Raw genomic sequence first — 71,059 nt, forward strand, 5'->3', positions numbered from 1 at the left:
TAAATTATTATTTGATTATGTAAAATTTTATGATGAAAGGACAAGAAAAAATTCTATTATTTCACACTCTTAACTTAAAAAGAAATAAAGAAAAATATTCGATGAGTGTAGCCCAGTGAGCTATATATGTTAGATTTGTGGAAGAATGACTTGAATTTGATTTACATATAATATAATATACTCATAAAGAAAAATAGTAAATTTTAAGTGTGATTAAATTTTAAAACAAAAATTAATTTTATAGTCAATCTATTTAGATTAAAACTTTTCTGATAAACTTTAGGATCCCATCGAGCCAAAAATTCTAGTGGTGATTAAAAAAAATTGTATGGACTCAAATTAGTAAATATTTTATGCATTGCATGAATTATATAAGTTTTGATATCTGCATCAAATTAGAGAAAACTTTCTATTAGTATGATATCATTCCACTGCCTTTAGTCGTTATAAATCCATGAAAATTAAGTAAAATATGTGAATTATTGTAAAGTACTTTTATAGAAAAAAAAACGTAATGCATAATTTTTATTCTCTTTCTTGTATGGAGAATATAACATAAAATAAAGACAACTTTGAATAGTTTAACCTACTTAAATTTTGAAATTATTCACTTGAAATCAAATTTGAAAACGTAATTCAATATTTAAAGAAGTATTTAATTGTCCATTGAAGCAACCTGAGTGTTTACAAATAATAATTAATTATGGTGAATTTGGCTTTATTATGATGTCTCCTTATCTCTGTCATTAATTCGTTAACTATTATTTTAATAATTTTTCAACCACATGACTGGTTAATCAGATCAGTAACCTAACTAATGGATGTTTTAATTAAATTTATTTAAAGTGACAATGCAGAATGATGGAAATGATATTTCAACAAATAAGTAAAAAGAAGACCTCAATTACTGAAGAGTTTTGGTGGAATAAACTTTATTCTTTTTTTGTTTGGATTTGAATGAATATTTATTCTTGAAATTAAGTATATTTTGAGATGCTAAAACAAGAACAAAAATTGCCCCCTAATTTAGAGGTAGGCTCCATTTGAGTCTGTTCTAATGGAAGCATGGAAACTTCAAACAAAAACTAGACATCAATCATTATCTTCAACACTATCTTTCTTTGTTTGAAGCTCATGTACGGTTCTCTAATTAGTCACCTAAATGGACAGCACATCCTTAATTTCTTAAAGCATATCTGAAACTAAAAATAAAACAATAAAATACTTAACAAAAGTTGAACTGCATCGGAAAAAGATTGAACTCAACAAAGTGGAGCATAGTATAATAATGGTGAGATCCACTTTCTCTATTGCACTTATCAAGTTATCAGTTTTGTAAACATGTTGGTTAACGTATTCAAATTCAATAATCAACAAAAATGAATCTGAATAAATGAATTTGTTAGACTGTTACAATCGATTGATCCTAATAATAAATACAGAGTCAAGACATGAAACAGGATCATCAGGTGTTAGACTTAGATATGTTACCGACATTTTCCTAATTGTGTTACTTTCTATCTTTTTAGCACAGTCTGATTTACTGTTTCTAAAAAAGGCATGGTGTCAATCTTTAGAAAGTTCTTCAACAAGAACTCAATGGCCATAAGCTTGCCTTTGTGTCTGCCGATATTGATTCCATTATCTAAAATGATTCTTGTGAATAGCACCCCATAAAGAACATTTGCTTTCTTTATCTTTGAAACATTTAATCATGTATTGTAGAATAAGACATGAAAGATGGATCAATTGGTATGAAATTATCATAAATTATCGATAGTTTTGAATTTGAATCTTGAATATGCATGTGTTAAATATTCAAAGAAAAAACTTTTGATCCACAATGATGGTTCAAACAGCATTGCCTCGAGTAGAAGATACGGGAGCTTTATAAAAAAAAAAGGAAAAAGAAAATAAGGCATGACAAATTCACTTATTCCTTGTAAACAGATGGTATATAACAAGTATTTCTTTGCCTTGGTCACATTATCCTTAGATCTTACTTTGAGAAAGAACATATGCACAAGTAGAGTGTGCAAAATATTGTCGTGTACAGTCAACTTGAAGGCAAATTAAGGACTTTGGTTTTTCACTTTTTCAGAAATCGTAGAGGGGTTCTATCAATTTCCATAATTCCCACCATATTTTCCCACGTGTTAAGAAATAATAACTTGCATTCCTATGTCTTTACAACCCGTTGTATTCTATACTGAACTTAGGGAGACAATGATCGATGTTCCTTCCTTAAATATGGTTCCAATGACTATGTTTTCCACCTTGTGGGCCAAGTTGCAGAATTCTAAAAGCAACTTAAGAAAGTTCTTGTGCAAATCAAAGAACTTTACCGAAATAGCAGCTTGTACTTCTGATCCCACCTTTTTTTCATGTTCTACATCAATTACCCTCTCTAGACACAAGAGATTAAGTTCTATCAGTGAATTGACAAACAAAAAACACATTATAACTAGTTCCAGATAACATTTTCTTCGATTAAAGCAACATGCTAACCAACATTTCTTAGGACATGCTAAATTTGTAGCAAAGAAATGAGCAAAACTACCCAATTCCCAAAACATGAAGCAGAATCAGACTATAAAATATTAGAAGCTCTAAATTGTCATCAGATGGATTTAGGAAGCTCATGACCTGTTTAGATTAAAGAAATGTTTTCCTTTTTGTCTATAATTATAAAATGCCACTTGAAAATTACTTTTTGATAAAATTATTAATTTAATTTTCAAATATTTGCATGACATTGATTTTTTGTTACAAACTTCTGTGATATTCAATGAGGAATTTGAACATGAAAAACAAAAAAAAAATAACTTTTTTAGTTTCCAATAGATATCTTTATAAGTTAATCTCAAAAATTGATTAGAAATTAAATGTATATGAAGCATACTGCCTTTTGGACTGAAATATAAGAAGAAGAAAAACTCGAATCATACCCATAAAAAATTTAGTTAATATCATTTAATTTTAAAACTCTCAACACAAAAATTAATTAATTTTCTAAAGTACTCTCTATATTATTTGCATAAGACAAAAAAAGAGAAAATTGTTGGGAATAAAATTTCAATTAAGCAAAGGGTATTTAAAAAATACTATCATTAAATAGGAGATAATTAGTTAAAATTTATTTATATTTTAATCCAACACATTGAGTGTTTTTTCTTATATTTTTATATTTTAGTTCAGAGGAAATATCTCTTGATAATAGTAATTCCTTTGTTCATTATAATTATAGTCTCTGCTTGTTTTATAAAACAAAAAAAAAGAATAATAATTTTATAAAATAAATCTCATCATCATTAATTCCTTTTTTATTTTTTAACTCATGTGATTAATATTTAGGGGACATATATAAAGAAAAAAATAATTACTATTACATTGAAAAATTAAAATAACATTTATTTTACTATAAATTATTTCTTCTTACACAATGATTATTATGAAAGGACTGGAGTATTAAATTTGTGATGAGTTATTTTATGAGCAATTAATCCTTCTTATTAAGCTTAACTCGGACACAAAAATTTATTTATTAATAAAATAAAAAATTAAATCAAACACATTCTTAATCGAGAAGATCACGTGTTAAAATCCCTACATTTCCCCAAAGAAATGGACCACGATATGACATGTGCCCTTACCTCCACAAACAAACGAGGTAGCATACACCATGAAAGTAGCACCAATTGTCTTCCCCAAACGACAAAGGAAACAACTATTGTAGTACTTACTCTTCTGGTGACTACGAATGTGAACTCAATGGCAATCTTCCTAGTGTCGGCATACAAGTCAAAATGAAAAAAAAATGTAATTTTATTATAATGCACTTAAATTAAATTTAACACAAATATATGATAATTAAAATTATTCTTACGTACGCACTCATATTTATATTACGTACTAACTTTTAGTTTTTTGTTTTTTATTACAAACTTTTAGGTTTAAATATAGTTTTGATTTCTTTATTATGATTAATGTATAATTTTTAATTGAAATTTAGTCTTTAATGATTTTCAATAATAATAAAGTTATTTATTTTTTAAAAACTCAGTGATAGTAATTAACATGTCCAATGGTCCATGATTTACCAATTAGTTTAACACAATTGATACATAATTGAGTTTTTTAACCATTTTGACACTGATTTGATTTCTTGATGGTGTATATGAAAAAAAAATTATTGACAAATATAAAATTTACTTCAATGATAACTTATTTATTGATTAGTTTCATGAGGGTGATTAAAGGAATATCTAGCTTTAGAAAAAAAAAAAAAACACCCATGATTTCGTCATCATACCTTACGTGGGCTTTAGGCAAGAAGTCTTCTACAATTAGTAATTAGCACAGTGACTTAAGCCTTAATATATGGTCAAGTCTTCCTTCCTCTTCTTCTGTATCTGAACCAGAATTCTCAACACACACATTAATTTTGTTATCCCCACCATCGTTTTCGCTAAATTAGAATCTTGCTCATAATGGTTTGAAGTTTGAAGAAACTCTCACTGAGGATAAAAGTAAGAGAACCTCAATGTACAGAAAATTGTTTAAGGGTTTTTCGTCAACTCCTAAAAATAAAATAGCCTCTTTCTCCATGTGCGAATCATCACGATTCACGACCATTTTTTACTCACTTTCAATTTCTTGTTTCTTTGCTCTAATTGATCTTTCTCGCAAGAAATTAACCTCATATGGGCTAGTTTCATTATTTGTGATCCTCTCTATACGCCATACATATATACACAAATGTCAGTATATCTTTTGTGAATGTTAACTTTCATCAATAAAAAATCATTGTTCATTTAAAGTTCTCATTAATTAATTATATTAATCATAAAAAGAATTTATACAATTTAAAGACTATTTGCTGTACTTCATCAATTAATTTTACTTTTATATATAATATTTTTTACACATTAATAAATGTCCATTATAAAAAAAATATACTTATAAATATTTATTTTATTTAAAATTTTATATACAATCACTGAAATAATATCACACAATTTGAAGATTAGATTTATTAAATTCATGAATTTGATTCACAAGAATCGAGTAATTAGTTGTTTTGAAAATATTTTTTGAAATCAATTCCATAATACTTAACAATAAATTTCTCATTCAAAATCTACTATGTTTTGCAAATTATTTCCAAAAAAAAGTGTTTTATAAACAAAAATAAAAAACGAGATGCTATTTTTTATCTTCTTCTTTTTTCTCTTTAAGTGCTTTGTTCAAGTTTTCAGGAAACAAATGTTTACAAAACAGAAATCTGCTCAGAGAATAGATACTTTTAAATATATGCTCAAAGAACAAACAAATTTTAGAAAATAAAAAATTAATTTTGAAAACATTGAACACACTAGACCTGAGTTTTTAAAACTTTGTCTTAATAAAGTATAATATATTATTTTTTTCGTTTTTTAATTAAATTTAAAGCTTTATCTAGATAACTTGCACAATTTTATCCCAACTTATATGCATTAAACAAGTAAAATAATAAATAAAACCGTATCTCACAAAATGAAAATAAAAAATGAATGATGTGTTGATGTTTTGGAAAATTAAATGAAAGGGGGATTTCAATCTACAAACTAGCTTTTGGAGGAAATGAGGCCGTTCACTTTTGACTTTCAAGTTTCAACACATCTAACACTTCCCTAAATTATAAATGAGGATTATGATAAAAAAAAAATTATAAAGGAGGATTTGAATCACTTTCAACTAAGATGTTTTTGAAATTAACGGACGAGACATGTGTGTTTTTGACATCAGAAAATGTTTTAACTTAAAAATATTGGAGATTTTATTCAGAATGGTACTAGCTACCTAAGGAAGCACTAAAATCCTCTCTTCCATACTAGCCATCACATCCGACAGACAAGGAAGCAACACCTTAATTAATATCCATTTTATACAAAAAAAAAATGACAAATGCTCTTGATTATGCATTTTTTTAATCAACAAAATGTGCTATATATTAATATGAGTAAGTAGAAAAGATACCCAACCCTATATACACAGTAAATAACCGTAAGAGGTATACCAATCCTAAATCCCGGTTACCAAATATTAATACACAATGCTATAAATATTAGGTAACCAAGAGTATTCCCAAAAGAAATGATAATCACCAGCAACCAATTAATTCTTAAGATCCACCATGAATTTTAGAAAACGATATAGATTGAAAGAGTCATCACTCTAACATTTGATATTGCACTCTTCAGAATTATCCTTTGCTTATAAGGTGGAAAAATACAATTTTGATAAATGGAAAAATATGAATAGAAAAACCATGTGGAAAAAAATTATGTATATAGTGATTTATTTAAGATGGGTTGAGTCACTTGTCCGAGATGTATTGTTCACAGGGAGCAAACTCAGGTACAAATTGGAATATTGTTGAGTTGGTTGAGATTAGAAAGTCTTCAGATGGTAAGAAGCTTTTCAATATGGATGAGACTCTGAAAATGAATTAAGGATGAATATCATCGAAAGACACTTTGATGTTAAAGTTGGTAAAGATTTAACTAGAGTGACGATATATAATAAATGCTTACCTATATGGCTACAACAGTTACATTAATTGTCTTTACAGAGGTTTGTTATAGGTTTGATTTTTTGGTTCCAAAACCATGCCATGATTAAAAGGAGAAGTCGCAATATCAAATTATTTGAATTAAGTCCATTTTGGAAGGCTATTATCTTTAAGTGTGTCTCACAAACTCAGCTTGATTTTAGGTTTAACTGTATTTTCTATACCTAATTTTTTAATTTTTGGTGAATTTTACTCTAAACTTTTAAGGAATTTGTGAATTTTACTTCAATCATTTATCTATTAATAAGCACAAAAATTGAGGGTTAAATTTGTCAAATAAAAATTAAGGGCAAGAAGTGCAATTATATTAGAAATAAAATAATATATGATAAAATTTGTAAGTTGATGATAAAATACGTCAAATTAATTTATTTGGGATAAAATTTGCAAAAAATTATTAAATTAAGGGGAAAAATACAATTAAGCATGATTTTATCATATGTCTTTCTTAAATTTATCTTAACTAGAAACTTAAACACCCATTTTTGGTTGCTCAAAGATTAAAAAGTTGAAGATAAAAAGTGTAATCAAGCCTGATTTTATCACATGCCTTTCTTAAATTTATTTTAACTGGAAATTTAAACACTCATTTTTTATTGCTCATAAATATTTTTCTACTAGGTTTTTTAAACTCATTTTCATAAAATAAAAATGGGCTCCACTAATATAGCCCAGATCACATCCAATGTCCAATGATCATCCAATAAAGTCCAAATCCAATATGGGCCAGAAGTTACCAGTCTAATTGCGAAGGTTAATGGATCCGTAGCCTTTCAGTTGGACCTTAAAAACCAGGCATCCAGTATGAATTTGATATTTGAATCCTCCACTCCCTTATGAGTAGGGAGTTGCTACGTGCACCCAGCATTATTGCTAGGGCACCCAGCAAACAGTGAAGTGGCGAAACTGCCCTTCAGCAATTATTCTTCCGGAAGAAGGTTCTTCCGGAAACTTTCCGGAAAAATTTTTTCCGGAACTTTTCCGGAAGAACCTTCTTCCGGAAGAATATTTTGTGTCTTCCGGAAATACTCACAGACAATTTCCGGAAGAACGTCATCCGGAATGTTTCCGGAAGAAGCTTCTTCCGGAAGAATTCCATTGTCTTCCGGAAGAAGCTTCTTCCGGAAGTTAGTTTTTTTTTTAATGCGTATGTAATGACGATTTTGCCCTTGTGTAAATTTCTTTAAATTAACGTCTTCAGGCTGTGTTTTACTGCGCTTTCTTTGTTTCTTCTTCCGTTTGCTTTGTTTCTTCTTCAGTTTGTTTTGTTTGTTTCTTCCGTTTGCTGTTGTTTCGGTGGTGGTCCCTTCAGCAGTCTGTTGGTGGTCCCGTGAAGTGAAGTATTTGAAGATTTGGTGGTCCCGTGTTCCGTATTTGAAGTTTTATTAGTGGCTGTTGTTCCTATTTTGTCGGAGGTACGCGTTTATTTCGTTTTCCGGTTAGCTTTTAGAGAAGAAAAACGGTAAAAAATGTATCCGGAAGAAATTTTAGCCACAGAAGGAGGAAGGTCCAGAATGACCACGTCCGAATGAAGGTCTTCCGGAAGTGGTGAAGGCCAATTGCGGAAGTTTAATTTCTGTTTTATATATATTTCTGTTAGTTAATAATGAATTATTGGTTTAATTAGGTATAATGATATATATTGTGGATTAGGTATAATGATATATATTGTGGATTAGAATTTTTTTGTTTTATAATGGTATATATATATATATATATATTTCTGTTTTATAATTTTTTTTTTATTTCTGGTTTATATATGTTGTGGATTATTGATTTAATTAGGTATAATGGTATAATATTAAATGATTTAGGTAACTTAAATGTATAATGGTACAAAAATGTTTTATTAGTTGTTTATTATAGTGATAAGTTTAGTTTAAGTAAATAATGTAGTTATAAATTTAGAATATAGTGATAATTTTAATATAGTCGTGTATGATGCATATATGTTTGTTATTTAAGGTGTAGTAAATTTTTGGATGTGGTTATATGATAATTTGAATGTACTTGTGTATGATGCATATGTCCTTAAGATGGACGAAGATCAATGGAGGTATGACTTTGCGATGTCACAAGAAGTTCATATGGATTATGATTATGATAATCAAGAAGAATGTGGAGTGAATGAACGACATGTCGATTGTTCAAATGCTTTTAATACATCTCAGGTAATCATAGATAATTTGAGTCATTGGTTGAATTGATGGTTTGTACGAAAATTAATGTGTTAGGGTTGCGTTGTAGGTATTCGCTACTCGAGATGATGTTTTGCAATGGGCTCGAACAGTTGCCCATGAAAATGGATTTGTTGCAGTGATTATGAGATCTGACACAGAGACCGGTAGCAGAGGAAGAAGTTCATTTGTGTTAATTGGGTGTGAAAGGAGTGGTACGTACAAGTGTAGAAATAAAGAATTCGTTAGAAAAGACACCGGGAGTAGGAAATGTGGTTGTCCCTTCAGGCTTCGTGGGAAACCAGTGCGTGGAGGGGAAGGTTGGATGGTGAAGTTGATCTGTGGGATTCATAATCATGAATTGGCGAAGTCCTTAGTTGGACATCCATACGCCGGGCGATTGACTAAGGAAGAAAAGAAAATTATTGCTGATATGACAAAGTCGATGGTGAAACCGAAAAACATCTTGCTAACGTTGAAGGAACACAATGCCGACAGTTACACCACGATAAAGCAAATTTACAATGCAAGAAGTGCATATCGTTCTTCAATAAGAGGAGCTGATACCGAAATGCAGCATCTGATGAAGCTTCTCGAACGTGATCAATACATTCATTGGCATAGATTGAAGGATGAAGTTGTGGTGCGTGATCTGTTTTGGTGTCACCCAGATGCAGTAAAGTTATGCAATGCATGTCATCTGGTGTTTTTTATAGACAGTACCTACAAAACAAACAGGTACAGACTCCCACTACTTGACTTTGTTGGAGTGACACCAACGGCGATGACATTCTCTGCTGGGTTTGCATATCTGGAGGCTGAGCGTGTTAATAATATTGTATGGGCTTTGGAACGATTTCGAGGCCTATTTTTAAGACACGATCGCCTCCCTCTTGTTATTGTCACTGACAGAGACCTAGCACTGATGAATGCAGTGAAAACTGTGTTTCCCGAGTCTACTAATTTGTTGTGCAGGTTTCATATCGATAAGAATGTGAAGGCGAAGTGCAAATCTTTAATCGGGGAAAAAAATGCGTGGGACTATGTAATGGATAACTGGGGTACTTTGGTTGATTGTCCGTCCGAATACGAGTTCCATGAGTCACATCAGAAGTTTCAAGTTGCTTGTTCGACTTGGCCGATGTTCGTTGACTATGTTAACGACACATGGATTATCCCTCACAAGGAAAAATTTATTACAGCATGGACGAATAAGGTCATGCACCTAGGCAACACAACAACAAACAGGTATTAACAACTGATTTTATTTGTTAGTAACGATTAATATTAAATGGTATTTAATTGTTGTATATTTTCATGTTTGTTGTGTATTTTAAATGTAGGGTTGAATCAACTCATTGGGCTCTCAAAAGAGTACTACAAAATAGCGTTGGAGACCTATGTAGTGTTTGGGATGCCATGAACAACATGATCACGCTGCAACACGTCGAAATTAAAGCATCCTTTGAAACCAGTACGCATGTGGTTGACCATGTATATAAAAAAACCTTATACAAGAGGCTTCTTGGGATGGTTTCGAGGGATGCTTTAAATCAGATTGCTTCTGAGATTGACCGTCTACGTTATCTCGGCAACAATCTCTCTTCTTGTGGTTGTGTGATGAGAAGCACGCACGGGCTTCCTTGTGCATGTGAGCTTTCTAGGTATACTGCTAGCAGCATCCCATTGGAGTCAGTCCATCTTTTTTGGAGGAGACTTTGCTTTTCAGACCAAGGGTTATGTGAGACGGAAGTCACCATCAAGGAAGAAATAGAGGTCATATCTAAAAGGTTTGATGAACTTGATGTGGCTGGCAAAGTAAATCTGAAGAGTAAACTTCGAGAAATCGCATACCCTGATCATAACTCTATGTGCCCTCCTCCATCAAAGGTGAACACTAAAGGTGCACCGAAGAAACCGATGAAAAGAAGTCAAACATCCACAAAGCGTGATCCGTCTTACTGGGAGTATGTTGATGCTTTTCATTCTGTTCAAAGCAGCAACTCTCCAGTGAAACGAAGTGCATCATGTTCTCAACCGCGTCAGCCAACAAGGATCATCCCGATGTTGGATCAATTTGCGTCATTCTTTCAAGGTTTCATTCGTGACGTTGTGGATGTGAAAGCGGACGGTAACTGTGGATATCGGTCCATTGGCGCTTTATTAGGTATGGGGGAAGATTCGTGGCCGTTAGTGCGTAATGAATTGCTTAAAGAACTTGGCAGGTGGTCGCATGAGTACATGAACCTCTTCGGTGGCACAGAGAGATTTGAACAATTAAAGTTGTCCCTACTTGTTGATGGATTTTCAAAGGTATGTTTTTAGGTTAATTTTTTTTAATAACAATGTTTAAATTACTTACATGTGTATGTTTGGTTCATTCAGGTTAGTGTGGACAAGTGGATGGATATAACAGACATGGGATATATGATTGCTTCACGGTATAACGTAATCCTTGTATCGTTGTCCCAACAACAAAGCATGACATTTTTCCCTCTTAGAAGTCAACCACCACCTGACTCTTCTGGCCACCGCATCATATGTGTCGGTCACGTGTTTGGAAATCATTTTGTTCAGGTACATTGAATATAGTTAGTGTAACAATTATGCAATGACTTCGCTTGTTCGTTTGGCACGGTCAGCGCATGATATAATGTTTGTTCATGTACAACAGGTTTATTTGAAAGACCATTGTCCGTTGCCGCCCCCAGCGCTGTTGTGGTCAACCAATTGTTATTCTCAGGCAAAGCAATGGGCAATTCCATATATTAGTAGAATGCAGGAATACACAAGCTTGATGTCATTCAAAACACACTATGTAGACCTAAATGAAGACTAAACCTTCATTGTTTATTTATTTGTATTCATTATGCGATATAATTCGTTGTAACCCGTCACTAACCAATTAATATTATCAACTACTCGTTTGGTTAAGCAAGGAAATTGTTGGTCCAACAAAAATCATTTACGCGTACAGCATACATCATTGTCATAATTGACAACACATAATGACATGCATGCGTGTTACAGTTTGAGCGTGACAACACATTGGTTGACTTCAGTACACATTTTGAAACTAGCAGTCGCTCAACAACACATTGGTTGACTTGACTACACATTAGCGACAACACATTGGCTGACTTGACTACACATTTACGCGTGTCTATTTTTTTGTAAACAAAGTTAAACAAAGGCTCGATCACAACCATCTATATATATGGCAGACTAGGCTACTAAATCACACATTATCTTGCTTTCAAATAATCTCCCAACTGATACACAAACTATGGCATTTCTAGGAGAAACTAGCAGTCAGACGATTGTCAACTCAAGGTTGGCTTTCATTTATCCAAATGGATCGATTATTCACAATGATACTGGGGTTTACTTCCAAAGTTCAACTCCGGTGCCCATTCGAGTACCAAATAGGTGTGATTTTGCAAGCCTAAAAACCAGAATACACAATACCCTTCAGCTATCCGACAAACAATTTTTGGATGAAATTCACTACCGGAAGCCATTCACCGATACAGGTAACCAAATTCACTTTGAGTGTATCAAATTGATAAATGATGACGATGTCAACACAATGTTAATGTGTAATGATCAATTTTCTTGTGTTGGTCCGATTGAGTTATTATGCACCGTTGGAAGAACACCAGATGGAATAATAAACTTACTTGAACGCACTATGCCTCGTATTCATGACGCGATCCTGTATTACAACGGCAAATGGAACATGCCACCGCAGAACAAATTTGTTGGTTGCGCGTTCACAGGAAAAAATCCTAAGAAATTTCAAATTCCTTCAACATGTACCATCGATGAACTGAAGAATTTAATCAAGCAAGTTGCACCTAAAGGGATCCCCCCTCTTGGAATTCACGAATCACAAACGGTAAGACGATTGTTTTTCCGCCAACCAGCTCGGTTTGAGTATTCAGATACGGTTATAAAATATGAAATAAATGAGCTGATCACCAACGAAGAACTGCTGAAGGTGTTAGTACAATCTAACTACTGGAAAAAATATGGACCAATAGAAATTTTAGCTGTCTTTACTAAATATGTTGAAGACGAGGTCAGTGGGACGTCGCTAAACAACTGAATGTCATGTTTAATTTTTTGTTTTTTTGTTGATGTAACCTTTATATGTTTACGGCGTGTTTAATTCCCATAATAAAGTTGAATGCGTTGTTTCAGTGGTCCAAAAATTTAATTGTTAAAAGGGTTCATTTCGTAGTTTTTTGGATTTTGAGACTTTGTTTTGACGTGTTAGTTGACGGAACTGGGGAACGGGACTATTTTTTTTGGATTCTTTGACGTCCAAACATGAGAAATGGCCGCCCTCCATTGTCTCAGAGCACAGACACACCCACGCAAAAAAATCCCAAACATGGGTACTTGAACATGGAAAAAGGGTTCATTTCCTATTTTTTTGGATTTTGAGGCTTTGTTTTGACGTGTTAGTTGATGGAACTGGGGAACGGGACTATTTTTTTTGGATTCTTTGACGTCCAAACATGAGAAATGGCCGCCCTCCATTGTCTCAGGGCACAGACACACCCACGCAAAAAAATCCCAAACATGGGTACTTGAACATGGAAAAAGGGTTCATTTCCTATTTTTTTGGATTTTGAGGCTTTGTTTTGACGTGTTAGTTGACGGAACTGGGGAACGGGACTATTTTTTTTGGATTCTTTGACGTCCAAACATGAGAAATGGCCGCCCTCCATTGTCTCAGGGCACAGACACACCCACGCAAAAAAATCCCAAACATGGGTACTTGAACATGGAAAAAGGGTTCATTTCCTATTTTTTTGGATTTTGAGGCTTTGTTTTGACGTGTTAGTTGACGGAACTGGGGAACGGGACTATTTTTTTGGATTCTTAGACGTCCAAACATGAGAAATGGCCGCCCTCCATTGTCTCAGGGCACAGACACACCCACGCAAAAAAATCCCAAACATGGGTACTTGAACATGGAAAAAAGGTTCATTTCCTATTTTTTTGGATTTTGAGGCTTTGTTTTGACGTGTTAGTTGACGGAACTGGGGAACGGGACTATTGTTTTTGGATTCTTTGACGTCCAAACATGAGAAATGGCCGCCCTCCATTGTCTCAGGGCACAGACACACCCACGCAAAAAAATCCCAAACATGGGTACTTGAACATGGAAAAAGGGTTCATTTCCTATTTTTTTGGATTTTGAGGCTTTGTTTTGACGTGTTAGTTGACGGAACTGGGGAACGGGACTATTTTTTTTGGATTCTTTGACGTCCAAACATGAGAAATGGCCGCCCTCCATTGTCTCAGGGCACAGACACACCCACGCAAAAAAATCCCAAACATGGGTACTTGAACATGGAAAAAAGGTTCATTTCCTATTTTTTTGGATTTTGAGGCTTTGTTTTGACGTGTTAGTTGACGGAACTGGGGAACGGGACTATTGTTTTTGGATTCTTTGACGTCCAAACATGAGAAATGGCCGCCCTCCATTGTCTCAGGGCACAGACACACCCACGCAAAAAAATCCCAAACATGGGTACTTGAACATGGAAAAAGGGTTCATTTCCTATTTTTTTGGATTTTGAGGCTTTGTTTTGACGTGTTAGTTGACGGAACTGGGGAACGGGACTATTTTTTTTGGATTCTTTGACGTCCAAACATGAGAAATGGCCGCCCTCCATTGTCTCAGGGCACAGACACACCCACGCAAAAAAATCCCAAACATGGGTACTTGAACATGGAAAAAAGATTCATTTATGTAATTCTTACAAACAAAACTCATGATTCTAAAAACTTATGTTTTTTATGTAATTCTTACAAACATGGAAAAAGGGTTCATTTATGTAATTCTTACAAACATGGGTACTTGAACATGGAAAAAGGGTTCACTTATGAATTATTAATCATTTTAAAAACTTTTATTTTTTATGTAATTCTTACAAACAAAACTCATGATTCTAGGTTCCCTTTTTTTAAAAATAAATTTAAAACAACCGTAAACTTCGCTTAAGGACCACAAACAATCGGAATAACAAACTATATTATAAAATAATAAACTGTGCAAAACACGTCAACTATATTAAACAAAAACTGTAATAATTACAAATATTCATGTCAACTACAACACAACAAAATAAATACAATGATCAATGGTCCGTGCGGCGTCTCTGACGAGCCCTGATCGTCCCATCAGCACTGGGTCTCCCTCTCGCGATCGTCAGGCAGTCCTGCATAATGTCATATAACTCTGTGCCTGCAGTGACTATCCTAAGGTTGAGCACACGCTCCAACCTCTGTGCAATCGCCTCATATCCCTCGTAATCATCCTGTCAAAGTCAGTAAAAACATTTATTATGAAATTCAAAATAAACAACAACTCATAAAACATTAAACGCGCAAATAATCTTACCACATATGGAGGGGGGTCAAATGCTACTGGAACCTGGGGGCTGGGCGGCTGTATGTAGTCCTCAGGGTCTGCAGCTGGTGCATCCCTCTGCTGGTCAGCTGCCTGGGTCGGTGTCATGAAAGGGTGAGATATGCGGAAAAACCACTCAATGTAATCCGCAGATACCTGCCCAGGCACTAAACAAGGCTGACCCGCAGGTAGTAAGTGATCCGCAAACTCCATCCACCTGTCATCTATCTGATCCTGTGACAATCGTGCACTAACAGGCGGCGGAGGGATGCTCTGGATGTAACCGAACTGGCGTACCACCCTCTCCGGTCGAACTGCGACGATCATAGGACCCCATCTGAGCTGACCCTGGAACGATGAAATCTCCTGAAACGCCCTAACACCCCGATGCTCCGTGTACGGCAACCAGGACACATCTGTGACGGTCAAACCATCACAACGTGCCCTGTAGGGTGCTCCTGTGATGCCCTTCATGTGCGCCTTCGACGTCAACCACCGGGAAGCACGTGGGGACGTCTCCTGGTATGTGTCGTCAGTCACGCACTGATGCACACTAGGGAAGTGCTCATAGATCCAGCACTACACAATAATTGAGGTTAACATAACATAAAAACATGTTTAAATCATAATCGAACCTAACATATTAATAAACACAAAATTTACCTGAAATAGCGTCAAGTACCCCGCAAGCTGTCGGGTGGTGGTCCTACAAGCCTCATCTAACTGGTCGTACATATGAACCAGCGCGGCAACCCCCCAAGCGTAACCACCACTATGAGCGAGGTCCCGGAAAGCGTCAAGGTGGACCACATGCACGTATGTTGCACTCTTATTAGCAAAAAGAGTGCAACCGACAAGGTGCAGCAAATAAGCGCGAGCTGCGACAATCCACCGCCGGGCCTGACATCTGGTCTCATAAATGTCACGAACCCATCCTAATCGTACATATGCTCCACGTGTGAGTGCTGTCTCGGCTCTGGCCTCCTCCGCAGACACTTCCAGCAACTCCGTGAGCAAGAATCTGGCCTCCTCCGTAGAAAGAGCGTGGAAACTGTGCAAGGCGCCAGTGATGGGCAAATGTAGAATGGACGACACATCATCCAATGTGATCGTCAGCTCTCCTACTGGAAGGTGGAAGGTGCTAGTCTCACTGTGCCACCTCTCCACAAATGCGGATATAAGTCCAGGATCGCCAGTAATAACTGAACAATCTATCAGTGGACTTAATCCTGTGGCAGCCACCAGGCCTTCAATCTCAGGCACTGGCCTCCCAATCAGTGTCAGTTTCCTCCCATGTGACACTAACTTCAAATCAGGACGTTCCTGATTTGAAGTACAAATTATACAATTATTAAAAAAAAAATTAATCATAAACAAATAAATAAACAATGACAAATAATTAACAAATTAAAATACCTGTCCACTCCACACGGCATGTGCAACATGCTCGGCAAATGATGTGAGCACTGACGGGTCACGTGGACCACCAGGGAATCCCTCTGCAGCATCATCACCATCTGACCCCTCACCACTATCAGCACCCTGTGCATCCGCACGCATCTCAGGTGCCTCCGTAGGCTGCTCAAGGACATCATCAGTCATGTCAGCGACGTCCTCAGCCATATCACGTCCCTCCGTAGTCATCTGATGAACGCGTAGCCTACGGGCTGAGGCAGTAGGCCTACGCCTCTCGGGAACATCGCCAGCATCCTCGTCAGCAGCTATATCTCTGCCTACAACTCTACCTATGGCACGACCTAAACCTCGTGTTCTGGCCATGATCTGTAAATCATGTCGAACACGTATTTTTTTCGGTCAAAATATACACAATTTTCTTTATAAAAAATCAACTTTATTTATAAACAAATAAGACTAACTTAAATCAAATTATTTTCACACATACACGACCTAATTTTAAAAAAAAATTAAACAACTTCATTTATATAAAAAAAAACAACTAATGTAAAATAAAATTATTAATAAACATGCACAAGTTAATTTTTTTTAAAAAAAATTAAACAACTTCATTTATAAAAAAAAAACACAACTAATATAAAAATAATTCATTACTAAACATCCACAACTTAATTTTTTAAAAAAAATAAACAACTTCATTTATAAAAAAAACACAACTAATGTAAAAAAAATTAATTAGTAAACATCCAACTCTTAATTTAAAAAAAAAATAAGAAACTTCATTTCTAAAAAAAAACACAACTAAATTACTTAGTAAACATCAACAAGTTAATTTTTTTAAAAAAAAAATAAACAACTTCATTTATAAAAACAAAACACAACTAATATAAAAATAATTCATTACTAAACATCCACAACTTAATTTTTAAAAAAAATTAAACAACTAATGTAAAAAAAAAATTATTTAGTAAACATCCACAATTTTTTTAGTAAATAAAATACTTCATTTATAATAAAATAAACTAATTAATTATAAAAAATTAGTATTTTTATAAAACTTCCAAAACACACAACTTTAATTATAAAAATAGACAACTTCATTTTTAAAGAAAAAACACTAATTTAAACAAAAAACAATAAACAAAAACAAACACAACTACTTTTATAAAAAAAAATTAATTTACAAATTAATATTTAGTAAAAATACACAATTTAAATTATAAAAAAAATATGACATCAAAAACCCAAACTTCATTTTTCATAAAATCTAAAAAACAAAATAACCAAAATAAATAAAATAATTCATTTAAAAAAAAAAAACAATTTCTGTTTAAAAAAAATTTTAAAAAAAAAACACAAAAAAAAAACAAAAAAACCACTTCCGGAAGAAGTGGTTCTTCCGGAAACATTCCGGAAGAAGGGTTCTTCCGGAAAGGTCTTCCGGAATTTTGGAAGATCTTCCGGAAGTGCGCGTCTTCCGGAATTCTTCCGGAAGAACCACTTCTTCCGGAAAGTTCCCGGAAGACGTTTTCCGGAAGACGTTCGGTTACTTCCGGAAGAACACTTCTTCCGGAAACTTTCCAGAAAAGGTTCTTCCGGAACTTCCGGAAGAACCCCTAACGGGTCTTCCGGAAGACTTCTCCGTCAGCCTTTTCCGCCATTTTTTCCGGCGTACTCTCGTCTTCTCCCCGCTCGTCTTCTACCCTAAGGTTACTACCTTAAGGTTACTATCCTAAGGTTCCACGCTGAATCAATACTGGATAGTAAAAGCAATGGAGAGTTAGGGAGACTAACCTCGAAGGCTGTTCGCGGAGAAGACGGAGAAGAAGAAGAAGCTTGGCTCGTGGTGTCCGGAAGAAGACGAAAGCTTGGCTCGCGGTGTCACGGAGGATCAACAGGAATGGAAGAAGAAAAGAAGTAGCAGTGGTCTTCCGAGAAGAGGAGCGCGTTTTTAAATTTTTAACTTAAAGGGTAAAATGGCCATTCACTAAAATTGCTGGGTGCACCAACAATATTGCTGGGTGCACCTAGCAACTCCCTTATGAGTATCCTACACCCCCATTTCTGTTTAAAAATATAAAATTATACTTTTATTATTGTGAAATACTTATTTTAAAAATTATTTTTTACTGTTATATATGTCTATTTTTAAAGTTATTTTTTTATTGTTATAAAACACTTATTTTAAAAGAAAATTATTTTTTATTATAGAACATTTATTATGATTTTTTTTTACTGTGAAATACGTATTCTGAAATGGTATAATATGAAAAGAATAATTTTGAAATTTTAAAAAATTTGGGACTTGCTGGATTCAATATGAGAGGTACATGACTGAAATCCGTATGAATTTTCGTCTCGGAACTTAGTATTGAATTATTTTATTCAGCAGTTCTTTAACTTTTTGTGTTTTACAGTGTGAATTTCAAGTTTAAATCTAAGGCATACGATAAATTACTTAATATTTTTTTTATGATTTTTATTATTCCTTTTTTTAATCTATCGATTGATTCAGTAAGATTTACTTATTTTAAAAGAACGTAATATTTTTTTTTATCTGAACCCCAGATATTATCCAAAAAAATAATTCTATTTGAACTAGTAAACACACATAAATAAATAAATAAGAAAAAAAAAATGTAACACGCTTTAATGGACAAACATTAATTTGTAAACTCGAGTCATGCATATCTCTCCAATTCTTAAAAGTACGCACATGTATTAGTATACTACAAAGTCATTAGTTATTTCAATATTTTAGTTATGTAAAAGAAAACTAAAAGTACATGCACTTCATTATATTTCTATCCTGTTATTATATATAATTTATTAAAAATTGTGATCAAACATTCAAATTTCAAACAGAGACGTTATTTATTGAAAAAAAAAAAAGAAACGAAAAAGCCATAACTCTAGCTTGCATTGGGTCATATTATATTGTTCCTATAGGTGGAATCAAAACTGAGACTGAATTTGTCAATTCAATTTGTGCATACTAATACTAATATTTTTTGTTACAACATACTAATACTAATATAATTACACGAAACCTCATTTTCGTTCAAATGAGTCTGGAACTGATTGAGTATTAAAATTAAAATAGAAATATTTTTAATGCATTATCTTCATAAAAAGTTACATGACTAATGATATAATATCATATTTAATAAATTAAATTCTTTTGTAATTCTTAACACAATCATATTTATTAAATAATATGCCTTTCAAAAAAAATATTTATTAAATAATATTTCAATAAGAAATCAGATAAAAGATTAAGAGAATTACATTAATCCCTCAAATACACTCGTGTATATATTTATTTTAAAAATATTCGACGATGACTATCTCAGTAGGATAGCTTAGGTCATGATATAATTGGTCTACAATTATATACAATAGCTTTATTCTGCAATAATATTGTGAACTACGAATATTATATTGTAATTATTCAAGTAAATCATCAAAATATACTTAACTAGATACGCCACTTAGTTTTGTCTTACTTCTCCCTTGAATTATTTTTCTTCGTAGATAAAGATTCTCATAATTATCCTATAATACGTACATTGTACTCTCTATTCACGTAAGAATTTTATTTCCAAACTTCATTTTCTTTTCAATTTTTTAAGGATGCATATGTCATGTGTTATTGGATTAGTATTTACAACAAACGTAGGCAAAGATAAACATATAAGAATCGTTAAAATAATTGCTTAGTGCTGGCATGGAAGGGGAGTGCTTGCCATAAGATAAATAAATAACATATAATCTTTTAATAGAAGTTAGCATTCAAATATGAATGATTGGTAAAGCCATCAAGGAATCAATATTAATTTGGGCACCAATCCAATTACGACCAATCAAATGACGAGGGCTTCATTGGACCGACTAACGCTATATATAGTTTACATAATAGTTTAGTGGATGATAATACTCCTAATCAAGTTGTTTTTTTTTCTATTATGTATTTTGTTTTATCCTGAAAAGGGTCTAGAATGATGAGGTGGGAAAGAATTCGTAAAAAATGTGACTAAAATTGGAAAGCAACTTAATGGATTTATTTTTTTTAAAGCCACTCTAGCTAGCTGTAGTTAGGAGGAGAATAATTCAAACAAAGTATAAAATAGAGTTATCTAGCAGAGAATACTTACATATAAGCCATAATAAAAACTGTTTATATATAATGATTTGTTAACGTGTATTCACTTATGCTTTAGAAAGAAATATGATAATAATTCATTATTAAGATTATTTTAAAACACTTAAGATATAACTTGTTTATATATATATATATATATATATATATATATATATATATATATAATAGATAAATAAAAAAATATGCATGGATATGTCTAATTTAGTGACATTTGGGACCTCGTCCATTTAGATAAGTGGGTTATTATACTATGAAAAGAGAATCCACGAATTAATTCCGTCGTGACCCAGCATAAATATTTAATTCACAAAGACAACCTTGACCCGTTTCATTTGTCCAAACTCTAACCATTTAGAAATTAAAAAAAAAAATGGTTAAAAAAGAGAGAAAACAGAGTTCCCAAAGAAACAATACTTTGGAAGCATTTATACGACCATGCATCAAAACTTATAAAAGTCGTCACCAGTATGTATTTAGGTAAAATTAATTGCGTTGTTTATAGGTGTCTACATTTAAAAGTATACGTTATCGAGAGCAATTTAATATTACTTAATACAAAACATAACACGAGAATATATTCTTACTATAAGAAGAAAAATAATGAGTTATATTTTTCTAGTTGATAGGACCTTTCATACCTGATAGTAGACTATTCCTCCTCTGAAGTGAGAAAACTAAATATATCCTAATAAACACGTATAGTTTTTAATCATGAACTCATACCAATACCTTCTTCAATTCATATATTCTAATAAACACGTATAGTTTTCCACATCATCATGAACTCAAGCCAATATATACTAATAAGATATGATTATAAATCTTTTTTTTATAAGATTTAACTTTTGTATTAAATTAATACAAAAATTCAAAATAATTTTAAAATACATATTAGAAGCATCTCAATTTATTAAAAAAATATGATATACATATGTCACTATTTTAAAATATCAGTATTTAATGAAACCAAATGAATACTTTTTTTGTTAATGCTATCAAACTTCTCCCACTTTAAAACATTATATACTGTTACTATATATATATATATATATATATATATATATATATATATATATATATATATATATATATATATATATATATATGCTTATCATTAAATTATTTTTATTATAATAATTAATGATTAATTTGAATTCTCAGCTGAAGCTCATTAAAGAGGAATTTGGCTATGATGATGGATTCAACTACAATAAGGAATCAGATTTTGATGCCGCTTTAAGCAAGTAATTTTAAAAAAAAAAATTACTGAGAAATTGAGAGTTTTCTCAATTTTCATATATTATATATCCTTTAATTCCCCTCTACAAAAGCTCTTAATCGATGTTGGAGGATGTTGATTGTTGAAGTTAACATAAGTTTATTATTGATGTAAATATATGGTTTATATATTGTTGTGTGAGCTTGAATTTAGTAAGAAAATTATTTGTAAAAATGATTTATGATGTATAAAACCTGTCTTTTACATACAAAACATTTATAATTTAATTTTGATACAATTAATTAATATAAATTAGCTTATAAGTTACACATATTATCATAAAGACAAAAACTAATAGATAACATGAATTGATTTTATATATATATATATTACTCATTTAATCATATATCATGAATTAGTAAAAAAGAGTTTATTTTTTGTATTGCGTAGGATCCACCCACAAAATACACACTCTATACATGTGTTAACTCTCCATGTCGAGCACGAATACTTAACCCTTAATTGAATATATTTAAATACATTTATCTATTAACAGATAGTTAATTATCTATAAAGTCACACATTATTGATAAGGTATAATTATCTTCTAACTTTTATTTATAAGTTATTGTTTATCTCTAACATTATCTATACGCTTTTAGCTATTATCTAAGCTGGGAATTATCTGCAAAGGTCATAACCACTTCTACAAATAAGGATCCAACTACGCTTCACTCCTATAAATATCAGGTTTCATCGAATCTTCTACACATCCTTCACACACTTGAGCATAGGAGTCACAAGCTTACCTCTCTCTTACTTGAACCTCATTTAAATATATATTTGTTTTATCTCCTATCTCATATTTTTAGTTGAGCATTCTTTTGTTTTGCAAGTTTCTTTTTTATCCTGTAAATCAAGATCATCCTCAAAACCGATATGTAAAATCTTGAAACTTACTTTTACCACGTCTATCCTAATGTGTTCTAGCTCTAAATTTTGATAAATACAATTTTCATATATGTAAGTAATTAAACAAATAAATAAATTATACTATAAATCAATAAAATATTCTAAATATGTTTTTTAAAATCGTTATTATTAGAGTAAACATATTTATAATATATAATAGCATCATAATATAAAGAAACTTTAATTCTGTCATTCTGCCAATATTTTAATTAAATTCTTATTAAAAATGTTATCATTACAACCACATGCCGAAGACTAACATTTTAATGATGTACGTTAATACTATAACTAGACTAATTAAACAACTTCGCAAGTTTAAACTCCAAATCTAAACGTACAGTTGCTTGTACTGTGACTGCAACCCGTTTTGTTTTTCTGTTTCGGTTTTTTCATCTTGTAGAAATATACTATATCACGCGCGCGAATGAAATTTTAGTAAAACTAAAGAAATGAAAAGCAAAAAGATCTACAGTATTTTTAAAATTCTTTTCAAAAGTATATATAGTAAGAACTTTGTAACCTTACCTGCAGATAATTTCTATAGTTTCCTTAGTAATACGAGGACTTTTCAGACGTTTTATACATTCATTTTAATCTATTTGTAATAAAATTTTATTACAAAGAAGGGAGTTAAAACTTTTTTGCAGTTATATAATAGTATTATTGAAGACTTATATGCTTTGCAATATTATTAATAAACAACTGTTCACTCTACCCTTCCCCCTACCTCAAAAGAAAAATAAAAAAGAAAGAAATTCTGTGCAGTCAAGCAATTTTTTTTTAATTAACCCATGAACAAAATTTTCTGATATAAATTAAATTCAACTATCCCGTATTGAAATGTCATTAGAAGGAATGGACATTGTTGACTTTGTTTTTCTCCCCGAATCTCCAAGATCTTCATTTAAAAATTCTCTTTAATTAATCATAAACTAATAAATATTAAGAAATAATTGCATTCAAGCATGTGTCCGGCGGCTGGTTACAAAAAGGATTAATTAAAGAAAGATAATTAAAAAGGAGCTTTATTTCGTCTTCTAGTGTTTGACAATAAAAAAAGTGCGGGATATAAATATATATTTTTATCATATGTGAGTGTGATGTGTAATTTATAAATAAAAATCAATTTATATAGATAAGAGTTAGGAGAGCGTCTTAGTATTTAATTAAAATGCTGACTGATTAAATTAAGGATGTAATAGGTTACTAGGTTAGGTTTGTTCTGTAACAAACATATATAAATGCTTCCAAATTAATCAAATCAAATTCTACAGTAAAACCTTAGACTTGGTTTCATGTTCTAGTGGCACATGGAACCTCAAAACAAGGCATCTGGTTGATTTGCTGCACCTATGTAGCCAGACTGATATATAGCCCCAATTACACTTTTGTTTGTGATAGTTAATTAATTGATGATGAATGGGGAGGAGGAGGAAGCATTAAAATATTAAGAGATTAAAGAAAGGAAGATATGGTAAGCAAAAAAGAGAAGCCAATATAGGTTAGATGGGGATAAGCACCATGACAAAAAGAAAATGATACTTTAGAGCCTATCAAAAACAGTAAAGTCAAATTAACAGTAACGATTTTAAGTATTTTATTTCTTGTATTTTTCAAAATATCAAAGTTAATGGAAGTACTTTACAATGGAGTGAAATTAATCTCCTCTTGGACGTGATAATGAAGCTTATCATAACTCTTTGGTCAAAATGGAGTGCAATTAATCCAGTAGGATATATACTAACTCTTTGATTACATGTAAAGCACTAATTTACTATACCTTTATGATAGCTGAAAGTTACCGAGTTATACCTGCCGATGACTTGACTTGTATAAATAGGGTGAGGAAAAATTTCAAAGGGGTTGTTGTAACAACATTTTTTATCTTCTTCAAAAACAACATCACTTTTTATCTTCTAAAATAAGAATTTAATGTTAGTTTCTTTAATAAAGGATAATGCTAATAAGTACCTTTAAATTATTGATTAAAGAATTAAAAGTATTTTTTTTAAAACAAACATGCTATTAATAATACACTTCTACCATAATTTATAATGGAACCTTACCGTGATAATTTTTTATTTATTTATTGATTTGTTAACTAGTTTGCTTGGACATTGGCTAGCGAAACCCCTTTAGATAATCAGTCAGCAAAAAAAAAACTTTAGAGAGTTACAACATTTAAGACACTAAAAAGGTTGGATATTTTGCCCAAGTTATAATTTGATGTTCAAATATCAACACCTATGTTTGTCCCCACTTGTAAGCCAACTCTAGCTTGTGTACATATTTACGGTTTTCTGTAAGAGATTGAGATTAACACTTGTTCCAAAAGTCAAAACACGGGATTGAGAAATTTAATTTCATTCATTGGTGAACTTATTTTAGTTATACAAGCAATTACACATGTGGAAATTATATCTTAAATAAGACGAGATTAGGACATAGGTAATGATACAAGTACCTTGTCACCGAATTAATAGAAAAATATTTTCAGATAAAAAACAAATATTACCATTACAATTTTATTAGTCTTTATCATCTTCCTATACCTCATCGATATACAGTAATGGTGAAACCCAAGTTTTTGCCCCAGGTTTTATGACCATATTCCAGCTTGAAATTACACAGCTTTCAAATTGACAGCCTTATAATTTCATTCTGCATACCCCTTTCAGGTTCCCTCTGGAGTTTGTTTCACTCTTGACATGCAACATTACAACTAGGCCTTTAGAAAGATAAATTTACCCTCACAATTTTATATAATCAGTACTCTCTTCTCCCAATCCATCAGCATGTGTTGTACATGATTCTATTCTATGAATATAATAAATTGGGTAAATAGCTTGTATGAACTGACATTGTGAAGAATTTTTATAGGGTGATTCAATCGCTTGTTAATTTTTATAATAATTATCATAAAACGCATATCAATGACAATTTTTTTTATTGATTGTAATTTTTTTACAATGATACTTCAAATTAAACTCATAATTGGTGTCTTACAGAAATAGATAACTGAAATGAAAGAGAACGTTCTCTAAGCATGTATGTACTGAGAATGTAAAGAAGTGTATGTAATATATATCAAAGGGCTACAACATGCTATAATAAATACATCGTATGAATTCTATATGCTGTCTGAATTCTGAAAGGTGGTCATTGTCAGACTCTTCTTGGCTCTGCAGTGGCCAAGGCCAACTAACTCTAATGAATTGTAATTATTTTTTTTTTACCTTTTCTCATTTCCTTTTTCCAGATGTTTGAGAATTGATGCATTAAAATAATTCAAGGAAACTGTTAATTTAACTTATGTGTCCTATATATACTTAAATTACATCCTTCTTAAGGAACTTCTTGTATTTGACTGCAAGTTGAGGCCTAGTTGAAGATCTAGGGCTTTACTTTTATGGCTCTGATTTGAAGCAGGGAAGTGGCAAGGCTTGAAGATGAAAGGACTATTATTACTTGCATTGGAGAAAGTAAACATGCAAGTATCTTGTTGGGAATTAGAAGGGTGAGATGCAAGAGAATACCAACTAGATTTCTGGTCACAAGAAAAGTTGGCATCTAAAACATTTGAATTGAAGCTAATCTGAGGTTCTTCACTAAGGGTGAACTCAGAGTTATTATAGGTAGAGGGGTCATAGAACCAAGGAGTATCAGAAGGGTGAGCAAAGCCATGCTTGGATTGGAAAGGGTGTTGTAGGTAGCGGTTTATGGATTGAAGCTGCAACCTCTTCTTCTTCATTCTCTCTTTCTTGTGAGCATTTTGGTGGCCTCCTAGGGCTTGTGAGTTTGCAAATTCCTTGTAACAATATTGGCACTCAAACTTTCTCTCATCAGAGTCTTTGGCAGAGGGTTTCTCTTGCACAGTTTTGTCTCCTCCAGAAGAAACTGAGTTAGAGGAGTTCACACTTTCATCTCCTTCACCAGATTCTTTGGCATAACCATCTTTAGAAGGGTTTAGCTCAAAACCAAATAGCCTGAGCCTTTTCTCAGTGGAATTGCCATTGTCACCATCCCATGTTGGAGAAAGATGAATGATATCCTTTTCCATGATCTCTCTTGTGGGGAAAGAAATATATTAATATTGAGGTGGGAAATGCAGTGATTAGTTGTTAGGCTTCTCTTCCTTTTATAGTAAACTCTTAAGTCCCCAGCATGCATTGTATCTATTAAAATAACTAGTTTTATAGTACATGGACAGCACAAGGGGTACCCCAGGGTCAATAGAATAAAAGATCAAAACGAAAAGTAAGATTAAGAGAAAGCCGTCTCTCATGCAATGTTTGTTAATAAAGAAAAACTCTTTTTTGGCATTGTAGAAGATGCACCTCAAACTTCTCAATCAAAGAGGATTCACTGTAGTTTAATTTATTTAAGGTGGAATCAGATGGTCTATAAGCACTTAATAATATTAATAGTTTCCACTTGGGTTTCTCTCCCTTGTTAAAAAAAGAGACATATTCCATGCTTAGGACATGATTGAAGTTATTAAACTAACTGTAGCTGCACAAAGTCAAAGAAAGAGGAGGCACTAACTTTATAACATATCTACTACTGTACTAAAATGCATATCTAGTTGTTTTACTGACCAGCCAATAACTTTGTTGCTTCATGTACTGTCCTCTACCTAGGCTAGGCTAATCATATATTATAAAGATTGCCAAATGAATATTACTGCAATGGATGCTAAGCCATAGCCGAGTCCTATCTTCTAGAGTTAATTCAATTGATGTTATTCATAAATTGCTGACATCTGTATAGAAATGTAATTATTCAGCACTAAATATAAAGCTTCTTTAATTTGTAATTATCCCTCCACCCACAATCACATTAAAAAGACCCTTATGATATGTTTTTCTTGACCATGTTTTATGAATTATCTTATAATATATAGAAAGAAAGAAAGAGTAGAAGCTAAAAACAAGAATAAAAGAAGTGGGCAATGATGTAAGCATATATACTAATAAGAGTCTTCCTCAAGATCTGGGCATATCTTCTTAGAGCAGGCAAATTAAAGCCTATATTTTATAAAAAAAACTTGATATTTTTCAGGTGAATCAAGTCATTAACTATAACATTATTCTACAAACAAACGCAGCATTTGCGTTGGACAGTTGTTATAGTTGGCCCCCACACTTTGTTGCTTTTGTGACAATTTAGAAAAATCATTAGATTGTGTTTTATTCCATTGTCTCTAACTAGATCTTCCATTGGTTGACTTCCTCATCCACCAATAAGCCTCTCATGCTCATCAATTTCCCACTCCTTTTTCTCTAATTTCATGCTTATTAATTAAACCTTTTTTTTCTTGCTTTAGGAGGAGAATTCCAAGTAGGCATGCTGTCATCTAGCATATATTTCACTATATATCCTAACATGTGGAATAAAAAGAGGCCAAGAGGGTGGAGAATTGGGTTATGGTGGCTAAGTGGGTGGGTACGTTGTTGGGTGTGATTGATTGATTTTAGCTAATTCCATTTCATTACACGTTGGTTTGAGAATATCAAACGGTGGTCCCTACCCTAAAAAAAAACCATTGCTCTCCCGCCACTGGGTATTGCCCTTGCTTTTGGACAAATCCAAAGTGGGGTTAGGGTTACTAATTTTTTATGAGACATGATAGAATGCCAAAACTGACTAAGGAAAAACTATGTGTATATTAGAATATGATAATGCAGTCATGTGATATCAAACGACAAAAATATGTTACTTCGGAGAAAGAACATGTTAAGTTGAAATGTCTTCTTAATATATACTGGTACATCATTCAAAACGCACTAGGATGAGCATTAGAAGTTAATGCGACAACAAGGAAGGTTCAACCTTGTTTTGCTGCTGACTTAGGTCGTAGTTCTAAGGCTAACCACTCAAACCTCTATCTTCAATATAGATCAAGGAATTCGTGTTCTAAAGTGTTTGGACTTAATTAAGTTTATAGGGTAACATAAATGTGTAAAGTGACATCAGAAACCATTGTGAATGAAAGTAGTATGTGTGAAGAACTTCATGAAATCTAATCTGACCCATGTTAGGGCTAAAAGCAGCAGATAAAGGCATCTTGGAATTGCTTTTACATTAAGCAACTTGATAATCTACACTCTACAAAGCAACACACAATAACAATGGAGAGCATTCTATTTTGCCACTTAAGAACAGCTGTTGCTAGGAGAAATAACTGTAGCTTTTTTAATTTTTTGTGAGTCTCAAAAAGATTTTAATTGTATTGTCCATAAATTTAAAAGGGTGAGATAAGTTTTGAAGTTTATTTAACAATCTTGAGTCAGTGAATTAGTGTAAAATATTTAGTTAAGTAGATTAAAGCAATAAAAATAATGAAATATATAGCATTGAAAAGTATCATAAACTATTAAATAATATTTTTAACAACTCAAGAGAATTGCTTCTTAGAGTTGCCCTAAGATACTTTAAGATTGGTTTGTTGGCATCAATATGTTACTCCTTTCAACGGTATTCAATTACGATCTAACCATAGACTGGTTTAGGTTAAAAAGCATGCAGTATCCCTAGCAAAGTGTAACATTTGTCAGAAACTGTCAGAAATGAGACTAGGTTGTTAGGTATGGAAAAACTATGTTACAGTTAGCTGTGTTAGAGCTGATGCACCGCTTGCCTTCTCAAGGTTAAGGTCCTTGTTTTTGGGTACAATGGCTTATGGCTCTATGTAAGTTCACCCTAGTCACTCATCCCATCAAACTGTTAAAGGAATCTTATCAGTGTAAAAAAAATGATTCCAATTTTATTTACTTTCATTTTTATTTGTTTATTTAAGAATATTACACATAAATAAAAAATATAATTTATATTCTTGTTCATATTAATTTTTAAACTCCTTCGTAAAACTTCTACTTTTATTTTTTCTTATTTATAATGTGTGTGAAATATTCAAAAATTAGGGGAAAATAAGAACATAATTAAAAAATTAAAATAAAGTTATAGAAATTCAGAAACTAATATTATAAAAGCAAATGTATATGTCAGGAAAGAGGAACAAACAAAAAGCCCAAAAAAGCTTTTGATATTATTATGCTAAATTGACAATTCAAACGCAAATACAAGAAATTTAGACAACCTGGGTAATAAACTGAATTATAAAAAGATCATATTTTTCAAATTATGCAAACCGCTTGAAATCTCACCTCGATTATTAAGAAATTCAAAATGTGTTATACTAGTTATTTTTAATAACTACGTATCTAATACGTAATACTTGACGATTAATATGGCAAGACTTGCAATTTCTTAAAGACGGTAATGTTTTTTTTTTTTTTTTTGCTTGCAGACTAACGTGTATTTCTCAGACAAATTAAGAATATGCCATTATAAAAATTTACTTCAACGGACAGTGACGAAAGGCAATTTGTATAGAGCCGTAACACGTGACGCACCGAAAAACACGAGCACAGTGCTTATTCTAGAAACCACATGAAATCTAATTTGATAACAACGTATCATCAACTTTACCTCCCGAAATTCACTTTTAGTATCAGGGGCCAGGAATTGGGTGCTTACCGACACAAGATGATGTCTTCAATTTAGGGAGAAAGTAAAGCATACACAGATTCGCAGCAAACGTTGAGATTCGCTGTTTAGCCCAACATTCTTTCAAGAACCAATAAATTATTAGTTAACCAGAAACACAGTTTTCGTCCCAATTCCTAAAGAAAATTGAGACCGAGAGCAAGACAAGTTTTGAACAAGTGTGTAGCTGTAAAGGTAGTAAGGGAAGCATCGAGTTCATTTTTCTCTCTAATGTCAAACTTCGGGCTTTGACGATCTTGACGCTCTACATTCGCACCATCATTACAGGGGTACACAAGTTGGGAAAATGAGGGTATGAAAGAAGTAGAACATATTTTGCTCACACAATTAACCTTGCTCAGTGCAAAAAGTTGAACATAATCTGATTCAATTTCCTATTTCTTTCAATGATAAAAAATAAGAGAAAGTATGGACACCATATATAACAGATCAATATCTCCAATAGACGAGAATGTTAACCCGAACTTGTTTTTCAAAAAAGGATACTCGAACCCTATAAGGGACAATGGGTGTGATATTCGTAAAAATTCTCAGATATGTGCTTAACCATCATCCAAATTATAAAAAAAAAAAAATGTAAAAACTGGTGTTCCAATAATGTCAGTTTCAGCATCATGCAGGATAGAAATCGATCATTGTTGACGCTTAGTACGGGGCAAGACAGCAAGAAGAATTTTTTTCCTGGGACCCTGCAACCCAAGCAACATCCATTAGGCAAATAACATCATATAGTCAACTTGTGTACTCAGCACATGCACATGAGGAAACACATTCTTCTGGAACAAACACATGCACAACGATAAGAAATGCTAGCAAACACATTGTTCCTAATATCATCTATTCACACTTCATTGTTGAGGATTAGGTGAGACCTACAAGAATTTACCCATTGATTACTGATGACTGTGTTGCTACATCTTTGTTACAAGGTACTACTGTAGCAATTTTATAGGCTCATCACAAGCAAAGGCAACAAGTACAAGAAATAAGGACAAGTAGAATATAGACTATCAACTTTCACCAGGTTCAGATTGCAAAATTTACAGGACATATTTATATTTTAGCGTTGACTGGGAAGTGAAACATTCATGCATTTTGGTAGATGTTCTCAAACCATGCAAGAAATAGAAAGCATACCCACGGGCTAAATGTGCAGGCATGAGAAAAATTCATGTATTCTAGCAAAATAGCAATTAAGCTACTAAACAAGTGAAAGAGGGTTTTCTGATACAAATCAAACACAATCTCAATACATCATTTTCTAATCAATAGTTGTAATTGCACTTTATCCTCTAAGCACACTCCTCTCACTTCAGAAGAGACAAATTTTTCAAGGGTTATTTGACATCTGAGGCATTATACTTTGTTTTACATGGCTTTAAATCAAATACTTGAGCATTGATGATAAGCCTACCAAAGGAAACATAAAGAAGATAAATGTGTGGTATTGGACAAGGCATCTAGTCTAGTTTACTGAGGAGATGGATACAAAAACAACGTTAACATCAAGATATCTTTGGACACAATTCCACTAACTGAACTCGTGCTTCATTGTCTGAAATATACATAATACAAACTATAGCAATAATGCCTAAATCCATATATTTGGTGTAATATTCACAATAGCAAGCCTCATTCTCATTGAATAAACACCGGAATATATGCCACATGAAAAGAAAGACAATTAATTACCATAGGAATCCCAAGCTCTTTGAGGTCATTTTCTCCCATCTGCTTCAATGCAGTCATATCCACCTAAATGAACACATCAGTATATAAGATAACTAGCAGTGCAAAATTTGAATTAACCTAATTCATAGCTGAAGCATACAATTTACCAAATCATACTTGATATTCCATTATTTCATACTTCTGTACTAACATATCATAATTTCATAAGACAATAATATGATTACTTGAGCACTCAACACAACAAATTCAGTTCATCCACTAGTTCAGACTTCAGAGTTAGCGTGTGGAATTATTTAAATGTCAATTGAAGCTAAAAACTTATTAATCGCTGCAGGAAAATAAGAACCAAGCTCCCATGCTGTTATTCAAGGAATCTGGGGGTAAGTTTAATCATTTCAACATTACCACCTTAGGCGAGGTTGAATGCCAACCTAAGTAGAGCATAAGAGATTAAAGATATTTACAAGGTATGATTCTTTAAGCAATGTTTCAACTGTTGACATTCATACCCAATATATAAGTAGAATTCATCCATATAATGACATAATAATGAACCAAACTATCCTGATGAAAAAGGCATGAATTAAATCAAGAGGCAAAATACTGCTTAAGACTATCTCAGAGGACAATCAATTGAAAGTTCCCTATATTTTATATATAGTCTTTTCCAATCATTTTCCCATGTAGAATTCCAATAGCAGCCAATAAGTAAGTGAATTTTGACATCTCATTGAACAAATGATGACACAAATTATCAATTAAATTTGAGAACAAAAAATACCAGGAGAATATAATTTCATTTACAGAAACAAATTAGTTACATACTTCCTCAGCCTTAAAGAGAATGGCATATTTTTGAAGTCCCAATGCATGTAATAGGCCATCCACAGTTTGGTGAGATTGTTGTACTTGTACTTGTTCATCACCCTACATGATAACCATCAAAGCCACATTAAGATGCTAACATTTCTTCACACAATGCATAGAGCAAATTTATGCATATGCAAAAACCAGAGAAGCATAAGCATTAAAGAAACAGTAATTTTGTTTATATAAAAAGGTATCCAACACTATCTATTGATGGAATATTATTTTTGCTGAATGCGTGTTTCTCTAGTATAACCTTTCCAGTTTCAAAAGTCAATATTAGGCTTGTTCATTTTTTTATCCAAAATGCCTTCATAAATCAAGAATATTAAATCATGTCAATGAATCAAATAAGGGTCATTTGAGACTGTTATTGGTAAGCACCCAAGCACTCAAGGAACCCTCGCTTAAAAGCTAGCTGTCAAGGGGGGTAACTAAATCACTTATGTACTCCATCAAGTATCTCATACTACTTGGCGTGGGGCTTATGCACCCTATAATACCCAAGTCCCTATCAGTTATTAAACACGGACCACACTGGACCAGTTGGTTTGATTGATTTAACTGAAAACTGGATCTGTAGCTTATAAAATTGGAAATACATTTAACCTATGCTGACACAATCAACTCGGCTTTGAACCAGGCAGAAATAGAAAACTCAACCTGTCATGGTCAATATGATGGCAAAACCATTCTCAACAAAAATAACAGAAAACCATTAGCTTCTCCAAGCCAGATAGCTCGTCCCTAGCAGAGGCATTCATAACTAAACCAACACTCCAGCAATAACACAATGCACCACAACACACTGAATTATTAGACCATCATATCTCCTAGAAGGGAACTAAATATAACCAGCTCCTGTATGTATTTTTGGGGGGTCAAAACAATCATTGGACATTGTGCCCCAGAATCAGATTATGACAATTAAGCTTCAATTGCAATTGGTGTCTAGACAAAAGAAACTTTTAGAAGAAAATCTGAAATCAACAGATCAAAAACAGCTAACAGTCAGCATATGCACAACTTTAGGCCATTAGACAATCCAAAGTGCACAGTCATTACGATATCACAGCACCCCTCCCCGCAGTTCTGCTTGCCATCACGGAGCCGGTTGAGTTGCAGCTGTAGCACCACTTATCATGGCTGATTTCGTGGCCATCATTGCCATTTGCGGCCACTCCTCTGCGTTGTTGCCGGATAGGCTCTACGACCTGTACCATCGCTGGACAGCCTTGGCAACCTGCGCTGTTGCTGGACAGCCTCTGTTCAGCATCTGTTCTGCAACTTTTGAAAGGAGAAATGATTGGGTGAGGAGATGGCGGCTGACAAGAGAAAGATACTAGGATTTATTTTCTTGGGTGTGAAGGGGTGACAGTTGATGGGAGAAACTAGAAAGAGGCTGGAAGTTTTTAGTTTCTTTGGTTAGAAGGGGTTGAGGAGGTTTCTTTATTGCTGTTTTTTTATTAATCATATTTTTTACTTTGTAATATTTAAAAGTATTTCAAAACATATAAAAATTAAAATAAAATACATAATTATATATTATGTATCATAATAATAATATATAAATATATAAGCAGAATATATATAAATAAAAAATAATTAAATATAATAATAAGAAATAAGATATAAGCAGGGATCAAGCTACTTCAAGAGTAACTTTAAAAGAGTTACTCCTCATCACCCTTCATTTTCTTGTAATCTAATGGTTCTAAAAAGTAACTCACATCTAACTGTTAGATTATAAGAAAATGAAAGGTGGAGATGATGAGTAACTCTTTTAAGGTTACTCTTGGAGTAACTCTTTTAAGATGTTTAATTGAGAGAGGGGGGGAGGGGGAGGAGGGGCGGCAGGCGGAGAGGAGAGAGAATAGCCGCCATCAGGCTATAGCATTTTTGGGTACTATCTGCTATCGACTACTATGAGCAGGATGGTTTTATGTAAATGATTTACACTTAAGCATATTAATGCTCAAATTATAACTTAAAATTAAAGGCATATTCAACATTAACAATCAAAAACCATAGCTTAAACAAACAATCGTAGTTAGTCAAAGGCATAACTAGCAAATTGGTGAAAAATACTAGTCATCAACTTTTTAAAAATTTCATACTTCCGTAAAAGTTCCTGATACAACAATACTGTTTGGGACAATCGCATTATGCCACAAATTCTGTGGACAGGGAAAAGGAAGACAGAAAGACAGTAGCAAGGAAACTGGCCTGAGAAGTGCACACCAAGGCCGACAAAGGAAGGTGGGAACACAAGCTGCAAACTAAAGGGTTGACCTTGGCTGGAAATGCCATAAAATGTGTGGCTGACTGGAAGAGCAACAGAAAAAAATGTGGGAGATGGCAACTACGGATTTTGAACCCCGAAATGGTTCTGAAGGAGAAGAGGATGTGGAATCATAGAAGTAGCACCAAAAAATGACTTAAGAAGGAGGCGAGCAACATGGATTGTTACATCTTGTTGGTATAGATCCTATATCCTACGCATTTCAGCCACAATTTTGGCTATTATTTATGCGATGTAAAGTTCCCAGTGGCAGATTCTCCACCACAGCACAATAGCAGCATGTGCTGCTATTGACTACTCTGGGTAAACACAGGAAAAACTCCAGGTGACAGTTAGTTTTTCAAATGATTGATAGTGCAAATTTTACAACACCATTAGCATACTGTATTAAGTTAACAAATATGACCCAATTCTACAAATCTAGCTCAGTCAGTCAATCAAGCACTTGCCTTTCATAGGAAACTAGAATTACCAGAAACAGGGCTTCAAAACTGTCACAATAAGAAGATTACAGAGTTCAAAATACCTATTGAATTCTAAGATCTGATTAACCACCCAGAATTTATAAATATCAAGCCTAGAAAAACATATCCCAATGTGGAATACCATGAATTTCTAATTGCATTTAAATCTCCCCAAGATAACTATAATTTGTCTGTCACTGTCGCTATAAAATGAATTCTTAAAGAACCTTTCCATTTATGTTTACATTTTTCTTCCTGGCTGTAGGAACAATCATGCGAATAAGTTATATTTTCATAAACAACCCCCAGGCATGTGGTATAGCCAAAAGGGAATCACAGAATCAACTTGGATATCCAACAGATGGTCGTAAGAAAATTTTCTCCAAGTACACCAACAAGAAGGGTTGAGAAAAAGGATATCTAGAGGCCAGAAGATAAGTAATACTCACCACATATGAAGGCCTTTGAGCAACACTGCCCGATGGAGGAAGTTGACCAGGATGAGATGCTACAGGCTTGACAGTTACTGGAGGCAATGTGGACATTGTGGAGCGTGACATGAAAGATTGGGGTGTACTTATTGGAGGCCTCGAAGTTTCAAGAACATCCCTACCTACATATGAAACTGATCTGACACCATCATATGTCCTGCTTACAGGCCTTCTATGTAGGTCTTGGACATCCCTTTGGGGGGAAATCCCCCTGGAAGTACTTGGAAACCCATCTGGTGATCTTCTCCTAATATGATCCAATGTCCAAGGAGAGTATGAGCTTCTCATGGATTCCATACGCAGTAATTTATCAGAACTTCTAGCTGAGGGAATTTGCCTCAAACTTGTTTCCCTTGAATCTGGCCCATGCTGCTTCGAATTATAAGTGTTAGCCAGAGGGTGACTTGCCTTTGACAGCTTTTCACGGAGGTCCATATGCCTCTTACTGCCATTGCTGTCAGCCTGCCCCAATGCACTTTTTCGCATGAGCTTCAATCGTAGATCATCTTTACCAATATGTCCACAGAAGTGAATTAAGAGAAACAAGATTAAAAACACAAAAACCATTGAGTAAGATAAAGAAGCAAGGGTGGTAAATTCACTGTCAAGGGAGCTTACTGCCATCCAGTCCATTTTGCATGCTTACATCTCCTCGGTGTCTGCAGAAGATATGAACAACAAAATTCATGAAAGCTGATTTCAATTAAATCATACAGAAAAGCAGGCAGCCTACTCTCTTTCTCTCCTGTCAGACTGTAACAATGAAACCACAGACACACCGTTTATTGCCGCTATGTCCATTTCCATGCCACCCAGAACTATCTGCATTACTTCCAATTCTGTCTCTTACAGACCGCTTAGTGCCAGCTGAATGAATAGAAGAGAAAGAAGAAACATCTACAGCAGATGCATCCCTCTTCACAACCTAAACTCAAGTGTAAAACAGAAGATCATGGACATCAATCCAAATATCCCATTCATGACAAATCACAGCAAAACTCTACTTCTCAAAAGGTAAGAAGTGGAGAAAAACGATAATTAAACCGCATTCCTTAACTCCTAATAGATACATTCAACAACAACAAAAAAGTAATAGCACAAAGTCATGCCGAATGTAGAACTAGATGTAAACAACAAACGAAATCATTTTGTATAATGTATATTCTAACAGAAAACAAACACAAACTTCAACAAAAAGGTAAAGCATCATATTCATTGATAACTTCCCGGTTACTATTTGACGAAGCAAGTAGAAACAAGTCAAATCCAAAAAAAACAGTGAACAGAACCAAAGCAGCAAAAAAACGCACACAACGAAGTTCCTTGTATAGAAAGCAATAACTACAATCTAGGCGTAAAAAGAAGAATAGAAATTTCGAATTAGACGAAATTGCAACTTACATGACCGCTACGCCCTAGAGTAATGGTAACGCGACCCCTCGAAGGATCGGACATGACGATAACCGAAACCCTAACCTATCAATTGAGCGAAAACTTCTCAACCGCGACACGACCTGTTACCGCTACAATCGCGAAGACTCACCGTAACCGTAACCCTAATCCCATTGCCGCGACTAGAAGCAGAGGCAGAGAAAAACACGTCACCACCACGGTTTGAATTCGGATTCAGCTTCGAATTAGAGAGAGAGAGAGAAGAGGGAAGGGGTTATTGGTGGAAGAGAGAGAGAGAGAGGCGATGATTTGGCGTTGAAGTGGAAACGGAGGAGCACCGAGGGAGTAGTGGTGCTGTGCGCAGGGAATATCGTGGCTGCGTGATTGAATCAGGACCGTCTCATCAACAGACCGCGGTTCCTATAGGGCTGGGTCATTAATAAATGGTTCTGTCTGTTCCCTCGTGTGTGGTTTTTTTATTTTTCTGATAGAGTTTTTGTGTGAGAAAGACCACAAAAAAAGTGTAAGATAGACCCCATGGAAAATAAAAAATAGATAGCCCAATCAAGTTAATTTAAAATATCACTTTTGAAGTAAGTATTAAATTTTAAAATTTCCTGAGGAATTCGCATAGTGTTTAGGCATCTTGTGCTCATATAAGAGGATGATTCATTTAATGAAAAATCTCGTATTCAATTCTTACTATATGCAAAAACTCTTTAAGACAAGTGACAATTATAGTATTACAAATGGAATTAGCCTCTAAATTAGTGGGTTGGGGATACATGCAACAAGACTAAAAAAAAAAAAATCACCAAGCATGTGACTTAACTAGTTGACATTATTTCAGCTTAAATAGGTTTTGAGTTCTAAATATACAATTTCGTTAAAGGAATTAAAAAAATCTAACAAAAGCTATGATAAATAAGTCTAGGTGTGAAAGCACAAGGAGTGAATGACTACTCATATTCGACAAATTTAGGTTCAAGCTTTGATACATGGACATTACCTCAACCAAGTCACATGAAATGTAATATGGACACTAGTTTCTTCAAAGCTCAAAACACCACGACAATTGAAAGTTGTGTTCGAGATTCACGTGGACAGATTGCAGGCAACCTTGCTTGAATGTCCATGAAGGATAATCTTGGGGACTCCTCTTGGTGTTGAGTTTTGTGGAATCCTTAAGGTTGCAACACATTGCTTTTGAGTTAGACAGTAAAATAGTAGCAAGACAATGTAAGAAGAGCTTGAGTGCTAACAATTTTGAGTTGGGATTATTAGTTTATGAACATAGGATATCAATGGCCTAAAATCCAACCTTTAAGATAGGTTTTATTAGGAGACAAGCTAACACAGTAGCTTATGAGCTAGCTAGGGTAGCTCTATTTTGTACTAGTCTCTACACTTTTCATCATGTTATTCCATATATTGAGTAGATTTATTAATAATGAGATGATATGAGTACTCTCCAATAAGAAAATGTCTAGGTGAGAGAGATTTACCAAATTATACAAGTCTCATGCTCATTTATTTTTAAGAGAGTCCATGTGAGTTTTATAAGAAAAAAAGTTGTTTTAAAAAAGTATGATAAAAAATGTGTTGTAGTTGTATAAAGCAATGTGTTGGTATTTTTTTTATTTTTGAAATCCAAGAGGTAAATTGAATAGAATGTTCTCAATTATTATTGTTTTGATGAAGATAGAATATAAGATAAATTGAATAGAATGTTCTTATTTGTCTCTTCTATAACTCTTTCGTTTCTCTCACTCAAACACTTTTCATCAATCTTCTTTTTCCCTAATAACAAAAATGTGTTTCGGTAAGTTTATGATTTCTCCTTAATTTTGGTTTGCTCCACCTTGAATCTATGATTAGTTTACATTTCTTTGAATTTTATCTTTCATTTCAATTTTTTATTTGGTTGATGGGGTATTGGGATTTTGTTCACATGTGATTTGAGTCTAATTCCATTTTGCTTTTATAGGACAATGGTTCACATGAGAAACTAGTTTTGAAATTACTAATGTTGTTTGATGAAATGCCCCACTAAAATGATATTTTTGAATGGCTAGACCATTGACTTTAGAAAGATTATCCTTTGTCTAGCTTTTCAATTTCTTTTTATATTCAAGATCAATAAATGTTTTGTTTTTTTTACATTTGTCTGTGCTTGGTTAGGGTAACATGTTTCTTTTGATTGATTTTATGTGAGTAATTGAAATTAATATTATCTCAAGTAAGAGAGAAATTCCCTTTCCTCCATGGGTCAATGTTAATGTTAGGACAAGAACAAATATTATTTTGAAAAACAAGTTTATGGTTATGATTATTGTAGCTCACTAAGTTTTTATTTGTGGTTATGGTTAATGGCATGCATGGTTTATATTGATAAAATATTTTTTCTATTTTTTTTTTTTGCTTTTAAAAATGTTGTACAACATTTAAACTAGAGGAAGAAATAGTCATAGTCAATGTTGATGCTAGCAAGTAAAATGATTTGGCTAGAAGTGAATACAATGACATATTGTAATTTATCTTCTATTTAATGATGTATTATCTAACAAGTAACAATATATAATTTTCATTTTCATTTGATAATTGAAAGATACTTTTCATTTTATTTTGTTTGCTAATATTTTGTACATTGTCTAGTTTATCATGTGAGGGTGCAAAATGGATATAACTCATAATATTAATAAATTAATCAATAATTTAACAAAAAAATAGAATAAGAATCCATTCATTTGCTTAAAATAACAAACAACATAATCAAGCTTAGGGTTACACCTAAGTGAGAATAGTAGACCAAATTGAAGGAGAATTGAGAATCATAAGTTGAGAGCAACTTGAGAAAACATTAAGCAAATCTAAGAATCATAAACCAAATTGAAGAAAAATGAAACATTAAAGAAAAATTGAAAGAAGCTATTACGTAATTCAACTTCAATTTTGAGATGTCAATCAATGCAAAAATCAAAAGCTACAAACTAGGGTTTGGAGCTACGAGTTACATCTTAACAATTTGGAGATGAAGATGAATTGAGAACTAAGGTTAAACAATGAGCTTGGGGTTCATTAATTGAATTTGAGAGCAATGAAGAAAACGAATCGATATATTGGACTTTGCAGTTTGGACTTTGTGTTCCTCTTAAAAGTCCATATTATATAAGATGGATTTTGGATACGTAAGGGGGTATAAATGATGAATATGATTTAAAAACACATTTGTTTCACGAATTTAAAAAGGACATGACCAAATTGGTTAATAGATTGGACTCAATTAATAATTTTTTTGTCTATATATAACAATATATGACTTTGATTTTCATTTGATAATTAAAATATATTTATTATTTTATTTTGTATGTTGTTCAATTTATCATTATATGTTTTTTTAGATCATCTTGATTAGGTATACTAATTTACCACCACTTCAAACTCTTGGCATTAAGGCTCCCAAGTTCTCTTTCTTTCTTTTTATTTATTTCTTATTTTTGGTTTTTATTATTGATGAGTGGCAATTTGTGCCTTTATTTATTATTTTTTTGATAAAAAAAATGACATGCCATTCTCAAATAGTATAGATCAACACAAGGCGCCTTTAAGTTTGTTAATACCCAATTTCGTCTGGACAATCAAATAAAAATAAAAGTTTTAAAAAGAAAAATGATAAATTATTATATAAATAGTATAAAATAAAATAGTCTTATCACTCTAACTTTCTCCTCTTATTCATTGCCCACTTGCACACCTTCTCTCTCACACCATGAACAATTAACCAAAAGACAAATAACTAATTCATCCATACATTTTTTTTCTCAACCTACAATGACACACAATAACACACATTATTCAGGTTTTATTTTCTTTCATTAAAATCTTTGTTCATAATTCACACATTTGGATTCTCTCTCACACCCTCTACACTTCACTCATAAATATCAAACAACCACTCTCTAAATGTTACCCTTCTAGTTAGCTTGCTTTGACAACTTGTTTTAATGATTGTAATTGTAGCGGTGACTCTTGCTTCTATGTTCTTTGTAAGATTTATTAGGGGTTTTGATGACTCAATTTAGTTTATCATGTGACATTAAATTAAAATGAGGTATTTTCTAATTTAAAGCATTAAAAAAATGGTGTTTTCACAAAATTTAGCTCTAATGTTGGTGACTCAATTTAGCTTTTTTGTTTAAATATTAATTATTTACTGATATCACATTTATATTTTTTTACAAAATTCAGCTTTAATAATATTGTTGTGTATTCTTTAATAAAAAAAATAGTGTATTTATTGTAAGTTTTAGGGGCTTAACAACTGGTGGTGGAAGTGAGGAAGAACACAACAACTAAATAAATCACAATAAACTAAAATGTAGAATTTAAGAAAAATAAACTAGATTAAAAATATATTTTATAATATATATTTTAAGATAAATGATATTAATATATGTGTAGGGACTAAAATAAATAGTTTTAGATGTGGGGTTAAAACATAAAGATTGTGCAAATAAAAAGACCAATTGAGTAATTAAACCAACATATAATTGATAACTTGTAATACAAATATAATGAACAAATGGAAATGAACATGCAACCATACCGGCGAGTAAACATATAAACAATGAGTAGGAATAATAAAAACAAAACTTCATGGCTAAACAAAGTTCACATGAATTGTAACAAAACATGTATATTACATTCACTAGAATAACCAACATTCACATGTTTGGGTAGAGGATAGGTAGCAACAATAAATAATTATGTCCATAGATCTTCACAAAGGAAACGAGCTAGAAAACTATTAAGAAATCCAATGTACATCTGAGTGTCTCTAAACACTACGAAAACATGTGATTTGTAGTAGCTTAAAATGCGATTTCTATTGGCCAAAAATCACCACTAATATTTTTTTGGAAGCTAAAATATCTGTCACTCTTACCTATGCCAAAAAATTGGTTTTGACATATTTTAAACAGCAAGGATTGTTACCAGAAAATTTGTTGGTGGCTAATATCCGCCATAATATACATTTTTTATTACTAACTTGCATTCTCTAGGATTTAGAAACCCCACAAGTTTCAATATTAATTGATTTAAATATTATATTTACGCACAAAAGTATCACCAAAACATTTGATCATGTTCACATGATTTAGTTTAGAATTGTATATCATTATCTAAAAAAATAAAGAATACAATCATATGCTCTTATACTAAAAAATAATCTCTAAAAAAACATCATATTGACAAAACAAAGTACTTGTATTGTTAAACTAAATGCAATCTAGCATGAATCCAACACAATTGGATCTCACCAAGTACTAACATGTTATTATATGCTCTATTGAATACAATATGCATATATGAAGTTCAAACAATGCATAAATGTAGAACTAACTACATAGTACGTCAAACTATACAATAAATTCTACCTACACATTTGTTGGAATTTACTAGGTTTCTTCTATTTTATAATGATAATAGGAAACATACTACTAATGAGATCGAAAATCCAAGCAAGATAGCTAGGAAAAAGAAGAATAGACACAACAAGTTATATTGCATACACATGAGATCTTAACTAAAAAAGTAAAATAATATAGTTAGCTCCGATATGTTTTTATCTTATGGCACACATTCATTTATTATGTAAATTGACAATAGCTAATGAAATTATATTATAACTCAATTCTGTTGTAAAATATTTCATTAAGGTAAACAATAACATGTCTTTCTTGTAATCAAAACCTAAAGGTTAGACTTTATTGATTTTAGACAATTCCTTTTTTATCTTCTTCCTTGGAATGAAAAAATAAATATAAAAAGGTTAAAGTTAGAAATGAGTCTCTTTTGATTCTAATGTTAGAATTTGAGGTAGACAATAATACTAGTATTTCCCAAGTTTTGAAATTCCCTACCTTTGTGTGAGTGTAGCTTATATGATAAATTTGAAGGAGAATAAGAGCACCCCACAAGAATTGCATGATAGTTGCATAGGAGTGTTCTCAACAGAGTGAAACAAATTAGGATTCATTTTGCATTCAAAATATACAACAATAATAAATAGAAAAAAATATATTTATATATCGAGCACGCATTCTTGAAGCAACAAAAATTCTTCAAATAAGTTGAAAACTGTACGTATGTATCCACACCGAGACCAATCACCCTACTATCGAGTGGACCTCTAAAGTGAAACCTTTTTTTCTATTAGGGTTGAACTTTTGAAGCTTGTGTCAGGTGTATTTTACTCTTACTCTTAGGTATATGCTTTTGAATTTGGGTCTTCCTAGAAAGAGAGATTTTATTTAAAATAATTTTATATCTTTTTATCTTTATATTTAAAAATAAAAAATTATATCATATCTTTTTGTCTCACTACAAGGAAAATGACTTTTACCTAAAGTCAAAATCTATCAGTAGAAGTCCAAAATCCGTAGGTAGATGTATAAAGGACTTTGTCCTATAGATGTTTTGCATCAACTTTGAAGGGTATACAGTGACAACTAATAATCTGTCACTATAGGCTTTACCTACGGATATATTTTTACATACAGTCAAATTTAACTATCACTATAGGTAACACCTACTATTTCAAATGTGTAGGTAAAAAATATTAATTTATACCTATAATCTCTAACTGTAGGTAAAAGTCAATTTACTTGTACCTACGATCTTCTGTAGGTAAATGTCATATAATAACAATAAAACTAGTTCCTAATTACACTCTTTGTTCATTATAATTTTTAATTAAATATACATGAGTTTATTATTATGCTGCACAAAGTTAGAGATCTGCTGCAACATGGCCTTTGAAAAGTTACAACAACCTGCTACATACAATTAAATTTTTGTTAACCTAATTTGTGATTATGGTAACTAGATTGTGTGCTTTTTAACATATTGCAGCCCTTGATCCATTGTCATTGTGAAATGATCTAGCATTAGTAATGCTATAGAAAATTTTCCAATTCACTTTGCCTTGTTTTTTAGTACCATGTGCATAGTCCTTCCTAAGTGTATATTTTTGGTGCACCATGACCCTCTTTACATGGAGGGAATCATCACTAAAATGTAACAAGTTTCTAAATTTCTAAATATATAAAAGAGTTAATTCGAGTTGTCAGACAAATAGACAAAGTAAAAACCAAACACTTGAACATTTTGTCGCCGGCTCACATCTTCATTACCATCTAAATCATGTTCCTGAAATAACATTTTGTCGCCGGCTCGCATCTTCATTACCATCTAAATTTCAACTCACCTCTAGTTAAGATTGTTTGTAGTTTGATGATCTTTACTGGTAGAACCATTTGTAGGTACCTAAATTAAAAGAATGTTTTTTCTTTGTAAAGTATCATATCATAGTTAAATCGTTGAATAAGTAGAATTATAAATTCATACCTCTTGATCTATAGCTTCTAAGACTTGATTAATTTGTGGATCTTCTGCAAATCGTACTTTAAGCACAGCTACAAGGTTTCCAAGCAAATTCTCCAACTTTTGAATTCTATTGTTTGCATAAGAGCTTTGAGATGAACTTGCTTGATGTGGAAGCTTGCCAAGACAACACACACGTCCTCTTTTTTCAGGTCCTTTGACTTTTGAATATATATCATTTGTCCAATTAGTAAAATCTTGGGTGCTTTGTAAATTTTGCAAACTCTCTGCTTCAACCATTTTCTTTTTTAGTTCATCCCATATAAATACACCTTATAAATTATTATCATACATCAATATCCTGAATACTTCAATATCACTAAACAAAACTCATCTCCACATTAGTTACTCCCCCTCACCCCATAACCTTCTATTAGAAAATTGAGCAAAACAAAAAAAAAAGTATTGAAATAAAAATTAAAATTCTTACAATTACAATAACAGTCTTTTCAGTAACAATGCTTCCATCTTTTCAAGTTCGAGTGTCAATATAAATTTTTGCCCTAGAAGGTTGCACTCCCTTAGCCTTTGTTGTCTAACATTAGTTAAAAAAATCAATCATCCTATTTGTATTAAGCAATTTAATAATAAAAATATAAAAAAGACAAACCATCTCATGAATCCGTCTTGGAAGATTATTGGTTCCCATGCAACGCAAGTCCTCATATTTTGAGCAGCTCCTTTTGTTGATGTTGCTTATTTTCTATAACCAACAAATATAAAAAGTCAATAATAAAAATAAACATATAATATATAATTTTTATGTTAGCAAAAGGTTGGTGACATTGTCATGTATACCTGTCCTTTCTCAGAACACCAATAATGTACTAAATCACGATATTGAGAAGGATCAACCCTTGGATCTGGGATATGAGCAACCATTTCCTCCTTAGTTTTGCTCTCATCATATCCTTTTGATTTCAGTTCATATTTAAATTGCCTCCATTTTAGACTCATGTCATCAATCAATATTTTCTTTATTTGTTCAGTTAATTCAGGAACAAATTGAAACTTACTCTCTTATGAGTATCATTAACAAACAAAAAAGATCATTTTGTTAGACATTAGAAGACATAAAATTTTACAAGAAGCAAGATGAAACAACACTTATAAAGTTTTATACCAGACCTGAATTAATTCAACCATGTCAGTAATATAGTCCTTAGGCATGTCTTTCCAGCTAAGAAAATTGATAGGAGCACATTGGTGTCTCCTTACCAAGCTCCCAATTACATTCAGTAGAGTTTTCCCTTCCCAACCCATAGGATTGCCCCAATGATTTACTTCAACAAGTATGAATTCTCCATCTGGCAAGTCCCACACATCTAGCATATGTGTATAACCTCTAGTTTTCTTTTTACCTAAATCATTCTTGGATATGACATTTATCAAACACACACACACAGATTTGAACTATATGGAAAAAAGAAACTCACTAGTAAATTTAATCTTATCATATTCTAAAAGATATTCAACTCAAATAGAATTGTACATATAATTCTAACCCAAAAAAGCATATGTGTATAAATACCTTTAGTTGAACTTTCACTTGCACTTTCAAGAGAAGTATGAGACTGAACATGACTATCTTCTTGTATGTGTTGTTCTGTTTGTGATTGTTGATTTAGTTAATAAACAATTGTGTTATAAATAATTTAATATAAAATAAAGAAATTAAGTTAATAAAATCTTTATACCTCCTTCAAATTGTGCATTTTCTTCAAGTATATAGTTGTTATTTTGGTTCACTTCAGTAGAGCTTTCAATTGATTGCTCTTTTGCTTGTGATTGACCATCATTTTGAATGATATTCAACTTTCTGCGATTTCCCATAGTATGCTGAATAAACCAATCCAAAAAATAAAATAAAATAAAAATTAGATATAACTACATTATTGACTATGATTTTTTTAAACACCATGCCAAAAAATAAAAGAAGAATAATGTAATTACCTAAAATGCGAATTTAGATTGCTTGTAAGCTATTTTTTCACCAATCTCCAATCACCAAGAATCAAACTATTGAGGAAACAACGAAAAAAATTTTGATAAAAAAACGGATAAAATCATTATATTGTGAGTGATTTTTATACATAACAAAAAATAAACACAAGAGTAATCAATAATAAGAACAAAAAACTAAAGAAAGGAATAAGAGTATATAAATGTGACAAAATGTTCAATACATGTATACTCAAAATATAACTAAATGTTCAAATAGAACAAATAAAAACAAATCAAAAGAAGTCTGCATCGCTCTCATAATCATCTATATAATTATCATCCTTGTCATGTGGTAAAATGTTCTCCATAGGTATTGTAACTTCAATGATATCATCACTATCATCGGCTTCTGCTCTGATCAAATCATTATGATTTATCTCTTGTAAGACTTGTTCATTCCCTTGATCCGTGTCATTGGATTGCTCATCACCCATATCATATACATCTCTGATTTTAGCATGCACAACAACAAGCCAACCATTTTGTGTTTTATTCTCCTCATAGAATACTTTCTTAGCTTGAGATGCAAAAACAAATGGATCATCACATATATCATTCCTTGTATGTTGCAAAAACTAGAGTGTTGTCTTGGTCTTCCAGTCAAGCAACCTACCACAATTTTATTTCAAATGATTAAAATTTTAAATGAATGCAAAATTTAATATTATTGATGCTTCCTAAACTTACTCTTTCACGAAACCAATCTGGAAATTCTTTATTATGAATTTTGTCAACTTCATATGGAGATAATCGACGATTTTGTCTCTTGATAAGATTAGTATGAGCTCTATGTAAAAAAGGTTAGAAAAAGTAAGCATTATCATTGATAGAAAGATATTATACAAATATTGAATAACTAAATGAACATGAAAAAAATTGTATTACTTTCGAAAGTGGTCAACATTGTTGCTATTGAAAAGCACATATCTATGTGCTTGAACCAATGCTTTCTTATCAAGAGAAATTCGAGAAGCTCTTTTTCTCTTCTTCACATTGAATCCAACTTGCTTCTTTCTCCCCAATAGTCTACCTCTAGGATTTAAAACACTTACATTTTCCACAAAACATGAGTCATCATTTCGATTAGATTGATTAAAACGAGTCTCCACCCTAGATATATATCTTGAACAAAATATCAAGCATTCATGAGCTAAATATCCTTCTGCAATAGATCCTTCTGGATGTGCTCGATTACGAACAAATGACTTTAAAGTCAAAAGGAACCTAAAAAGAAAATTTTAGGTTACAAATTAAGATAATATCATTTTACTTTATAACTCTAGAATGTTTTAAAATGATTAAAAAGTATTCATACTTTTCAATAGGATACATCCATCGGTAATGTACAGGACCTCCAACTCTTGCTTCATGTGCCAAATGGATTACCAAATGTACCATTATGATGAAAAAAGATGGAGGAAAAATCTGTTCTAATTGGCATAATGTTAGAGCTACTTGATGTTCTAGGTGCTCTAAATTACGCTCATTAAGCACCTTTCCACACAACTCCTTGAAGAAACAACAAAGATCGGATATAGCTAAACTCACTTTGTCTGGCAAACAACCTTTCATAGCTATAGGAAGAAACTCTTGCATTAAAAGATGACAATCATAACTTTTGAGACCGGATATTTTGTGTTCCTTCACTTGCACACATCTTGAAATATTAGACAAATATTCATCAGGAGCTTTTATTGTTTTGAGAACTTCCAAAAATGTTTTTTTCTCTTTTGAAGTCATTTGGTAACAAGCTCTAGGAAAATATTGTTTGCCTTTTACTTGGGTGCATCTTTAGATGTAATTGGCTTCTAATATTCATATCAACAAGATCATAGCATGCCTTATCATTGTCCTTTGACTTACCTTCTAATTGCAACAACATCCCAATAATGTTATTACACACGTTCTTTTCTATGTGCATAACATCAAGATTATGACGGAGCACACTATGTTGCCAATAAGGCAATGTGAACAAAATTCTTCTCTTTTTCCATGGTGACCAATCCCCAACTCCATGATATTCCATCTGTCTCAAAGAAAAAGCTCCACTAGGTAGATCAGGTGGAGCTCTAAACTCCTGGGTTCCATCAAAATCTCTTTTATTGTATCTCCACTTATGATCGAGCTCTAACCAACGACGATGACACATATAGCAAAACTTTCTACCATAACGCAACCACTTTGAGCCAATCTCAAAACCACAACATGGACAAGCATATTGGCCTCTAGTGCTCCAACCAGACAAATTTGCATAAATAAAAAAATCATTAATAGTCCATATAATTGCAGCACGCATTTGGAATGACTCTTTTTTACATGCATCAAATGTTTTTACCCCAATTTCCCATAATTCCTTTAATTCTTCCACAAGAGGCTGCATATAAACATCAAGGTTCATACCTGGACCTTTTGGACCAGGAATAAGCAATGAAAGTATAAAATTAGGTTGCTTCATACACATCCATAGAGGTAGATTGTATGGAATCAAGATAACAGGCCAAGTGCTTTGGAAAATTGACATAGTTTTGAAAGGATTAAAGCCATCAGTAGCCAAACCTAGTCGAACATTACGAGCGTCACAAGCAAAATCAAGATACTGACAATCAAAATCCTTCCAAGCAAATAAATCAGCTGGATGCCTCAGGAGTCCATATTTAGTTCGACCAACCTCATGCCATATCATAGAACAAGCTGTTTTTGGTGATACAAAAAGTCTTTGCAATCTAGGTATATGAGGGAACCAACGAAGAATCTTTGCTGATATCTTTTTTCTACATTCAACATCATCAGAGTTGTATTTCCATCTTGACAAATTGCATTTAGGGCAAATTTCAGCATCAGCCAAATCCTTCCTATACAATATGCATTCATTGGGACAAACATGAATTTTTTCATAAGATAGACCCAACCCTGAAATAATCTTCTTTGTATCAAAATGATTTGGGCAAAATATTTTCCTCTGGTAATGCATCACTTAACAACTCTAACAACATCGAAAAACTTTTATCAGTCCACCCATTTAGACACTTTAAGTGATACAAATGTACAAGGAATGACAATTTTGTAAACTTCTTACAACCTTTATAAAGACTTTGCTCTGCCTACCTTAACATTTGATAGAACTTATCTGAATTATTATTGTCTTCAGATTGTTGAACACTAGGTCCATTCATGAATTCTCTTGAACCTCCATCCTCCATATTTATATATGTGTCATTACTCTCATTAGTTGCATGCATTGTGAATGCATCATGAACCAATGTATCCATGTCATGATCAAACTCCCCTTCCACTTGGGATGTATCTAAAGAACTAGATGGGCCAACTTGTTCACCATGAAAGATCCAAGTAACATATCCTTTTAGAAACCCATTACTAATGATGTGCTCATAAACATTCATCCGAGAGTGCCACTTGCAATTGACACATTTGGTACAAGGGCATAAAATTTTTCCATCCTTTGACGATTTCGCAAATGCAAAATCTAGAAAATTTAAAGCTCCTCTAATATACTTCTCTTTATTAAGAGAATTGTAGTTTATCCAACTCTTATCCATTTGATAAAATAAACTGAAAAAGTAGAATGAAATAGACATAATAAATTAGTGCTTAGTATAACTAAAATATCCAGGTATAAGTCAATCACAATCGTGTTAGCAAGTATAAAGTAGAATGACATTTTTCACTATCACTCAATTATGCAAAACTACATCAACTACTACTCACAATTATTTCACTTTTCGTTCAATCAAGAAAAGGAACAAGTAATACCATCATTAATGATGTCATATCATGAAATGCTGACAGTGAAGCAACAAAGCAAGGTTAAAAAATGGAAAAGAAAATCCTTGGTCACAAATTTACAAAGCAAGGTTCCTTTTGATTGGAAATGATGTCATATCACGAATATGCATTTGGACTATATTATGATAGTGTCAGAACTCAGAAGTATTAATAAAAATAATATGCCATGTTTGATTTGACCTTATTTCCATACAAAATCATAGTTATCACTTTTAAAGAACTAGCCTAGCTTAGTAGTCTTGGCTTAGTAGCCTTATTCTTAATCTTACCAGGAATATTGAATTATGATCGAAGGTCATATATTAAGAAATTGAAGAATTTAAGAATAAGGCTTCTAAGATTTAATCCTGATGATATTGCCATCTTTCGATTTCAATCCCTAAAAAAATAGTTTTTAGTCATTAATTAATTTGTTGGTCTTATTTTAATCATTTTTAAAATCTCTAATCTCTTTTTCATCCACTTTCATTTCATTAATATCATCACATATTATCGATCAAACACTTATTTTAAGCGGTTTGATTTGTTTGGATTTGATATTATATTTAAATCGAATCAAATTGAATTATATTTTATTTCATATTTGATTTGAATAATTTTTTATCTAAAAATTAAATCAAATCGACCACGAACTTATAAGAAAATAATAACAAAATCACATGACTCAAACATTACTCTAATCCACTTGAATTCACCTGAAATATTTTGAACCTGCAATCCACCTAAACTAAAAGTCCACTTGGCCAATAAATTGGGAATAGTAATACTATATTAAGATTGCTCATTGAACGAATATGGTTGGGTTTGGGGGTCCAAAAATTTAAAACATGCTTAATCCTTATTAGGAATTAATGGCAAAGGTGAAAGTAGAATCACGTTACCAGAACATCGACCTAACCTACTCAAACTCTCCAGAAATACATTGAACTCACCTAGCCCACAATCCTCTTAAACTGAAAAAACCATTTGGTAAAAAAAAAATATGAGATACATCATCCTTTACAAGAAGATGAATCTGGTATGACAAATTCTCTTTCCATATATCTAAACAAGTAAAGGAAAAAGAAGCTAAACTGTCAGCTACCCTAATGCATATACGCTTTACAAAAGGTAATCAAAACCTCTAATACCATCATCGGCTAGAAGACGACAATCCTCCAAAATAAAAAATGTTATGGAAATAACTGTTAAGTTAGCTAAACTTCTCTGCCACTCATTAAAAACTTGGCAAAAAAAAGGGTGAAAATGAAGTGTGTAGCAAACTGTAGACTCCATTTGAAAACAAGGCCTTCAATAGGACTTTTCCAATTTCATATAGTTATCACTTAGTATTAGGATCAATTGGCACAGGATTGTTCTAGTTAATAAGTAATCCTAAGTTTGAGTTTTGATAATGCTCGAGAATATACGAGGTTTATAAAATAAAAAATACCAAAAACAAATCCAATTTGCCAATTTCCTATTAGATTAAATTCCAATTAAGCTGGCCCAAAAAAATACTAATTTTAACTCTTACAAATAAAAATAGTGATAATAAAAAAATTATTATTTATAATAATTTATTATTCAATTATTTAATTTGAGTAAGATTATTATTTTAGAATTAATGTAATTTGTACCAAAAGCTTATCATCATATAACTATAAGAATATGTAATTCAATAATAATGTAAAAAATATAATTATAACTAGATGATATTTTAATATTTTCTATCAAATCACACAATTCTTTGTATTTTTTAAATTATAGATATGTTTAAATATAAATGTAAAAATATTAATAAATTTAAAATTATTTATTTATTATTTTGAAATAAAAAGATAATTTTATAAAAATAAATCTATTTATATTTTGAACTTAATTTTGATATGTCATCAATATATTTTTTTATATTTTATTAAATAATTAGAAAAAAATATTAAGCAATTATACAAGCTGCATATTAGCAACAAAATATAACAATAGGCTACATATTATCAACATACCTTATTTAAATAACTGAGTTAAATCTTATCGGTGTAAGAGAAGGATATTAATTACTATAAGAAATATATAGTAATTGTATTTGTAGTTCTGTTTCTTATCCATCTAGCATAGAAAGCATAGTGTCGTCTACAATAAGAATCAACTCTCAATTTAAAAAACACATAATTAATCATATTTCCAGACAAGAAGGATAGAGAAGAGGTTTTATAAATCATATTCACGTTTGAAAAGGCACCTACAACCTTCATCAAACGCAGGAAAGTTTCCTAATCCAATATGGCAAAGAAAAAGAACTTTAATAATCACAAATACAACACACAGAACTATAGCATAAACAGAAGAGCACATTTCTGAAAGGATTTCATATCTACAAAACCTTATAATATGGAAAACTAACAAAAGCTTATCTTAATTGAAGTGAGAGTGTGAAATGGAATGTAGAGGCTAATGTACTTAACTGCCCCCCACTTTCATTTCTACCAATCATAGTCTAACATATTGACCTAACCAGTACTTGAGTAAGGCAAATCACATCAACATAACTTCACATAGAAATAAACTAGTCACATAAGGAGCAAAAGAGATATTACCTCTAACATCACATTCTTGAATGACACAACTTCCTTGGCCTCTTCTACGGAGAGCTACACATATTATTGAATATTAGCACACAATATATATTCTGAATATAACTAAAATTCACAACGATGAAAGGTTACCTTATCCCAATATGCCCCTAAAAGATCCCTATTTTTATCAGAATCCTACAATGTATAAGAAGCATAAGGCAAAAAATGAGGAACATTTGGAAAAGAGAAAACCAGAAAATACTCTTGAGGGGAAAAGGCATGAACCAAGAGCATCAATGTGTTAAATAATCACTTCTACTTAAAAGATATAAAGATAACCTTATCAAGCTTTTTCAATCGATGTTGTATGCGTACATGTCTTTATAGTTAATGAGAGAGCAAAATTCTCGAGAACACTTGTTGCACTTCTGTAACTAAACCTTCACAGGAGAGAGCAAAGGCAACCCTAGAAGTTTTGCCAAACAAATGCAAGTTTTTATCAGAATGTTGGATTTAGAATCAGTAGCACCAGAAACAAACTCAAAAGCTACTTATGGTACATTTTACATACAATTCAGCTAGCCTAGAATAGATTAGCACAAAGGCAATACCAGTCTAACAACTTTAAATTTTTGTTTCCATTTTCCACTTTCTATTGATTTTTATTTTACTGTTGAAGGCAGGGTGGGCAGCCTGTATAATCACACGTGGCTAACATATAACAACAGGCTGCATATTATCCCTAAAATAATTGCTAATACCTTGCTGATCTAAAATAATTTGACTAGTCACCCAAATTTTATTTTATATATATATATATATTATATAATAACATTTGAGGCTTAAGATTCTTTGTCTGACATGTGTCACTTACAAGTTGCCTCCATCGCATATAGATGGCCCCGAAGGAAATTTCGTGGCAGACATGGGCACTAAACAATCTATAGAGCATTGCCAAATTTCCACTGCCCCCAAGTACTTTCAACTCTTTATCAGATATTTGACACAAACCCCATGTGCTGCTTGGTTGGAATTAACATCAACAATGAATTTTATAATGAAATATCATCACTGATAAGAACAAAGAAGAAAACACTATCTTTTCTTTTGCTGAAAATACATCAACAATACATGTACACGATAAATCCACGACCGCAATCCAAACTCTGATTTATTTATGTAATTTAATTAACAAAATAAAACAAAACAAAACACTTGTGGAAATATAAGATTGGCTTGGGAAGAGAGGTTTGAGCGTGAAAGTAGAAAAAAGGAGGAGGGAATGAGTTCAAAATTCTTGCCACTGAAATTTCTACAAAAGTTTTTGTTGGCAATTTTTTGAATAAGTAATTTTGTTAACTGTAATATTGTAATTGAGGGGCTAAAATCCAAAGAAGAGGAACTAATAACTAAAGCAACCCCATCTAAATGAAACTCCAGAGAGAGGTAAGCCACCAAAGAAACAGAAGCAAGAAACAGAGCCAACAATCCAATCCACTGCTACAACTCGACTAGCACATTCCCTTCACTCAATCCTAGTAAAAAAAAAAGACTTCCAGAAAAGAAAAGGACATAACTAAATATAAATTAATAGGCATATGGTTCACCCTTATTCCTACCGTTCGTGTGAACATTGCAGGCTAGGAAAATTCCAATCCAAGCGAATAAATGATCTATTGCGTATTCAAGTAAAATATTAAGCAAAAACCAAAACCTAAACACACAAGATGCAGCTACGAAGTAGATCCACATCAGCAAGAGCAAATGAAGTCAAAAGAATTTTGATCCAGATAACACAACAGAAGCTTACGCCAGAATTTATGGTCCCTTTTACTTTGTGTTGGAGCCAAACTTGTGTGAAATGAAAACGGAGTTGTAGCTGGTCACGTTTTATGGGCTTTCAAAGAAACAAATATATTTGCAACTAATAATGAAAAATTTAAGCTGATTAAATCATGCAAGCACTACTTTAGCATTAAATTAGGTGAAAGAAAGCAACCAAAAACTAGCTAGCTCTGGTTAAATTCGTTCCAGGTTTCTTGTTTCTTTCTTTCGGACATCAAAAGTTCATCAAATTGATAATTTAAAAAAATTAAAAATCACATTTTTTTCATTTTAGTTGGATTTGATTTTTTTTGTTTTTACTATTTTTCACTTTTAAAATATTTATATATTACTCTTTCTCTTATTGGAGTGTGGTGAATTTGACTAACAAGAAATTGCACTATTATTTGTAGGTAAATTTTTTTAAAATTTTATCTACATAAAATGTAGGTACAAGTTTTATAGGATTTTACCAACACCAAGTAATCGTAAGTATAAGTTTTTTGAAATTTTACCAACACTAAGCATTTGTAAGTAGAAGTTATTTTGAGTTTTACCTACACAAAATAATAGTAAGTATAAATTTTTAAATTTTACCTATGACAAACAATTATAGGTATAAGTATTTTTGACTTTTACCTACACTAATTTATGTGTGTAGGCAAAAGGCTTCCGTAGGCATATGTCATTTTTGTTGTAGTGGATCTCGATAAGCTTCCTAATATAAGACAAAAAAATAATCACATGACTAATTACATAACTCATCACATGATCTTATCCTGATATGTAATAATAAAATCTTATTCTTATTGCATGGATAACTTTCATATTTATAACATAAATATCATCATCTATATAAACAATTTAATAAATGAGATTCATTAATCTTTATCCAATAAAGACCATTACATATATATTGATTTTATCCGGATTATTGATGTCCTATTCACAATAATCCTAAGATCAAGAACAATTTATATTAAAATTATAAAGGATCTGATATTCATAATCTTTATCATGAAAACAAGTCTTTAATTCTAATCAAGGACTTATCAAATTAACAATCTAATAAAACAATAAATATGATAATAAAATAAAGAACAATTCTTTGATAAAATTGATAACAATTGATTGGATCTTAGACATACATATTTATCTCCAACACCGCACAACAACAATCAGATGAAGATTGTAGGCATTTACCTTGGACATATTAAGTACAATTGAGGCAACAGATCACAGTTAGATAAGAACATAAAAAAATATGGAGTTTTACTCTTGCAAGTATTTATTATTCATTTGAAAATTTTCCAAAAAGCAATAGATGCATAACACATCAAGTATGATATCAACCTCTTAGAAGCATATTTACGTTGAGTGTGTAGGAGAGAGTATACTTAGTAAATTTGGCTTCAAGTTAGTGGTAAGCTGAAGAGAAGTCAACATAACATCCTATAAAAGTGAAATTTCACTGTCCGGACTCTTTCATCATAATGTATTGGGCTAGATTGCACACCATGTTGGTCACTAGAAAATAATACAACACAAGAATAATTAAATATAGATTAAAAGCATGATCCAAGTCAATCGATGCAAAAGAGAAAGAAATGAAAGGAGAAGTCAAAATAGAGCTAAAGAACAAAATATAACAAATAATGGTTGCAAATTGAATTGAAACAATCATTTTTGATTAGGTGAAGAGCCTGGATCAAACAAATTAGCATATGCTTGGATTGATTGAAAAGAAAGTGATTATGTGGATACCTTGAGACATCAACGAAGAGAAGACTACTAAGAATGCATCCTCATGTTTTTCATTCATCCTCGATCTCGATCTCGATCTCGTCGAAGATGCGATTTAGGGTTTTTGAAGTATGAATAAAGCAAACACAAATGATTTGAGTGGTGAGAGAGAAGGAAAAAAGAGAAACAAATTTGAACAATATACTTAGGTAATTCGCAAAAAAAAGAAGAAAAAAAAAAGATAATAGGTGTTAATCATGACATGCCCCCTCATGATACAAGTATGGACAAATGTTAAAATAAAATAGAGTCTCTACTTTGAAAGTTATGCAGGCACACACTACACACTCGTATTCACTCTGGAAAACACTAATTTGTACGATGAAAAAAGTAGAAACCTTTTTAGCTTAATGATTTTTGCAAAATTTAGGAATATTTTTATTCAAAATTGGGAAAAGACAATAACTTTGTGATTGTCACTTTTTTCTATAAGAAAACAAACACATTCTCATTCTTATGTACCTTTTCCCATTATCCTTTTCATTTATTTTTTTTCATTTTGGGTTGTTTTATAGAATCAAATGGGAAAAAAAAGAAGATCAATCAAACTTAAACTTTAATTTGGATAAAAAAGAATGGTCACATTGATTGAGGTGTTGTGCCATTGCAGTTGTTGTGTCATGAGCCAAAATTAAATCAAACCCATAATCAAAATTTAGAAATTAAAGAACAATTGTTCAATACCTTAGTTTCATCACAAAACTACCAAAACAAAAGGGTTATTCACAACGCAAGAAAATAAAAAATTCCTAAATTTCTATCTAACTGATACAAGAAAGTTATAAAAAAAATATTATCTTGAAACTCATGACAAAATTATTGTTACCTTCTACCAAATATCATATGGCACAAACCAATGGAAAATGTGATCGTGTAAACTAAGTGCTTGGAGTTTTTTTTATTAGTGTTCAAGTCATATGGATTGTATTAAGCTTTGTTGCTAAGATTGTTGTTCTTTAGTTCTTTTTATATGAGTAAAAGTACTATTTGTAATTTTTTCACCAATACAAATAAAATTTTTAAAATTGAAAATTTACAAAAGTTTCTAGAAAATTAATATGAGGTTGTGACATTTTTGTAATCTTGGAATAAAGAATTTTTGAATTAGTCGTACTAATAGTTGATGTTTCTACGTCATATCTTCATCAACCAATCTAAAATGTGAATATCCTTGTAAAAGTTGAAACTCTTGACAAAACTTTCAAGAAAAAAATTGTATAAATAATTTATTGAAAAGTCACTTTCTATATTGATTCTTAATACAACAATTCTACAAAATCCATTATATTTTATTTTAGTAGTGCACTCATATTTTTGTTCTTTCTCCATTTTTCATATTCTCCTCCTCGTTCAAAGATTCTCATATTTTTTTTTAGTTTTTTAAGGGTCTTGAGACACTAGTTAAAGAGTTCAAAGATTCTCATTTTTTTTACACACACACATACACAACTTTGACAACTATTACATTATTTTATAATTTTTAATTGGATAATGTTTTCTTAAAACTCATTTTTAGTTTGAAAGTTTCTTTGATCTCATATGCAAAATTTCATATAAATTGAAAATCATTTACTATCTCGTTCATATAGACTAAAATCAACACAATACAAACATTTCAAAATATATTAAAATATGATTCATTTGATTAGTTTCTTGTCGTTGTTCAATTTCGATAAAATTTGACACAAACGATTTTATTAATATGTAAATATAATTCAACAGTTGGATCAATAAAAATCACATTTTATATCAAGTTGTAAAAATGATGTAATAGTTGTCAAAATTACATCAGTGTGATTTGATCACTCTGTATATATTCTAACATATTTACATAATTGTGCAAGTCGTGTTTTGAAACACGACTTCATATTTTTTATTTTTTAAATTTAATTTAACTAAATTTGTTATGAAATAAAACACAAACTTTCTAGTTTTTTTTTTAATAAATTAACATATTTTATAATGAAGTCTTGTACTTGAGAATTACCTTAATTTTTTTTTAAAAATAAGATATTTTTATCAATTTTATAAAATAAAAATAAAAGTTTGGGATATGATTTCAATGCAGTATATTTATAAAATAAGAAGAATTTTGTGTAAATTTTAGAAATAGAAGAATTTTATACAAAAAATATAAAATAGAAGGGAGGTAAGAAAAAATTACATTTTTTTAAATCTCACATATATATAAGTTTGACGCTTAGCAAATATCTCAGGACAGGACCCATTGCTTTCAAATCCATCCCAGCGGGCCGTAAGAGTTATACGCAATATTCAGTTTTGCGCAATATATATGGGCCTCATTTCAATAATGGTATTATGCCAGAATTTAAGTCAAATCATACTTTATATGGTTTGCCTTCAAACTGAAAATGAAAAGTGAAATAATTCGCAAGAACAATAGATGCTGATTCATTGCTTGTGTTTTGAATTTGAACTATACAAAAACAAACAAACGGAGCACACGAAAGAGCTATCAAGATCAGGCTAGTCATAAGTATTTGTGTTCCCTTTCTCATAATTATTAGCCATAAACACTGTCTTTGCCTTTCTGGCTATTAGAACCTATTTTTTTATATGTTTATTATGATATTGATACGAAGTTATTTTCGTTAAAAGTAATAACAAGTTTTAATAGGAAATCATGAGGACGCACAAGTAATTATTGGAACCTAATTTGCTCATTAAGCATATATGCAAAGTGTTTTTAATTATATGGATACGGATGATAAACACATAGATAAGCGAAACTGCTAAATTTATAACGTAACATCCCATCCAATGACTTTCTCACAGGAAGGCCTTGCATATACTTCGTTTAACATTCACTAATGCCATGCATGCATCTTAGGAATAAATCATTTTCTGGTTAATTATTACATGTACTTATTCATATTGACTGAAAATATTGTTCGTAATTTGTTATATCTACAACGATTAGTGCTAATTATAATTACGTTAGCAGGTCCTTTCCAGCTTTGTCACTGCATGCCACGGATCGCTGCCATAACTAGATGCATGAGTATAGCAAACAACATATGATATATGGTTCTAAATTGAGACTTTGTACGTGCGGTGCAGCATATGTTTCTCTCTACTTGGATTAAATTTGTATAATTTATCCTAATTTCGTTGTGCTAAGGAAATCCATTTATGGTTTTAAGGCTCCATTGAACTTTTGTTTAATGAAGTAAAATCGATAAATATTCAAGAGATCGATGGGCACTGTAATAGTCTTGCGCCGTGAGTATGTACATATACAGTAAGATGTACATAATCATGGGGAAAATATTCTCATGCACCATTTAATATATACTTTTAATTCTCGTTGACTTATTGAAAAAAATTAATGATTAAAACTATAACAAATTTGTAATATAATCTAAATTTTAATTAAATGTAATGTTTTAATTAGTAGATACTATAATATTTTATCTTTTAAAATATATTTTTACTTTAGAAGAGTTCAATCTTAATTTTCAAAGTACAGATGGGAGAGATAAATTTTTTTTTTATCATTATCTTTAATATATGCATCACAAGAAAATGAAAATTGAACCACTAGGGTCACCATAGTGGTGGGAGTTTTAAATAGTATACATAAGGTCGTAGATTTAAATCCCACTGTGACTAGTGTATAAAAAAACAAAAATCTAATGATGTTGTACAAATATCACAATCCCTTGGTCCTTAATCAACAGCTAGTTCATGACTTCATGGTTTTTCTATGAAACTGTACCTACAATATGTAATCTGTAGTAGAAGGGCAATAATATAGATAAGGACAAATGTACTTAAGTATTTCTTTATATATTGTCAATTAAAATTAGAATTTATTTCTGTAACTCACCTAATAAATATCGATATTAAAAGTCAATATAATTAATTACCAAAATAAAAACCTAATTTTAATCACAAAACAATAACAAAATTACTTAAAATCCTATACATTTGTTATATACATACATAATTGAAAAAAGTCATGATCAACCGAATCGAGCATGCAATCCAAGGTAGCTAAATTTCAAAAGACATATTTGAAAGCTGGCCAAAGAGGCATGATCTGTAGACTATCGCAACCCATGACAATCACACACTAGCTTGGACTGATGATTGATATTAATTTGAAAATGTTATAAACCAGAAAGCTATGCATGGCATCTATACCTCTCTTTCTTATTAAAACAACCCAAAGATGGGAGATTTGTTTTAGTAAGTTAATTAATCAAAGCAATATACCATCTGAGAAAAGCATCCTTAATTAGAATTCTTAAATTCGTAGCATGTAGCTTTTTAAATATCTTCTACGATCAGTTATCCGGATTTAAATACGTAAAACACAAAACTTAGCTTGGTAGCTCCATTGTACTTCCTCTATTTCTACTTATAAGATCATTTTAATTAATTTATATCACTAAAGAAAAATAATTTAGTTTATCATATTAAATTTATTAATTATTTATATTATCATTCTAATTTTTTTTATATTTCTCTATCCACTTAATTGTTTCTGATTAATATATGAAGAAAAAATAATTAAGTAAGAGTATATAGGAAAAAAATAATTACTATATTTAGAAATTAAAAAAAGTTTTATAAAATTTTAAAAAATAATCTTATAATTAGGAAGAAAAGGAAGAGAGTATGATTTTAAACTGTTCTAGTAATTAGTGGGATGAAAGATGAACATATATTCATCAAAAGAAAATTTAGCAATTGAAATCATTAAGAAATAAAGAATTAGGATTCGGGATAGTTGTTTTGTGTGCATACATATCACTTACTGTATATCTAGCTATTTGCATGTTTTGCTCGATAATTAATTATCAAGGAAAACTAGGTTCGGTGTGACCATTGATTAATTTTACAAAAAGAAATGACATGTGAACTTCCTGAAAAAAGAAATAAATAAATGGAGCCCTACATCAAGAAATCACACAGATAGCATGATGATGACTGGGGTCATGAACATTAAAGTCTCTAACCTATAGTACACAAAATAACGTAGTTTTGAACAATCCAACTGTGTTATTCTCATGAAGAACAACATTTATTAACATACATATATATGGAAATCCAGATCTATACTTCCAACTGTATTCAGAAACATAAATTGAAGCAATAACAAAGCTCAATCTCCAACTCACATATACAAGTAAAAGAAGGCACAAAGTGACAGTGCTCACTTCTCAACAACACAACAACAAAAGAAAAAAAGAGACTAGTTTTGTTTTTCATCATCATGTTATTATATCTAAAACACCAAGCTCGAAAACCACGTACTATATATTCAAATCCATATATGTAAATTTTAATCACGTAATTAAATCAAACCAAAACTGAAAAAAAGTGAAAAGATAAAGAAAGTAAGAGATTAAACCCATATATATATATAGAGAGAGAGAGATAGAGAGAGAGAGAGAAAGGTGCAAGGTGAAGATATATAAACCAGTATACAGGTTAATTTGCTTGATCTAGCAAACAATCGGACCACAACGCTTCAATTCCCCGAGAAGAGAGAAGAAAGTAGCATGCATGAGACTCTTGGAAGAAGAAGATCATATCACCCTTTGAATAAGAAGTAGTAATAGATAGGAATTAACGGAAGCGGGTAATAGGGTTTCTTCTTCTTGAGTGAAGCCATGCTTCTTCGCCTTCTAACCCTTCTCTTTCTCCTTGCTTCTCTTTCTTCTTCTTCTTCTTCTTCTTCTTCTTCTTGTGGTGGTGATGTTAGAGGCAGAGGAGGATGATGGCTTTGGTGCGGTTGGTGGGAGGTAAAAGATGCGGTGGGGATGATGAAAGCGAGGGTCTAATAATGAGGGGAAGAAGAGAGGAGAGGACATGATGATTACTAAGAGTTGTGTGTTTTTGCGTTGAAGGAAGAGAAAATAAAAATCCTAAAGTGTTGGGGTATGCTAGATACATACCCTAAATTCAGAGAGAGAGAAATATATAGATGGTGGTATTTTGTTTATTTCTTTTTACTTCTTTCACATGGAGCTAAAACTTTTTTTTTATGACCAACATCTCTTGTTGGAGAATTAAAAACTAATATTTTGACATAATTAAATCTATTTAAACAAGAGGAATATTAATAATATATTTCTAATTTGCTTTATAATATTTTTTTTATTAATTTGCTTTATAATATTTTTTTTATGATTAACTAAAATTTATAAAAAAATTAATAATTTTGATGAGTTTTAATAATTATCATTGACGACTATCCCTCTAGATTTATAAATAAAATTAATTAAAATTGATAATTTTTTAATAAATTTCAACCACTCATAGAAACAAAATTATTTATCAACATGTTACACTATGTTCACATGTTGGAGTTAAAATCCTTTTGAAGCCACCATGTTGGTACTATCTTTTTCACTCTCCTAACACACCAAAGAAAGGTTGAGGCCATAGCTAGCACAGCACTTGTTCTATACTTCATAAGGAGGCAGGGTAAGGTTTGACTATAAGAAAGAAAAAAAGGTGGTAATGGAGGTCAGCTGGGATGCCTTTTGCCTGTGAAAAGTTACCATATGAAGGTTGCCATCTGGTGGTACACTTATATAGATGTCTACACTGTGATGTTGTATCTAGAATCTCATGGAAAAGGGCGACAAAAGACAAAATAGATGTCTACACTTGACATGAAATGATGAAAGGCAAACCATGTTAACAACCCCGTTAATATGAAATAATCACCAAGGGTAACCCAATGTTACGCTATGTATCGATCATGTTTTAATTTTTCTTTCTTCAACTACTCTTATATAATTAGTGCTGATTTTCCTTCTTCCCATATTTAATCATTATGTTCTTAACGTGGGCTAACACTATTTTTCGATAAGATGGCAAGAGAAATTAATTTTGTACGCTGAGTTTGTGCACAAATTTGCTCATTAAATGAAGGTTTGTACTGTCAAAAGAAAAAAAAAAGGAAAAAAAGGAGGAAGACTGTTTTGTCAAACAAAATTATGTCAACACCTTCAAAAAATATGGTAGTTAATTTGCCATTCTATTATAAGTTTATCTTGTTCCTTTTTTTTTTTTACCACATAAAACGTTTGTGAGCTCATTCGATACCAGACAAGCCCTCATTGGCATGGCTACCAGAACTACTCAGATCAGATCTTGGGTTCCTCCTCCTCCACTGGATTCATATATTTTTCTCTTTTTACATTTTATTTCTCTTCTCTCTTTGTTAACAAATTGTAGAAATTTGTCGTATAAACATGATTTCTCTTTATAGAAGACACCAATTGGAGAGGTATAAAAGTAAAAGGAGTATTTTCTATTGGATTTTTGAATATTTTGTATGCCCCTTTAAAGTTTGTTCGAAATTAAACTGCTTTATTTATTGTACAAAAAAACTGTTTTATTTATTAAAAAAACATATATTATCAGACACACATAAATAAATAAATAAATTTTGCACCAAAAAGAAAAAAAAAGGACACGCATAATTAAACAATAGTTTTTTTTATTCAGATAAACAATATAGGTTGATGAATTCTTATCCTTGAAAATTAAATGTTTATGAAGTAATTCATTGACGATATATTTAAATATAGTTGTTAAAAACACACACACACACACACACACACATATATATATATATATATATATATATATATGTATATCATAGGCAGTCGTTAAACATATTAAAAGAGGTAAACTAAGACTAATAAAAAAAAAGTCGTAAACTAAGAAAATTGCATGAACTGCACTGTTGCCCCTGTGAATTAAAGTTGTATTACGAAAATGGTGATACATACATGCGAATGATGTGAAGTAAAGATAATCTCATTGTAAATTTGTAATGATTAAGAAAATGACTCATTTGCAAATATGATTACGTTGATGAAATTTATAAAGCCCTTGCCGTTTCGATTAATGAGTTGAATTTAAACTATGATTAGTTAATGCGGACTAAGGTCACATTCTCATCACTTCCTGATCTCTCTTTCGCCGGTGGTTATACCAGCCATCTCATGTAAATTAAGTAATATATATATATATATTCTATCAAATATTACAGTACTACTTATGTGCTCATTCATTTCAATTTTAATTGTAATTTTTTTTAACAATATGTAAGGTCAAGGGCTTGCTGCTGTGTTACATGTATTATTCGAACATTGTACTTACCCCCAAAAAAAACCGATGATATATTGTCACTACTTTTTGGTAGCACTAAATAAGAATATATCAAATTCGTAATGAACATTTATTGTTATTAATTTTGTATTTACTTGTATATGACCGAGAAGAGCATTGTTTTTAAAATTGGATTGATTCATGATTACTGAATTAGTAAATGTATTACTTCACAGTTCATTAATTAATTTAACCATAATTTAATTGAAGTTTTTTTTGGCGTGGTATTTGAATTTGAATTATTGGTAATAATTATATATATATATATATATATATATATATATATATATATATATATATATATTGTTATACTATACATTGATACAAAATGATAAGAAAATATTTTTATAAAATTTTGAATAAATATAAAATTAAAGATCATATTACAACATTTCTTATAAGATAAAAAATTATAACAAATAGCTAAGTAATAAAAATTTATATATATGTATCTCATGTAGGATTAAATAGTTTATAATACCTGTCAGCAAAAAAAATGTTTATAATACAACATTAACATGTGGTATTAGAAATATTTTATAATACCACATATTTTAATTTTTCCAACCAATTTTTTGTACACTTGTTTTTAGTTTTAACTGGTTTTTCGCTGATTTCTTTCTTTACTAATTTTATAGATTGTCTATACCGATAATTAATTTAACCAATACAGTTCAATTAATTTTAAAAATCATGAAGAAGACCTTTACTGTCAAATAACCATCTAACTTGCAGTTGAAGTGGCATTATACTAGCATAACACTGTATTTTTTAGAGATTAAATTTTTACTGGATTTAGCAAAATATTGTCTTTTTTTTTTGTCGTCGTCGTCATGAGTCATCGTGAAGAAAAACTAGGAGAGGTAACACATGCATGAATATGAATTTTCTCACATATTAATTAATTTGAACTTCAAAGTACTTTGTGAATATCGACGTACAATGAATTCCCAGGCACCGTTGAGATTGGGGAATTTCCATTTTTACACAATATATTTTAGGCTTTATCTCACAATTTCATTAACAACAACAACGGAAACAAAGGCGTTGTCACGCCATCTGCATTTCTATTACGTTAAATTTAATATTTGGTGTAGTTTTATTGTGCTAAAATTAATATATCTCTCATTTGTCAAACTCTCGAGTTAATTCGTTAACTCTTACAAGCTTACGAGTCTACTTAGTTGACTATTGAATAAATTCTTTTTTAGTAGATTCTGGGTAAACTCTAAGTAAACTCGATAGACTCTCTTAAGTTTATCACAAAGTCAACAAGTCAACAACTTAAAAAAAATTAGACCAAATATAAGTTATTTTGGATTATTTTCTATCTGTTTAGTGTTTAACATATCTTAATTTTGTGTGTTATTCTCAAATACAAAAATTTTCACCTTTAATAGTATCAAACCATTGTTCTCTAATAATATCAAACCCTCGATGAGAATGATCTACCACTACTATAACATCCACAAATTATTATCTAGTATTGATGCATTACTAGACTTGGTTATTTAAGTATTATGAAGTTTATGATTTATTATTTTGCTTTATTATATTGTTGAAATGTTTAATTGGTATGTTATTTATAGATATTTTATTATTATTTTTGTATGAAGTGGATTCTTACGAGTTTATGAGTCAAGTCCATGAAACTCTTATGAGTCTACGTAAATTCTCGAGTTTGTTATATCTCACATTCTAATGAATGTAAATATTAGTTTGAGGTAAATTTTTTTTCTAATTTAACCCATTTTTATTATGCTATTGTATTTTTTGTTGTGTTAAATTTAATATATTGTAACGATTTTTCTTATTATACATTAGTAGAACTATTTAATAAAAGAAATTATTAAAAATTAATTATTAAATTGCAATGAGAACTTGAATGTTATAATAGGAACGAAAAGAATATATTTTTATACTTCTACTATTTATCATCATTTATAATAAAAAATTTAAATAAATAATATAATTGTATGTATATATTTTTTCTAACTCAATAAATTCTCTCACAGATATTTCATATAACTTTTCAAAAATTGTTTCTCAATTGTTAATTTTTTTCTTTATTTCATTATTTAATTTTTGGTACTTCTTGTTCTTTTTTATATTTAAAAACCTCATTTTTTTTCCACATACTTTTAACAAAATAGCATAAATTACTAAATTAGTTTAGGACACATTGAACCCTTGGATGAATTTGAACGTGATTAATGTTTTAAAGAAGAATATTGGATCGTGAAGTCTTTTATAATTCCCCTTATTCAATTCACATTTTAACTATCATTTTTTTCATAAATTTGCTAGATATGTTGCAAAATATTTATTGACTATTGATCAATATTATGTTTGTTTCTAATTTAAAGACATGATCCTTCTTATATGCTTATATTTATTATCCTAAACTGATAAGATAACGTAGCAATTCAAATTCAAACAAAATAAGATAACATATATGAATATAACAATTTAAATTTAACTACAATATCATTGTGACAATATGTGTGAACTTGATTAAGTGAATATTACAAACAAGATATACATACTACAAATTGTTAAATAAGATAAGTGATCCAAATCAACAAGAAATTCTTTTATCATATTTATCATCTATCTTCTTTTTTCTTTTTCTAATTGCAAAACTTTTACACCTATTGTTTCCATATTTATAATACAATAAATCTTTGTTATAGCATTATCAGAACCTATGTGATATGACACATGACACATGCATGATCTTCGTTTTATTTTTCTTTGATCTAGAAAAGGAAACCAAAGTATTAAAAAAACTACAAACTACTTAAAAAAAAACTGCAAACTATGTAAACCAAAAAAAATAAATTAAAAAAATCCCTAATAAATGTTAGTAATAAAACACTAATATGAGAAATTTTTAGGTAGGCAAATCTAAAATCAAAACCAGTTTTAAAACTAAAAAATATCTAAAATTAAATGAATTCTTAATTTTTTAAATGAGCAGTTTAACAAAAAAGAGTTCTATAAAAAATACCAAAAAAAAAAAACAAAAATGTGTAGTTTTAAAATTTGCAAAAATATCTATAAAATGAGTTTTAAATTAAAAAATGGAAAGTTTTAAAAATTCATTTATTATTAGTTGGTAGATTTAAAAAATTGAAATGAAGTTAGAGATTAAAAAGAATTAGTTATTTGCAAATTTGATTTAGGAAAAGTTTTAAAATGGATAATTATGTTACCATGATGGTATATGAACATATTAAAAAATGACCAATTTTAAAATTAATAAATAACAAAATGAAAATAAATTTTAAAATAAAAATAGATAGTTTTAAATTTAATTTAATAGAGATGATTGAATTTATTAACTTTAGAGAGAGATGGTTGTACATTGTTAAAAGAAAAATATGTAAACAATAAAAAATTATATAAAATGGATATTAACACAAATTAAATGTTATTTGTCTTACCGTCCAGGCATAGAGTGAGAAAGAAGTGGAGAACTATTGAACCACCAATCAATGTTCAATCCTTTTCCCTTTTTTCTATTAATTACTTTTGTTTAATAGTATTAACACAAAATATTTTTACTTGAAAACCACCAAAAATTATAAAGATAATATTTATATACATTTCTTTGCCGTTCTCATCGGTGCTCATGCAATAAGGTTCCGTGTCATCCATCTCTGTGTTGTCATAATCTTTCTCTACCGCCGCCATTCCGCCATGTTGCATCAAAACTTGCTCCAAATTGTAGTGTAAAATATTTGTTGTGGTTTTGTTCATAAAAAATAAAAATATAGGTAGTTATTTTGTTTTGAAGAAAGCGAACCGTTTACATAAAACAAATGCTTTCATAAACCATTTATATACCATGGGTGATTACATGAATAGAAAAAAAGACATGTTTTAAAAGATAAAATAATTCTTGTAAAAATTAAGACCAAAAAGTGGTTATCAAAATAGATATTTCTTTTTTATCTATTGGTATAAATTATTATTATTTGGATTTGACTTTACATAGTGATTGCGTACACTTTTTATTAAGAATTCTAAGATGGTACTGTATCTCAAAACATAATATTGTAGATTGAGCGCTTTCATAACAAATAAAAGAATGAAGTACTTAAACTAGCTAGAAAACACTACTAGTATCTCTGTATTTTGACCATATATAATGAAGGTATATTACTACTTTGTAAGGATCGATCCTTTTCCAATTCGTTTTGGGTGCACCTCTTTTTATGAAAAAAGGTCTATAAATTTATATCTGGTGGCCAATTAAAAGGCATATCTTTGCCTCCTAAGGAGTGCCTCTGACATTTGATAAATAAAAAGCTACACAAAAGGGAGAACACAAGGATCAGCCTTCCATCGTCTTTTCAGCTGAGTGGAGCTAGGTTTTTCCCCTTTGTCCTTTTGATTCTTTTGGTGCTAATGCAATGCAGTGGTTTTGATGAGCAGTCCAAGAAACGAATTACAAAAGATCGATGATGCCATAAAAAGTTAATTATTTCCCACTTCCACGTTTGAAAGGGCCCGCATTAATTGGAGAATCTGGAAATAGTAATTATCTAAATTTCAAAGAAATGAAAGTTAAGGCAAGTCTAGAAGATTTGACAAAAACAATGATTCAATTTCATAATTAGGCTCGTTTTACCACCACGCCCTTTCAATCGCTTTTTTAAACGAAAAAACGTTTAATTAATTTTAATTTTTTTAAAATAAAAAATTATAAATTTTTTAGAGATCATATGTACTTATCTTAGTTTTGTTCGATTTGAATACATTCAACTATTATAAACAACAACAAAATTTCTATATTAGTATTTAACAAAATTACATAATACTCAAACTCCAAACTATTGGTTAAATTGTTGCTTTCTTAAAAGATAATATCATCAGAAAAATGAAATATCCCCATTTTCTGTAAAGTTTAGAAACAATAGTGTCTCACTCATATACTCATTTTTAGATATGGCAAGGAACTCTATCCGTGGGTACCCGTTTGAATCCGTCCCGATTTTGATAGGTAATATTCGAGTTGATCGGGTATGAGTTTGGATTCGAGTTTTACCGATAACCAAAAGTCAGGTATGAGTACGAATATGAGATTACTAGATCCATCCCAACCCCGACCTCGAACCCGCTCCGTCACTTAAAATCTTTAAATTTTTTGCATAATTTAATCAAAAGACATAGAATTTTTATTACTAGTTAATTTTATTTTATAATTTTTACATAATTTAATATTATTTTTTTAACGATTTTTGTAGACACATGCGCTATAATAAATTTATTGATATATAAGTAGTTAAAAATAAATGTTTAGCAATCAATTTATTTTTTATAAAATTAAATTTTTAGTTTTTCTTTTACAAAAAAATTATTTTTCTAATTTGAATCGGGTATGGAACGGGGTCGAGGATACCCGATACCCAACAGGTATCCGACGGGTACGGGATGAGATAATAAACTTTAACCTGTTGGGTATCGGATACGGGTATGCAAATATGTTGGGGAGTCGGAATAAGTGATTCAAGAGACAATAACCGTACCCGTCCCACCCATTGTTATGTCTACTCATTTTATTAAATTTAATGTACAAAAGACATGATTAGATCATTTTAAAAAAGAAAAAAATGTCTATAGATACAATTAACAAAATAAATTCACAAATAAGTAAAGTTGAAGATTTTTTATTTTATTTTATGCAGAATAGAT

General features: G+C 31.2%; 3 protein-coding genes and 1 long non-coding RNA gene across 5 annotated transcripts; 1 reads left to right on the top strand and 3 right to left on the bottom strand.

Moving 5' to 3' along the window:
- Positions 1 to 11,304: 11,304 nt before the first annotated feature.
- Positions 11,305 to 11,564, top strand: LOC121172776 (uncharacterized). Its single transcript, XR_005886398.1, has 2 exons — positions 11,305 to 11,367; positions 11,465 to 11,564. It is a non-coding gene; the product is annotated as an uncharacterized lncRNA (long non-coding RNA).
- A 14,397-nt stretch (positions 11,565 to 25,961) lies between these two features.
- Positions 25,962 to 27,098, bottom strand: LOC100527006 (C2H2-type zinc finger domain-containing protein). The gene has a single exon (NM_001250266.2). The coding sequence runs from the start codon at positions 27,044 to 27,046 to the stop codon at positions 26,321 to 26,323; it is 726 nt and encodes a 241-aa protein (NP_001237195.2). The 5' UTR covers positions 27,047 to 27,098; the 3' UTR covers positions 25,962 to 26,320.
- Positions 27,099 to 30,977: 3,879 nt separating this feature from the next.
- LOC100796844 (uncharacterized) lies at positions 30,978 to 38,258 on the bottom strand. The gene is made up of 7 exons (XM_003517811.5): positions 37,773 to 38,258; positions 37,151 to 37,296; positions 36,990 to 37,030; positions 36,330 to 36,877; positions 33,073 to 33,174; positions 32,248 to 32,310; positions 30,978 to 31,244 (listed from the first exon to the last, which is right to left on the bottom strand). Exons 1-7 carry the CDS (start codon positions 37,824 to 37,826, stop codon positions 31,188 to 31,190), a joined length of 1,011 nt encoding a protein of 336 aa, XP_003517859.1. The 5' UTR covers positions 37,827 to 38,258; the 3' UTR covers positions 30,978 to 31,187.
- Positions 38,259 to 44,901: 6,643 nt separating this feature from the next.
- On the bottom strand, positions 44,902 to 54,265 carry LOC102661099 (uncharacterized). Of its 2 annotated transcripts, XM_041005078.1 has the most exons (10): positions 53,912 to 54,254; positions 53,723 to 53,767; positions 53,594 to 53,647; positions 47,163 to 47,228; positions 46,907 to 47,048; positions 46,741 to 46,815; positions 46,008 to 46,072; positions 45,820 to 45,912; positions 45,174 to 45,467; positions 44,902 to 45,092 (listed from the first exon to the last, which is right to left on the bottom strand). In XM_041005078.1, the coding sequence occupies exons 5-10, from the start codon at positions 47,040 to 47,042 to the stop codon at positions 45,036 to 45,038; spliced, it is 720 nt and encodes a 239-aa protein (XP_040861012.1). In that variant the 5' UTR covers positions 47,043 to 47,048; positions 47,163 to 47,228; positions 53,594 to 53,647; positions 53,723 to 53,767; positions 53,912 to 54,254; the 3' UTR covers positions 44,902 to 45,035. The 2 variants fall into 2 exon arrangements, with proteins under 2 accessions (XP_040861012.1, XP_040861010.1); XM_041005076.1 differs by lacking the exons at positions 44,902 to 45,092; positions 45,174 to 45,467; positions 45,820 to 45,912; ... (2 more) ...; positions 46,907 to 47,048; positions 47,163 to 47,228 and adding an exon at positions 48,020 to 50,783 and having other exon boundaries at positions 53,912 to 54,265.
- Positions 54,266 to 71,059: the final 16,794 nt, after the last annotated feature.

The sequence above is a fragment of the Glycine max genome, chromosome 1, assembly GCF_000004515.6.
Source record: "Glycine max cultivar Williams 82 chromosome 1, Glycine_max_v4.0, whole genome shotgun sequence".
NCBI classification, from domain to species: Eukaryota; Viridiplantae; Streptophyta; class Magnoliopsida; order Fabales; family Fabaceae; genus Glycine; species Glycine max.

Bases quoted from the DNA above. Each gene is read 5' to 3' on its own strand.
- LOC100796844 (XM_003517811.5), bottom strand. From the start codon at position 37,826: ATGTCCGATCCTTCGAGGGGTCGCGTTACCATTACTCTAGGGCGTAGC. The intron at 36,878-36,989 runs GTAAGCTCCCTT...ATATTGGTAAAG, and splicing joins GCAAAATGGACTGGATGGCA to ATGATCTACGATTGAAGCTC. The intron at 32,311-33,072 runs GTATGTAACTAA...GTGTTCATTTAG, and splicing joins TTCTCTTTAAGGCTGAGGAA to GTGGATATGACTGCATTGAA.
- LOC102661099 (XM_041005076.1), bottom strand. From the start codon at position 50,184: ATGCATTACCAGAGGAAAATATTTTGCCCAAATCATTTTGATACAAAG.
- LOC100527006 (NM_001250266.2), bottom strand. From the start codon at position 27,046: ATGGAAAAGGATATCATTCATCTTTCTCCAACATGGGATGGTGACAAT.